The 72,089-nt window shown below is 40.7% G+C and overlaps 1 pseudogene; it reads right to left on the bottom strand.

Annotated features, from left to right (window-relative positions):
* Positions 1 to 6,139: 6,139 nt before the first annotated feature.
* LOC144369676 (cadherin-19-like) lies at positions 6,140 to 43,099 on the bottom strand (annotated as a pseudogene).
* Between the last annotated feature and the right edge of the window lie 28,990 nt (positions 43,100 to 72,089).

Raw genomic sequence — 72,089 nt, forward strand, 5'->3', positions numbered from 1 at the left:
ACAGGTGAACTGTCAACTATTTGTTATATATTTGACATGGTGCTATATTCCTCACATATTATGATTTTAATGAATTTCAGTAGTCTTATGACTCATGTACTCTTTATATCCAGACTGTACAGATAAAGGTATCAAGAAGAAAGATTTTGGGGCTGGTGTTGTGACTCAGCGGTAGAGTGCTCACCTAGCACATGCAAGTCCCTGGGTTCAATCTTCAGCATCACATAAAAATAAATAAATAAAATAAAGGTATTAAAAAAATCAGGAGTCATATTTAAAAAAGAAAGGTTTTAAATAATTTTCTTTACATAGAAAAGAAAAGTTAGCAAGTAGAAAATAATTAAAAATAGATTTCCTAGACTGTTCACTCTACTAGCATAAAAACAACAAGGTACAATAATGGAAATAAATGCTCATATTGCTTTGATATTTCCTGTTTTGTATTCTTCTGTGAAAAATTTTAGGATTTTTTTAATTCCATGTAGAATGTCATTGATATTTTGGTGGGAATCACAATTATATCACCATGAGTGATCCTGGTGACATCACAATATCTGATCTCAAATTAAGTATATATGGAGAAGAGATAGCAGATTTACCAAATGGTGCTGGAAAACTGGACATCCACATGTAGAAAAGTGAAACTAGACTTTTAGAATTAGACCAAAAACATTGCAAGTTCTAGAACAAAATACAGTGTTAAACCCTCCAACATATTGGTGCAGGCACCAACTTCCTTTATAAGACTCCTAAAACTCAAGAAATAAAGCAAAAAATCAATAAATGGGATGGCATCAAATTAAATTCTTCAGCACAGCAAAGGAAACAATTAAGAAGCAGAAGGAAAACAGAGTGTACAGAATGCGGGAAAGTCTTTGCCAGCTACTCTTTTGACAGGAGATTAATATCCAGAATATATATAGAACTAAAAAAAAATAACACCCAAATAACATACCCCACCAGTATATGGGCAAAAGTATTAGACAGACATTTCTCAAAAGGAGAAATGCTATTGATCAACAAATATCTGAAAAAGTTTTCAACATCCTTAGCAATCAGGGAAATGAAAATCAAAACTACAGTGAGATTTTATCACATTCCAATTAGAATGACGTCCATTGAGAATACAAATAACAATAATTGCTGGTAAGGATGAAGGAGGAGGTACACTCATACATGGTTCATGGGACTACAAATTAATACGACCACATTGGAAAGCAGTGTAAAGATTCCTCAAAAGACTAGGAATGTAATTACAGTATCCCACTCCTTGATATTTATCCCAAAGTACTAAAACCAGCATACTATAGTGATACATGCATATGACTGTTGATAGCAGCACACTCTACAATAGCCAAGCTGTGCAATCAATACTTGAGGTGCCCATCAACAGATAAAAGGGTAAGGAAATGGGGAATCTCATGAAAATAGAAAGAATAACAGTGGAATATAAGGAAGGGATTGAGAAGATACATGGGGAAGAAAAGGAATAGGGGAATTAAATTGACCAAACTGTGTTATGGCTGGCATGAATATATCACAACACATTCTACTTTTATGTATTGTTATAATGTGTCAGCTACAAATAAATGTTAAAAAGATCATTAAATTTTAATATAATTATAAATGGTAATATACATCATTCTATTTCATTTAGTAGATAAAATGTTGTGTTGAATTCTTCCTCCCTATAATCATGAAAATATTTGTTTTTTTAATTCAATTTTAGACGCTTAAACATTTTCTTTCTTTCTTTCTTTCTTTCTTTCTTTCTTTCTTTCTTTCTTTCTTTCTTTCTTTCTTTCTTTCTTTCTTTCTTTCTTTTTTATGCCCACCATGACAAAATATCAGATAGTTTCCACAGCTTCTGGGAATTTTCAAATATTAAGATAAACAATCTATTTTCCATTTATTAGAAGACCTTAACTTCACACCCAGGGTGAGTTATATGCCTTTCTACTCTTTCTGGTTCTCTGGGTCTGGATTGGGGTGGGAAAAGAGAGATAAGGGGCATGATTAGTATGCTGGAGCAATCATAACTTCACAGCCAGTGTCCTCCGTGATGACAGGCAGCCGGGTCCTGACCCTCTATCCTAGGGTACATGCATGCATGGGGTAGTCAGAGACACATCTCAAAAACTTGAGGTTTCTGTTGTTCCTTCAGCTGTGCGGCATGTTCTTTGGATGACTGTTTTACGCTTCCTCCAAGCATCTACCATCTGTGCAACCTTTCTACAGAAGCAATCATTTAATCTGCGGGAAACTTACACAGCTTTGCCTGGTTGAAGACTGGGACTTGCATTGTCCCCAGATATCATTGTCCCCTTCCCTGCCAACTCAGAATCAGTCAGCCTTCCTTAGAGCTCTCTGAGTTCAAAAGGCAGCAAAACATTCTAAGTTTCAAAGTACTTCCTTGTGATTGAGATATCAGTAGCTCCTTTTCCAGAATATCACAGTTCTCATTGGTGGATTGAAAGATAGATACAGACATATCTGAATATATAAAAGGTCACAGAGTTCTTTTCTCCATTTATATCATTAGCGTCCTTGTCTTTCAACTCTTTGATATCGAATACCATTTCACAGCAGACAGGAGAACCTGAAGCTACTTTGTGGGTTTTCATTAGCCTCGTGCACTTATTACCAAACTGTACTCCACAGTATGAAACAGAGTTTTAACCAGAGGCACACTTTTTCATGGTACTCACACTTCATTGAAACTTATTCACATGAAGCTTGCTACAGTGATTAACAAAGAACTTGTTTTGACAGAATAGGAAAACTCCATCAACTTTACCCCCACCAGGTATTTTATTAATGAATTCAAAGGAGCTGAAATGTCAAATTCCTAAATTCTTAGGCAGATTTTGAAAAACAATTTCTGTACTGAATAACTATCTTGAAAAATACTCATGTATTAAGTAATTATATATCACTATTCCACATTAATATGCAGTGAAAATCAATAGAATTTCTATACATGACTAAATAAAATAGATTGGGATTCATTATTATATTCAGTCAAGAAATATTTATTGCTTATTTACTATGTGCCAGAGACCTTTTTAGACAAAAGAAAGGAACAAGACTGATTCCTTTCCACATACAGTTTGCTTTTTAATAAGGAGAGAGATAATAAATCACATATTATATTATACTTATTTTACTATACTATGTTATATTATATGGGATTTGATTTTTAAAAAGCTAAAGCAGGTGTCACAAGGTTGAACAGTGTTCAATAAATCTTTCTGAGGAAGTCACATCTGATCACTGAATAGTGTGAGAATGAAAAATACAAGTGTTTGGGAGAAGATTGTTTCAAGCACAGAACAAGAGATTGAAAGAGTAAATTACGAGTTGGGAAGAGGAAAGAGAACAGACCTCATAAGCAGATAAAAGAAGATAATATGTGATACATAGGTCAGGTCAAAAGTTGATTTATACTTTGAGTGTGCAGTGAAGGCACATACTAGATCACCGCATACGAGGAAATAAAGGGGTTCCCATTCTAGCAGAGCATATCAGCCATGATAATGACTCCCTATTATTTATGGAGTGTGCATGTTTTGTCAAGCACAGATTTTGGAGTTTGTTTTACATATGTTCTTGTTTATTCTGTTTATTCCCCCTCATGTTAAATAGCCAGACAAGACTTTATTTTTTATTTTTTAGCTTGCAAACTGAGGTCCAGAAAGATCAGGCAGTTTGACAAAGTTCAAATGATTATTGAAATAAAAGGGACCAAATTCAAACTTACTTCTGGGAGGCTCAAGTACATGCAATGCATAAACTATATTTTCTGATTCCTACAATAAACTTTAAGTGTTTTCTTATTTTAATTATCAATATTTTAAAGCTTACCTATAAAACTGCAATTTCCTCCTGGGGGCTATTTCAGTACTGTGGAAAATATCTACACACATCTACATTAATTAAGACTTTATTAAAATTTACGAAAAATAGGTCATGATTTAAGCTTAAGAAACAGCTATATGTGTGCAATATCAAATGACCAGATGAAAGACAAAAGTTACTGAAATACTATCAGTATAATTTCTAGGAATTTGTAACTTCTCTACTAGAATTGGATAGCCTTATTCGATATGATTAAAAGTGATAATTTTGGACCAGGTGCGGATGCTCTTTTCAGTGAATCCTGTAGTTGACAATCCTAACATCAACTAATCCAGAACCTGCTTTAAGACAACTGCTTAGTGTTACTGAACACAAATATCATATATATTATTGTAGATATTGCATCCTTTTTATAAGTTGTTATTCCAAACACACCAGCCTTTCATCCAGGGCAGAACCAACTGTGATCCCCACAGACCCCATTTCTGTCTTTCCAACCTGTTTTCCATGGGTTGATTCATCCATTGTTTATCACACTTTCCAGTTCTGCAGCAAAGATGACATCACCCTGCTTTGTGAACATGATGAGCAAGCCCTCTTGGAGCCAATCACCATCATTGCCCTAAGTACACTTCCGATTTCTATGTCAGTATGATAGAAGTACAAGCTTTCTATCAATTGATACATTGCTATTCTACTTACAAGTTTTAGCTTTTAAAAATATTTGTGTTCAGTGTTTTTTATGTTTTCCTTAGTTCATAATGATGCTAATGCATTTGAATTTACTGCATCTTATATCTTCAAATTCAATTATACTAGCTTCTTAAACTGTTATTTTTCTTATCTGATTTTCTCATCTTTTTGTAAAGTAATGATATCTGTGTCACCAACTTAATGATTCCTAGATTCTTATGATAAAAATAAATTTTTTAATTATAAACTATGGATGTTCAAGTTTCAAAGTCTAGAGGGAAAATCCATAAACATTCCACTACCCTACCAAAACTCAAAATGACTTGAAATATTTGATTTTGATTTAAGAATATATTGCCAATTTGGTTCAGATCAGTCTTACATGCTATTAATAAAAAAAGTTCATATGAAGCATTTTGAAGAGCACCATATTCGGTGCTTTAATTTCAAACTATAATTTTGGAAGTCCATCTTGATTTGGATATCATAAGGGCCATTATTTACAAGTTGATGGAAATTAAAGTGTTGTGTTGTCTTTTAGTATAATATTATGGCTTAGAATTTATTTCCTTTACAATATCACAATAAAAGTAACTATTGCACCTCATTTTCTATTTTTAAAAAATGGCAGTGAACATCAGTTATATTGCAAGCTGTTAATAGAAAAGGAAATGCTGAGAATCATATCACACTTTATAATATGAGTGGTATGAGTCTGTGTGGTTTATTATAATATTTAAAAAGAGTTCAAATTTGCATCAAAATGAATCCTTTCACTTATTTCTCATTTTTAGTAGAAATAAAAATTTATTTAAATTTTTTCATATTTTATACCAGTTTTATAAAGTTTAAATTTATTGATAAGTAAATGTTGACATGCTTTTCACTATTGTATTTTGGTATGATAAAAGTATATATTCGGTTGCAATATGAAAATAATCTATGAAAAATTCCAAAGTATATTTTCCTGCACCTCTTTAATGTCAAACTATAATATAGAAAACAGCACAAACTTATATAAATCTGAGTAATTCATTTATATCAAATATATGTACAAATTTTAAATGAGGTTTAAAGAGCCTTCTTGGCAAGAATTTTAAAATATCAAACCCAAATGATTCATAGAATCTTTCACAGTCCCGCTTATTAATGTAACATAAATGTTTTTACATGTCTATGTAACCATCAGATTCTCCAGATGATAAATTTTCTCTATATATATCATCAGGAACCTCACTCATCAATGCTTTATTCTTAATTTGCGGGAATAAAACAATTGAACGAATGAAACAACATTGGAGGGCCTGATTCTCTTTCTCAGGTTAGGCAAATAAACACTTTGAGAATTTGCCCTGGATATAATGGATCTTATCAGGAACATTGCAGTCATGAGGTGGCACTGGCTTGCACTAGCAATTGAGGTCTATTTATGTGCATCTCTTCCAACATTTTTCTTTAAGGACAATGTACTCAAGGACATCGGAAAACTACAAACGCACGCTCACCACGCTGCAGAAAGCCAGACCACACAACGCATTTAGATCAAATGGGCATTAGCACTTTGGGGATTTTTTTATGGTAAAACGTCCTAATTGTTGGAGTGCACTGCAGAACCAAACATACATGCTAATCTTATAAATCGAGGTCCCAGCTCATTAAGGTAATCAAAATTTTCATCCTGGTCGGTGTCCGTTGACCCTAAGGAGCTCAGGGAGCTGGCCAAGGACCCCAGGCCCTTGAAGGCGTAGGTCTGAAGGGAGTCAAAGGGTGGGGCGCAGGGGTCCAAGTCCGCCTGGTCCAGCTTCTCCAGGATGAATTTCCTGAAGAGGCCGCTGTAGGGGCCCACCTGCAGAGACTGCCTGTAGAGGCTCCGGATCTCTGCGAGGTGGTCTTCCGAGCCCTGTGTTCCCCCATCACAGCGGTGCTTCTGACTCGGCAATGTCGAAAGCCTCTGTGTCTTCTCCACCTCCTTCATCATCGTAGCAGAAGATATTCTCTTCCAAGAAAGAGGATCTGCTTTCTTTGTTGTCTAAGCGCCAACATCAAAAATATAAAACCTGATGAAGAAAATGTATCAGAATATGAATGAACACACACAGAGCATAATGAACTCCACAATCCTGAGCTTGTTAAAAGCTCCAGACACAACCTTGATTTTGAAGATAACGTGACGGAAAGTAATTTAAAACTGGACTTGCAAAATGACATAAGGAAGAAGATAACAAACATTCTTGCTGATGACTTAGAGGGAAAACACTGTGAAAATACATTGAACTGTTTTCTGTGAACAATTTAGAATTCAAATTTTACTTTTCTCAAATATTAAAATGGAACCAAGTAGATTAATAGAGCATTTTTCCAATCTGAATACACTTGGCAAACTTAGTGACAATGAGTCCGGTTAAAGTAAGTTCAGAACAGGACAGTTTGATATTCCACATTAAGGGGACATTCTGTGACATGATTATTTTCTAAGTTGGTATTTATTGACCACAAAATATATGTCAGTTTCTTCTAAAAATTTATATTTATTTATTGATTTAGTTCTTATTAAATTCACATATATGTTATATTCCTTTAAGAGGGAGAAAAGTAAAGCCTAAAAGCATTTAAATCACATCCCCAGAAAGACCCAGCTAGGAGACAGAAAGGTCATCTTCAAATTAAGAAAGTTGTTTCAGAGCCTGGGCCCCATGATACCACATTAATTTCAGAAACTCCAAACTATCTTGCATTTGAATCATAATACTGGTTTGTGCAGATCAATATTTATTACACAAAATAGTTTTAGCAAAATGTAGAAACAGAAGAATTTCAGAACACTTTAATTAGAAGAAAAACTGTGTGTGCATATGCAGGTGCATGCTTGTGTGTGAGTGTGTGTGTGTGTGTGTGTGTGTGTGTGTGTGTGTGTGTGCACATCTAACTAACTAACCTTTCTACATCCTTGGATTTACATATCTTTTCAGCACATCAGGGATAGGATTTGAAACACATATGAAGGGATGTTAGAATTTTCACAAAGATAAATATATTGGTACTATTTTATACAAAAAGAAAACAGTGAGGAGTCTCAGGTTAGTAAAATTAGAAATTAAAGATGAGGCATCATAACTGATATCAGAAAATAAAGGATAATAAAACATACTGTAAACTATCACAGACCAAGTAATTGGAATTAATAGATAAATTCCTAAAAATATATAGCTACCAACACTGTGCCAAGGAGAAACTGGAAATCAGGACAGAACAATAAGTAGTAAGCATATTGAATCAATAATCAAAATCCATATTAAAGTCTAGGACCTCATGGTTTCAATGCTGAATTCTACTGAACAACTGAAGAAGTAATTCCAGTAAATCTCAAAATCTTCTGAAAAATTAGGAGAGGGAATACTACCAGATTCATTTTATGAGGCTAATAACACTTTTTGATACTGAAACCAGACAAATATACTGCAAGAAAAGAAAACTACAGACCAACATCACTGATGAACATAGATGCAAAAATCCTCTAAAAGGGTTGGGGAAGCAGGTAGGACAGGGAAGGTGGCCATAACCACTGTTACTTCATAAGGTTCTATGAAGATAAAATTTTGTAACACATGCAGGGCATGAGGACAATTTTCTGGACAACAGAAGTGCCCACTTGTTCTTAGGTATTTTTATATCTTATATTTGTGCAATGCATATGTCAAAACATTTATAAACTGGCATACATACACATACTCTTAAAATTGAAGGATCAGTGATCTTTGGTTTGAAATGTGGATTTGCCCACTCTATTTTTCATTTATTCTATTTGGTTTAAAAATTATAATACATTTAGAATAGCAGTTAAACCATACTGCTGTAACATAATTATATATTTATCATGTTACTTTAATAAGTGGAGATATGTTCAGTTCAGCACTACTTACCACATATTAACATAATGAAGATCAGAATAGCAATTATTACTTCGACCCTGAGTCCCAAGAAAAGCACGAGTTTCTTATCACTGCAGGTCTGTGTATTCCCACTGTCATCACAGTCACAGACATGTATGGTAAGTGTGTTTGTACTTGTAAGTGATGGGATCCTGTTGTCCGCAATTAAAATGGTTATGAAGAAGTTGGGCTCTTCTTGAAGGCTAAACCCACTTCTATTAGTCAAAATTGTACCTGTGTTATCTAAAACAAGATACCAAAATTTATCAACAACATAAAATAAATCAATCCATCTTGTGTATTAGAGCCACTACTATAGAGATATGATTAAATAAGTTCAAATAAAAGAGAAAATTTTTGATTAAAAGACAACTTGAAGGTTCCCTGAAAATTAATTAATGCTTTGACATTACCTAATTGTGAAATGAGATGAATTATTTAAATCAGTTTCAAAACGTTTTTGAGAAATATGGAAAATAAAAGCAGAGCAGAGCAAACATTTCTATAGCCACATATGAGCATTTATAGGCGTTACTAGCATTAATTTTATGCAGATGCTACCAGTTTTATTTGGATCAACTGCACTAACACTGCTTTTTCTAACATCTAGAGCCCTTTATTTTCATACATCTTAGAAATACATAGATTTTCTATTATATAACTATTAAAGCATGTGATCTCAAATAGTAGGTTTTCTAAATAGAAAAAAGAACTGATTTTACTTTTAGGGAAAGATAATAGTAGGATATCTGATTTTGACTTCACTCATTTTATTTTTAAAATTCAGAGAATCTTCAAACAATTTTTATCTAGAGAAGCCACTCAAAATATTAATGAAAATGGCCAACACATACTCAAAATGTAAAATTGTTTTTCCCCAAGTCCCAAAATATTCTGAATGATGTTTATCAATGTGATTCTTTGCGTCTTAGATCTATATTTCCTCTGTATTTTTTTATTCAGAATAGTTTTGCAATACCTAAGTATGTTCTGAATCCATCAGTCTACTTTATAAGATGATAGTAAAGTGCAAATAAATGAAATCTTCTTGAAATGCATATGTAGTTAAAACTTTTTCCAAATCATCTTTTCAATGCTAAAAAGATAATGCTCTTGAAGTCCATAAAACCCATGAAATTTATGTATGAGGCAGATTTAAGTGGTGAGAAACAGTTCTCATCTTTTCAATTCAATGTGTTTTATTACCTTACTTGGGACTACAAACATTAAACCAAACTTGTATTCTTTAGGTTTTGCTATATTTATTTTGCCTCAGTAATATATTTTGAATTATTATAAAGATGTATAAGACATATTATATTTGATATTTGTGGGATTTTTTCTCTAAATATATTTGAACTACTTTCACTAAGAATTTGATACAAATAAAATAGAGACATGTGTCTGTTCCCTCTCCCACCAAAGGCATCTCTGAATTGGAGACTAGACCCAGTGGTGGGGAGGAACGGCTCAGGTATCTGGTCATAGATATTGTGTGGCTTATATATTTGAGGTAAAAAGAAAGGTTTAAATAGAAATCTATATTATGGCCAAATATCTCTTCCTAAAGCAAATTTAAAAGGAGCAGAATGGCCTTCTATAATTAATCCACTTCTACACAAAAGGAAGAGAAATTCTTTTTCTACCCAAAATCATTCCAGAATATTTTATCCTTTGATTTATAAAATAATTTTGTTTAGAGGGAAAAGAAAAAAAAATAAACGACTTTCATATATTTGTAACTCCTTATTGATGACTTTAAACATTTGTGAATCAAAAACAGCTCACCTCACAGTACACTAAGGGTATTTTCTCTTCAGAAAAATACTGAAGATTAAGATATGAATGAACAGCTAGGGTTGTGGCTCAGTGGTAGAGCACTTGCCTAGCACATGTGAGGCCCTGGTTTTGATCCTCAGCACCACATTAAAAATAAATAAGTGAAATAAAAGTATTGTGTCCAACTACAACTAAAAATATAAATGTAAAAAGAAAAAGATAACGAAGGAATCGAGAATCCAGGACTGCAATGAAGTTTGCCGGGTCAGACAGAAAAGAGCTTATAGCCACTGTGACTTTTAAAACCCACCTCTAATTTGAAAAAATGCAGTGAGAAGGAAGTGTGGCCAGTATTTTCAGAACTTGACTCTGAGGGTTTTTTTTTCTTTTTTTACTTTTTTATTATTACTCTTTTGCTTTATTTCTTGACATTATGATATTAAAAGCAGTGTGAAAAACAATGCCTCAAGTTCCATTAAAATAAAAAAGTGATTTATGAAAAATGAGTCAAAAAATCATTATGACTGAATGGTGTTACCTTGATTATCTCTGATTGTGAAACTTGAGTTGTTTGTGTCTTCTGCAGAGAGAGTGAAATAAAAATGGTGGTCTTCTATAGATTCATCTCTGTCTACTGCGCTGATGGTTTGAATCACCTACGAGAAGACAGGGATAGACTTTTATCATTGCTGTATTGATTCAGGGCAATTATCACTGCTATTATTATTTTCAGCTTTTATTATGTAGTTTAGCCAAATAATTAGGGACACTACAGATGGGTAATTGTCAAATCATGGAGAAGATTAAAAATTTTCTTAGGCAACAATAATGTGTATGTTGTGATTTATAAAGAGGGTTATGACTTTATATAATACATTCTCATAAATGCATCATGTGGATTCCAGAAGCTAAATTTGTTGGAAGTTCTTCAAACATTGTTGCTATATTTTGACATCATCTTTTACCCTCCTTTCCTACATGTTCCCTTTCCTTCTTTCTTTACTTCCTTCTTTATTCTTACTTCTTCTGAAATCTAGTCATTATGACTTGCTGAATTTATACATTTCCTTTTTATACTGAGTTCAAAACGGGTAGAGTTATTGTCTTACTAAAGTATTTGCTAAAGTAATGAGTTTTTTAATTGATTTGAGGGAATAAGGCATTTAAAGCTTAGGGGGAAAGTATATGATTTCCTTTGACCCATAAAGATTAGAGAAAAGCGTTTTCAATCAAAATATGTTCCACTATTTATCTCAGATAATAAAATGATGAAGTAATGCAGATATGAACACATCAGTTCTGAATTAATTCTTTTATTTCAAAACATGAATGTATCAGTAAAGTAGTTCATTATTGTCAAAAAAAGATATGCTTGTCAAAATAGCATAGTGAGATTGTGATTAATTCTGAAAATTGAAGTAAATTGAGTATAGAAGCTAGTGTTTTAAATTTTCTATAATTAAAGTGCTTTTAACAATGTGTCAGACAAAACCATCCTCAGTTGCATGATGGCAAATACAAATTTATGAAGCTATATTTCAAATAACAGATTTCTCTCTACATGCATGAAGAACATTGTGAGGCTAATGCAATTTGTCTATTTCTCTGCATTCATTTATATTTTTTTCATAACCTCCCTAAGTAAATAATAAATTTGTGATAACTAAGTAATACAATAAAAGAAAACATTTTCATTCAATCCATGTTTAAAGTAATAAATGCAAATGTTGAATCAGGATGGTACTTTAATTTCAAAATATCATATGCTTTTGTATAAGTTGTTTTGTGTAGGTTTTTGTGTAAGGAGAGGACAAATCCTAACAGTCTCATACTGTGAATCTCAGCTTTACTACTTGCAGGTTTTCTAAGTTTAAAAACTGTATACATGAACACTTTCAAATTCATCTTAAGGATCCTGTGCTTTAACTTATCAAATAATTTATTGCCCAATTGGCATATTTCTATTAAGTTTTCTTTGTGAAAACATTCTTTTGTTGATATTTGTACAGGGTGGTGTCCTAAGTGATATTAGTAATCTTATATGAATAGCAAGGTAAGATTGATGGCGTACTCTAAAATTGATTTTTATGACATCATTTGATATCACATACACTCTAGATTTTTAGACACCAGATACTTTATCTTATCACCTGATGCTCCATATTGAACACAAACTTTTGAGTATATGGTGAAAATCTCCACTTTGAATATAAAGGCTTAAGAAGACTGCAGAGGCTTTGAATATATTTTGAATTACATTTAAAATACTATCCCAATTATAGTATTAGTAGACCGAGAGGGCAAGGATTCAAAACTCTGTCTCCTTTCAACAAACATGATTACACTTCTATTTGCTTTATAAATTGAGCCTCAAATAAAATATGCTTTATTGGATTCCAGTACTTTAAAACATAAGAATCCAATCAGTCCATCTGAGGAATCATTGATTCAATTGAATTAACCTTGAACACATGACATGTACACTTTTCATGAAAACAAAAAATCTCTAACAAAGGACAACACTAAAATTTCTTCACTGAGAATATTCATTTTTCCTTTCAAAATAACATTGAAAAGGACTTTGTGTTAATTTTTCAATAAAAGTCTAAGAAAATCCTGTTTGTTACATTGCCCAGAGGTCTAAACGATTTACTTACGTTGACTAACTTGGGACTCATTTCTGCCCTTCTATATTTATGAGAGAAGCAAAGACAAGTTGAAAAGTTAAGAACATACAACAAGTCACCAAGATTAAAAATACTAGAAATAGAGGCAATCGAATAATTCCAAATTACAACAAATGTCAAGAGCTCATACTTTTAATTTTCTTCTTTCTCTCTGGGTAGAATTTTGCCCCATGTCTTTCTCATATACTACATTCAATTTCCTATCTATAGTACTGTGAACTCTATGATAGAAATATATTGTGCCAGCCTAGAGAGTCTTTTAATAGGGATTCATCAATGGATTCAATGTTATCCTATATATTATTTCACCTAATCTTGCCATAACCCTTTTGAATAAATCCTGTTATTGACCCCATTTAAACTTGAGTTTTATGTAAGGAAAGGGCTGGCTCAGAATGACAATGCAATCTCATTCTCGGATGTTTTGAGATAATAGATTTACAGGAGGATTATCAGGCACATTGCTCTTTCCCTGGGTTTGCTACTGTCCTTACAGGTAGGATATAAAGTTACTGAAAAAAGAAATGGAACAGAGAAGGCCAACCAGGACATTTCTTATGTAAAATACAGAGACATACAGAGAAATGTATAATATAACATTTATAATATACAGAGTAGATATAGACCAAAAATAATGGTTAAAAAGCAAGAAAATAATCTTAGGTTTCCTGTGAAAGACAGGGAAGTATTTTTAGGCCAGAAGTAGAGCAAGTGAACTAATTCTTGAGTAAAACATGAATTACTGGGGAAAGTTTCACCCAGACCAAATGCTAGCCCGTGAAAACCAAGAGGGCAGAGATATAATAGGTAGAAGTAAATGAGATTAACGTTTGTGGGTCAAAGATGGTCTAATATTGGCAGTTTCATAAGTTTCCGCTTAATTATTTGATGGAGTAAAAATAGTGTTTGACTCTGAAGATAATCATGGGAAGAAAGATAATCACTGCACTGTGTATTTTTCCAGAGAAGAGGCATACGTAGGACCACTTACTAAAATGTCACTCCTAGCTTCATTATCCTCGTTCAAAAAACACACATTTTTTGACAACTACACTAAGAAGCTGCTATTGTCTCCAACAATATATTTGACTCTGTTTCCTTTTCTTGCAGATCAGCTACCAATAAAACCTACTTCTAAAATAAGTCTAGGAGTAAATTGCTAAAGATTATAAAATATAAATTGAATAAATACACAGAAAATGAGCAATAATTTTCATAAATTAATTTTATAAAATGTACTTAGTAAGCAATGTTCCTCAGTACAAAGATGTCAAAGAAAAAGTAGGAATTGCAATAAATGAATGACATAGTTTTTTTTAATTTCATCTGCCTTTTTGATTATGTATATATTCTATTGATTTTTACCTTGCAGTAGGCTAAAGATGCAAATTCTTTCCCATTGTCAGAAAAAAAAACTATTCATAAATTTGAATTAGACCATCACCTTCTGTACTAATTTATTGGGAAAATGATTATAAAATAGACCCACTCTGACAAAAATAATCTATAGAACTCAAAAGAGTTTAAAAATATCTGTTCAAAAACTAAAAGTAAAAATTAATACAGTAATAGTTGAGCCAACAAGAAAATATGGACAGTAATGTTTTTGCTCTAGTTTTGCCTATTCAGCAGTTTACTGGGAAAACATTTTTGAGAAGTTAATGGTAGTATTACATTCTGGTCCTAGACAGAGACAGAGAAATACCCAATTTCCAAAAATGAATCTCACAAAATTGGATTACATACTTTTAATGGCAATTTTCTTGTAGAAATAAATCTATGTTCCATTAAAAATTATATATTATATATTCTTAAAGTTTTATCTCAATGTATAATTTCAATTCCCTTTAGGATAATTTCAAAATTTATAAATGTTGTACAAAATAAACATATGAATGAAAACTACTAAAGTACAAAAGTATCTGATTAATGTCTTGATATAATCATTTGATGCCTATTCCACTGGCAAGAACATGCCAAGTGCTTCCAGACCCTGGACACGCACTGTCTGTCCCTATAGTTCACATTCTAGTGGAGGAGAGAGAGAAACAGAACTACAAACCTGCAAAGTGTTGAGGAAGAACTTGAAATACATAAAACACCTAAAGTCCATAATGCTCAGAATAAATAGGGTCAGAGGACCTGGGATATAGACTGAAATTAGAAAACCTGCTACAGAGTGAGTCTTGTGTGCATCATGAAATGTTCTAAGATGGCATATTACAGAGTTTAAACTTCATACTGAAAATCACAAGTTCTAAATTGGGGAAAATCATGATCACTCATTTTTATTTGGGGTCCTGTGACCCATGGAAATTAATTAGTTTTTGAAAAACTCTTTCTGAGCACATTTTTAAAGCAGGTATGAAAAAACTGTTGTCATGATACCAGGGACCCACTGATTGTTATTGAAGACTTCCTGATAAGAGATCCAAAAGGATGCTAACAATCAAAATCACAAGAATTATTTATAATAAGAAACATACAGAAATTAATGAAGTGTTTACATGAATTGAGAATACTCAACATAACTTCAGATGGAGACAGAGCTTGTGAATCCCACAATTTCCCCTTGGGTATGCTGTGCTTCACATGTCACCAAAACAATATTTTTTCTCCATTTCCAAAGGGACTATGTATTATTTTGACCATTGACCAACCACTGAAATATGATTGTCCAGGAAATTGTCTTCATGTGTACAGCCTTGATTAAAAAACTATAATTAAAAATATATAATTAAAATATAACTAAAATATAATTGATTAAAAAATTAGCACGCATTGCCATGTACATGGTGTGAGATAAAAAAAGCAAAGTTTGATATTACAGAAGCATCCCTTTTCATAACTATCTAAGAAGAATCCACTTCAGAAGAGATCTTAGGTCCTGGGTAGTGTAGGATATGTGAGAAGAAAATAGAAATTGACATATGAAAAACAGGGAGGAAATGGAATCAGTGGAACTTGGTGATTTACTGCATCTGGAGAATGAACATAAGAGGAAGTAAGGATGATGTCCATATATCTTTCATGTGTATCTTGATGAGTGTTAATATTTTTGCTAGGAGTATTGAGAAAAGTTGAAAGCAAACAATATAAGCATAGTAATGTTTTTTAGTATATGATTTTGATCATTGATTTTAGCACTAGTTACAACAGTTCATTCTCATATTTATTATGTGTGAATAATAAATATGACTTATTTCAAGTCAAATAATAAAGTTGACTTATTTCATGGCAATGCAGAACTTTGGTTCAATTTTATTAAAGAGCTTTCTAGAATGCAACTTTTTGTGTTATTAATTGTTAGAGTCTGTAAACAAGTCTGGATGGCGCCTGGCAAAATGCCAGAGGGAGTGGTTTGTGAAGTAACGCCAGCGAGCCATTAAGTATGGAGATTCCTTATTGGTTGACTGCTGTATCTAGTTTATGTTAATTAGATAAGCTGTGTTGCATGTATAAATACCGATTTTATCCTACAATAAATGGCTCCTACTCCTGCTGTATCAATGTACACAAGTTGCTCATCACCCCCCGGCTATTTTGCTGTAGCCGGACTGAGGCAATTAATAAAATGATCATCAGTGAAATTAATAATATAATTACATAATGAAAAATTTTAATAGATTCAAAATATTAAGTTTTGCTACCCTTCTAAAAACATTATGTTTTTAGACATTACCTTTTAATTCTTCAGACCTTGTTCTTAATAATAATTTACATATTGTTACAACCATATTTGTAATACTATTTGTGTTGAAATTAATATGTGCAAATGTCTAATTTTTTTTTCTTTTTCCATAAGTAAAGCTACTTAAAATGGTTTGGAGAGCTGGAGTTGTGGCTCAACAGTAGAGTTCTCTCCTAGCACGTATGATGCACTGGGTTTGATACTCAGCACCACATAAAAATAAATAACAAAATAAAGGTATTGTGTTCAACTACAACTAAAAAACATATATTAAAAAAAAATAGGCTGGAGATCCTTTCTTTATTTTGGGAAAGTTTAAATCCTATGATGATATTTGTAACTTATAATTTTGAACATATTCATGTTTGCAATTCTCTTGACTAAGATATCTCTTAGGATTTTATATCACATGCTCTAATAATCTTAATGGTCATTGCTTTAATTCACTCTCCTTTGGTTTTTTACAGCATTACTTGAATATTTTATTTTGTTTCATTTCAACCTAATGATTCTCTGAACTGTGTATTTTGAAATAGGTATAGATTCATAGGAAATTGCAAAAATAATCCATAGGCTCTCTTAAACACTTCATTCAACTCTTACTAAAGGGTGGCATCAGATATAACCTCAGCACACAATTAACCTTACATCCTTCCACTCAAACAGTGGAAGCCAATCTCAATGATGCTAAAGAGGAACTCACAACTTTTCATTTGCATTGTAAATAGCGGATACCCTCACACATCTGGCTAAAGACATGAACCTGGGTCTGCTGCCCTCTGCAGTCCACGCAGTCAGTGCTGCTTCTATGCAATGCCAGCGCACCTGGCAGCACATTCTGGTGTTCACAGAAGGGAACAGGCTTCCTGCTAAGAACTTGGAGACACAGTCTCATCACAATCTTGAAAGAACAAGTTTCACTATCCAAAGAATTTTCCCTTAATTATTTGTGAATACAAGTTTTAAAAATTTGATAATCTTGATATTAACATTAAGGTAATCAGGGAAAATTGATTTTCTAGGATGATTTATTGATTGTTGTAGAATCTAATTGCCTCAAATTGTGTTACTTCAAGACTCATTAATCTGGTTGCTCTATTAATTTAGAAGCCAATTTGAAATATATTCTACTTTTTATTGGATTTAAGGTGCTTTATTATGTGAATGGCATTCAAAAACACTTCTTACTTTGGATAATATTCCTAAATTAAGAAAGATCAACTTTTTATACAAATTACATTTTACACAAGTTTTATATACTTTGATGGTAGCAGGATACAAAATCAATTTATTAAAATACTCAATCCCCATGCTATTAACAATAAAAATTCTGATGTAATAGGATATACAGCCATATAACTCTTAATAACAGGGACTTGTGAGAAATGGGTTGTCAGGGCATTAACCCCTGGGGCATTATGATGGAGTACTCTCATACCTACGAGGTGGAACAGCAGACCACACACCTAGGTGCCATGGGTCTAGCATCACCTATGTTGTCCCACTCTAACTGAAACAATGTTAGATAGCTCATCACTGTGTAATAGAATATAATTTCTAGACCTTACAAAAGTAAATAATATGTTGATTTCTGTCAATACATTTCATGAACAATAAATTGTTCATATATTACTATCTAAATGTAGGAGGGAGAAAGAGATTAATAGCATGTTTGTAAGATTTTAGTGGCTCTTTCAAAGGCTATTTTGTTATTTAGTGTTTGGTTTTGATTTTACTTGCGGAAAACCTAGTCAGAACATTTCAAAACAAAAATCTGAACTCAAGTTAGTCTGAATCTACTATTAACCTCTAAAGAAACACATGAAAGGAACAAGGACAATCTTGTCGACATCATAGCACTAATGCCTAGATTATGAAAATAAGGCTTTTCAATGAACACGAAATACAGTCCTTGTTGTCATGTACAGCGGTAGCACTTAAATCACCTGCACATGGATTTCAGTCCATCACCTGTAGTGCAGCGGGAGGGAGACATATTTAGGTTTCCCTTTGGTTTTGAGTGGAGTAACATTCTTTCAGATACTTATAAAACTGAGATAATTTGAGAGTGACATCTGAAAGTCCCCCTCATGATTATTTGATGATGTCTGTCCTTCCTCCTTAAAGTAAATTGATTGTAAAATAAGGCTGATCCATGTGACATTTTGAGTTTGAATTATGATTATTCCAGACAAGAGGTGAGAATTAAACTGACTCTTGACCTCAACATCATGAATATAATTCTTTCTACAAATCAATAGAGAAAACCCTTATTTTCATGTTTGTTTTCCACTATGAAAATAATTTAAGGATAGCTATTAAGATTACTATGGCAAAAATAGTTACAATTAACTCCCCTCTTGGAGACAAGTACATAGGACAGGCTTGACTTAATCCATTGTAAATTATGTGGAGTTGGAAAGTCAAACCTTTTTGAGGCATGGTATAATCATCTGTAAACTAGAAAAAAGCATGCTCTTTTATGGATATTCCTGTGTAACTTTACATTTAAACTTTCATCAGAGTACAGGAGAACTCTTATGTCCTTAAATTCAAAACCCTCCTTTCTTAGTAGGGTTTAATCTTGGCTATACCTTTATAGTATGTTGTACCAAACATTAGTATTTGAATTTTCTTTTGAAAAGTTCTACCAAGATGTAGAGGTTGATATTCTAAGTTTTTTTTCCTTTTTCTTTGTTTTCATTCTTACAAGTGTTCCAATGAATAAAGAAAGAATAATTAACTTATTTTAATTAAAAAAATGTTAATTCTTTTTTCAATTACTATATGGGTACATTGCAAATTTTTTAAAAGTTAAGACACTATGGAAACAGTGATATATGTTTTGAACTTTGTCAAGATATTTCATCATTAAAACAATTATTTCATCATTGCTCACAATTTTTTTCAAATGTGCTTCTAAAGAGTTATAACATTTCAAAACTTGTACTATGAAAGGCCTACCAGAATGGTAAAAATGAAATAAATTTTCACCATAATATTCTTCTTTTAATTGTGTTGCTCCTAGTATTAATTTAACTCTCAAAGAGATTTAAAAAAAGACTGACACACTATCATTTTAGTTTGATTTGAGTTTTCATTGTAAGAAGTTAAAACTTCAGAATTTTTTTATTTTATCATAAGCACAGGGAAAAGAAAACTGAGAGGGGAAGATATTTCACAAATTTTAAGTCAATCAGAATATGAATACCAAAGTAGAAACTAACACTGTAGGCTCAGGATACTGGTAAAGTTTACCATGAAAGCAAAGATGCAGATTATGAGACTTCAGGTGAAGTTATACCATTTAACTTTTCTCAAATTAAAAATTGTATCTTATCCATATAATTATACTGAGTTAAACAGTATAATTATATGGATAAGATACAATTTAGTGATCATCCTATAAGTCTTTAAACAAGAAGGATTTCATTACAAAATATCTTGTTTTGAGCCATTCTGTTTTGCTAAACATAAGTGGGATATTCACTTCAGTCTATGGCCCAAAGCCACCGATGAGCATGGTGTCCCTGTCACTAAGTGGTACCCTCATTCTCAAAAAAATGTGATTACTCCTATTTATATAAATACACTGACTTCTGAGTTGTAGCTTATGAACCAGAATCTTGGAAAAGAATGTGTCAACCACTCAGGTGGTAGAGCTACACATGAACTCCAATGCAATGAAAAAGGAAAACCCAATCTATCAAATGTATATTTCTCATTTACACATGGTGCAAAAGTAGAAAAGGGTTACTATTAACATAGCTATTAATAATTTTATTGTAAACAACAATAGAGGAGTTATAATAAAAAATACAGTGTGGTCCTTAGAATCACCTATCTTTAGTCAACAAATATTTATCAGCCAAATCTAATACTCTGGCCTAGACCCCAAGCCTCCAATGTGTAAGTTGTGCTGTCTTCCCAAGTCTTCTGCTCAGTGATCTTGGCTCAGCTGAAAGCACTGAAAATGCAGTCTTACTTGGTAAATGACTTACCACCTGGGGCATCATAGTTATATAGAAAAATGAAGTATATTAAACCACTTTTTAAAATTTTTAGAGTTTTTCTTATAAAGGTGACAATTTAAATACATTCACAGCTATTATGAAATTATTGCCATATAAGTTATATATTTTAAAATCCTAACATACTGCATATTTCAAAAAACTAGAAAAAAATCTTGTCATTTTCACCATGAAGAAATAATAAATGTTTGAAGACATATGTGTTTAACCTAATTGAAGCATAATATGATATTAATTAATAAGCACATTTTTGTACAATGAATCAAAATGCATTCTACTGTCATATATACCTAACTAAAATAAATAAATAAATTAATAATAATAATAATAAAAGACACAGACCACCAAACTACCAGCATGTAAACTACAAAAAGTTGCCTTTAAAACATGCTCTAGTATTTCAAAATAGTTAATAGATACTCTTTTATTCTTAATGTTATTGGGAAAATATATTAAAAACACATATTAAAAACAAAACTAGTTAAAGTGATTTTTCGAAGCTCATTAATATATTTGTCTTTCTGTTCAAGAAATCAGATGTGTTTAAAATGTTTGAAAACATCAAAATTTATGTACAGCATATAAATTACAAGTGAAATAATCCACTTATAATATAAATTTTTTAAAAATTATGTAAGCCTAGTTTCCTTGGGAATTGTGAGTTCCAGTACATTTGCATTCTTTTCTTATTTTATTTTAATGATCTCTACCAGTCTACACATATGTCCCTGATGTCTAAATTTGTTAAATTTTATATTTCTGGGAAGTATAGCACAAGGGAGAAACTCAGAACTTTTATATCTTACACTTTCTCAAAAACTATGGTTTTTAACCCATAAAAATGAATAAATTTAAAAGGTTATTTGCATATTTATAATCATGTATTTTTAAAAAATATATGCTTAAAATTACAAGATTTCAGATTTTCAGGATAAAATGGTTCAATCATAAACATAATTGAACATAGTTCACTTAACAGTTTAAAAATCATTGACAATTTCCAGTATCTTATGGTTGAAAAATGAATAACAATTATGATGTACCTATGTCTTAAGATATTCCTATCTGCTACTGTATTAGAAAATTAAAAGTAAAACATAAGGTTGGTTACTACTCCTGATTGGTAAAAAAATGTAATTCCTGCTTTTGTAAAATACAAAGGGTCTCCAATTCCCTTCATTGAGAAATTTAATGTCATTTAGAATATATTGATTTCTGTATTTCTGAAAATAAGACTATAAAATTTTTGGAAATTAGGGGCCATTTGAAAAACAAGCTATGGTATGTATCATACAGAGTGCCCTACAGAGTGTCTTTAGAAATTTTTAAAATAAAATAATCTTTGTTTTTAGAAATTGTTTAAATAAAAAGAAACATATACTATTATGTTTAGCACAAAACAGAAACATGTAATTAAGATAATTAAAGTGTCTATGAGAGCATTTCAAAGTGGGATAAGTATATAAAAAAATCTATGTACAGCATATAAAATAGTAATCATGTCTAATATGTGAAATATAGAATCACTATAGTATAATATATATATATATATAATATCATATGAATATTAGTATTATATGTGATATAGTCATTATGTATAGTATATAAAACAGTGATGTGTTACTCAGACTTCGGTAATTTAGGAAGCTTTCTTACCTGACCAGAGTCTGCATTTTCACACACATAAGTCTTATAGTATTTAGAGAACTCAGGAGCATGATCATTGACATTTAGAAGTTGTACATACACAGGAACTGAAGAAATCTGTTGAACATTGTCTATGAGTTGAATAATATACAATGAAAAAATAAGTATAATAATGTCTTATAATCATGAAAAATTGCCTTCAAGACTACACAGTATATTTCTTTTTTTTTTTCACTTGAAAAACCAAAGAGCCAGATCTCTGTATGAGGACAGGATCTGCAAATGATTCATGTATTTTTCAACAATATAGCTAAGGAAAATTTCTGTTTCACACCTTCTCCTCAAGCAATATTTACTAAGTGTCTTTCACTGGATGTTGGTCATAGTGGGAAAATAGTAGGTATAAGGTCAGCTTGCTTCATTCCTGTAATCGCTGTTAGTATTTATATAAACACACCTAATTCTGATGAATGTAGGTATTGTTAATTTCCCTGATTTCACTGAAAGAAGATTGAGAAACCATTTACCATTCAGCATTGCCTGAGATTTCAGTTAATGTAGAAATATTTGTATAAGAATATACAAGGCAATCTGGGCATAGTAGTGTATGATGTAATCCTGGGAGGCTGAGGCAGGAGGATTGCAAGTTCAAAGCCAGCCTGAGCAACTTATCGATGCTCTAAGCAACTGAGCAAGACCTTATCTCTAAATAAAATATAAAAAGTGCTGGGGATGAAGTTCAGTGGTTAAGCGCCTCTAGGTTCAATCCCCAAAATATATACCAATCAATTCTCTTAATCATTAAAATTTAGGTGCACCTTTTAAAAACAAAAATTGTTTTGTTTAAATAGAATGTTCCACAATGTACAATAATTTTAAAATTATATTTTATTTTAAAAATAAATATAATATTTTAAAAATATTGATACTTTATTTCAGATGATCAATTTCAACATTGATGATTTTGTATATAAATTATATGTCTACTTTTATTAAATCTCATGTTTTAATTTTTTCCCTTAAATTCAACTTGAAGCCTTACTGTTTTTCTCAGGAGAATTCAAACATTTCCAATTCTTTTCCTTTGTTCTTATGTTATCTGCATTTATATTCCTTATTTTCAAATATATAAGTATAACTGAAAAATAAATGTATTTTGGTTTTATTGTTTCAAGAAAATTTTTTTTTCTTTTCTTTTTTTCCTCCTGGTATCACAATTGAATCCAAGGGAGCTTAATCACTGAGCCACATCCCCAGCCAAGACAATTGTTTTGTAAGAGATTTTCTAGCATATTTTGGAAAGACAAGCCCAAAGTCTTTAAAACATATTTGGTATTTAATTGTTTTTTTTAAATCCCTTGAATCATTTTAGTATTACTAGATACATGTTTCACTCACTTGAGAACATAGGAGAAACAACACATTGGAGAGAAATGAGACACCTCAGAGAGTAGTGACAGGAATTTGGCTAAATGTTCTCATAGATTGTTCAAGTTTGGTTCTAAGGAAGCCACACAATGGGGGCTAATTGAGACCCTACATTTGAGTCATTCATACAAATAAAAGCATTTAAATATAATTGTCTTGCAAGTTTAAAAATGGAAAAATGTGACTGGTGAGGAGTATAGTGTTTATAGTTAATTTAAAAACACTGAGTGAAACACATACTTTCTTTCATTTGCTCTATTAATATGGGAAAATGTAGCATAGGATTAAGACAACAGGCTTTGGAATCTGATATAATTGTGATTGTTCTATCCATTTATCACTGAGGGTGGGAAAGCAAATTACAGAGGCTGCAGTTTTGTGTGTGTGTGTATGTGTGTGTGTGTGTTTGTGTGTGTGTGTGTGAAATTCAAATAATATTGACCTCAAATTTTACTGTGAATTTTAAAATTATGTTACATAAAATAGTTTAACAAATCGCTGAGATGTTAATCTGTAAAATACTTAATAAAATGTTTATAATATGCAGTTTCACAGAACTCAATCTTTTTAGCCACAAACTATAATTTTTATAAATTAATATGTGAAAATGTGATTCAGAAGTGACAAGATGAAGACATTTTCCCTGATGTGCCTCAAATGATTCCCAGTTTCTGCTATCATTGCTGTTTGGTTATTTTCTTCAACATACACAGCATTGTAATATCTATAGTTTCTAGTGTGAGCCATTGGAATATGCCATCTTTTAAACTATAAATTTTATGTTCTATTAACTGAATAATGTACATTACCACACACATATGTAAACATGTGAATTATGCAGAGCATATGGAGCTATTTCTTAATGCTGTAGGGGCTGTGGATCAGTTGTGGAACCAATGCAGCTTAGGAGCTGAAGTCTTGTCTGAGTACCTGCATTGTACTGGGCTGGTCTTTAAATATTTTAATATCACCCTTGAACAGAATATATGATGACATAATTATAGTGTTGATCAGATTATGCACTTTATTCATAGTACATATGTAAACATACAAGTGTTGAAGTAACGACTTTTGTGGATAGCAGGTATCTTATAACTCAAAGATACGTATTATTGTTTTTGTTTTGTTTTACAATGCTGAACCAAAAAATGCTTAGATAATTTTCCTATAGGGATCTTCTATCATAGAAAGGCATTTGTCTGATAAAAAAGTAATTATATAGCTAATTTGATAGTATATAATTAAATTATCTGGAAATTTTTGTTGCATTCATTTATTTTTTGATTCTTTTTATTCATACAAGATTAGAGCATTTTATATCTAAAAGTACAAACTATAAATTTTAAAGAGTTTACCTTCTAGTAATTCACATTATGGTACATCTAAGTTAAGAAAAGAAATTATATATTCTTATAAGCATTATATTAACATACAAAATAAGCTTGAATACAAAACATTTCTATACATTCAATAAATTTTGATCATCTAATAGCTGAGAGCAATTTTATAGATAAACATATTTTTTGAGGAATCTAGTCTTCCTTCGACCTGATTTGGATTCTTTTTTTTTTTTTTACAATAGCTTTGTAGAGAGTGACATTATGAATGATTTGTTCTCAGAAATAAATACGCATTGAATAAAAGCTTCTTGCTCTCGGAATAAACACCTTTGTGCTTCCTGACAGGAAAAGCCTTGGCATTTCTTCTGCAGCAGCAGGCATTTGTTCCATTGTAACATTTGCTCCTCGTCCTTTATTGTTTAGTTAGACAGAAAATTCAAATCCTGACCCAAGTCCTGCTGCAACATTTCTGCAGAGTTATTCAACATATTGCAAAAAAAAAAAAAAAAAAAAAACATGTGAGAGCACTTTCCACTCTGCCATATCACCTGCAGCTGTTCAATAACATGAGGAATAAGGTAGACTAAGGTTTTAAGCCTCAAAGGAATACAAAAAAAGTGAATAAGATTGTTAAAATTCTATGTAAAATCGATTATAAGAAAGGAGGATGCCTTCTAGAACATCTCAAATTCACAGCTTCACTCCTGTGCTGTACTACAGTATTACACTAAATTCATGTACCAAATAATGGCGATGATTTTGACAGTCTTTCCTATTGTGTTGTATTTATTCCTTTATGCTTTATGTCAGATGATTGAATAACTGATTCACTCATAATGTTATGGACACTATTCAAATGGTAAATTGGTATTATTTTACCCACTTTTATACCTTAACAATGAAATCATCTGCTTTTCGCTGAAACAAACAAGCAGACAACTGGTCATTAATGATTAGTAAGATCTGACCATCAGTTCAACTGCAAATGTAAGTTTAGTTAAAAAAGGGACCACTCTTTTTGGGATATGCAGACAGGTGATGAATATGATTTGTATCCTCCATATTCTGTACTATAATAATATTGAACTATGATTTATGTTAAATGTCTAAATTCTAAAAGAATTAACACTGACATTTTATCCTAAACACAGGTAAAAATGGAGGCATTTCTTATCTGCTTTCTGGAAGAGTTACTTGTGAACTGATAGACTAAGCTAGTTATGTTTGAACTAAACAAATATAAATCATTATAAACCTAAAACTTTAGTTCAGATCTTATAATTTTACTATTATTTTCATAAAGCAGTATATAAAACTAATTACATACTTCTCTAAATTGACAATCTGGGGAACCAATACCATGAATTGAGTTTGCTACCTGAAACTGTCTTTTCAGATGAATGTTTTTAGAAATTACATAAGATTTTCCTTTTTTAATTAAAATGATAATATAAAAATAAACTCACACAGAATATGTTCAAAAACTTGTAGAAATATGTTTTTAGTTTTTATTTATTGAAATGAAAATATTTTAATGCATATGATTGTCAGGGCATAAAATTTCAAGTTTTATATGTTGTGTTTTCCTCCAAATTATCTTTGCATTAAACATTATTTATTGTTATATAATAAGTAAAAACAGTTTAGAAAATACTTAGTCATAACATTTTAAGAAAGCTTTAATAGAAATGAATACATAATAATTTATGACCAAATAATATATATGTATGTAACCTTACATATCAAACATCATTTAACTACAAATTTCAACAACATTTAAAAATAGCTCTGTCCTCAGGTGTAGGGATAATGCAATGTCATTAAGACCACCGTGATGAAATATACGGTTTCCAAATTAGTACTTACATCTTTCTGTGGCTGTGACACTTAGGTTGTACCATGTGTTGATCTCCCGGTCAAGTGTGCTAGTGACAATGATTGTGCCATTGTCACTGATAGTGAACTCTTTACTTCCAGTAATAGAATATCTGTACCAAGAGAAAAGACCCCCCTTGTATCATCATATTTGCTGTATCACATTGATATATAACATGGTTTTATGCCACCAGGTAAATTATTAAAAGCATATTCTGCATAGCTTATGAGATGCCGATTTTAAAAATGGCACATCCACATATTTAGTGAACTCCACAGTCATAGGAAAAAGAAACTAATACAGCTTTACATTTAAACTGGTGTATGCTAAATCTAAACAAGCATAACTCATTATCAAACCCAAGAGAGGATTTTAATATGTAAATGACATGGTTAAAAAGAAATACCTTGCCCTCCCCTGCAAAAAAATTTTGTGAGATACAGAGAAGTAAAAGTAAGTAGCAGAAATGAGTGACTGTGAACCTTTTATTTTTTTCTTTCTTTCCTACACTAGATCTACTGCGTGAGAATCTGTGTATGATATTATAATTACTTACTTACTATCATACAAAAGTTACTTTTGTCCATTTAAATAAAAAAATTCAATAGGACTTGATAAAAATGACTTCTTTTAAGTAGCAGATTGACCTTTCATTTTGTTCCAGAATTATATAATATTTCAAGTTCCAGAAATATCCTAGATCCACTGTCCTTTACTTTGGGGATGCACATATTGATTAATGTACAATTGAGCACACATGAAAGGAAGTCAAGTTGCAAAATACGTCATGCGAAAGTCTGCAAAATTATCTCAGATCTACAATTAAAGAAGCCTTGAAGTTCTCGGCATGTCTCATCAGCTTGCAAATGATGAATAATGAAAAGTAAAGTAAAATACCATGTGGTTTCAATGACGGCTTCTCACTGTGCATATATTCCTGAATATTTCCATGAGACTTCAGTGAGATTTGCCAAAATTGTGGCAAAGATGAGAATAATTTAATCTTGAATTGACAGATTTCTAAAAATATTATACTAATTTTTATCATGGTGTTAAAGAAAGAATTAAAATAGAAATTAGAATGAAGACATAGAGGAGTTCAGTTTTAAATATATTTAAACATTCATAAGCATTTTATTTGAATAGCTACAAGTGATCATATTACCCACTGAATATATTTGTCAGCAAAATTAAAGAGGATTTTAACAGTTGACATTTTGTATTAAATATCCCATTTTGTTTCTGGAAACACCACTGCAACTAAAACCCACTAAAAGTTTGATAAGGAGTTATACATTCTTTTAAATTAGTAGATAATGAATAGATGTAGATCCCATTGACAAATTAAAATGGAATAAAATCATATTTGATCACCTAGGAAGATTGGATAATAGTATGTGATTTAAGCAATAATATATAATATGAATTATTTTCCTTATTTTTTTCTAGAGCCACCAATTCTGATTATATAGATTTTTTTCTTTCTCACATCATCTTCACCAGATGAAATCTCCTTGGCCTTGAGATAAATTGCAGCTAATCAAATTTTATATGTGCATTCATTTTCCTTTTACAACATTTTTTAAATTAGGAGAAAACATCAGAAAACTAATCAATAGTAAATTATTTTATTTTGGTTTGTACTATCCTCCTCTCAGTTACACTGGCAATGTTCTCACTAATTCAATTAAATGCATATTTTTAAATAACTTAAGTCTCATAGGACTGTTCTCAAAAGTACAAATTTTCCCTTATGCCTCTCAACCAGATTCTGCTTCTAAATTGTTGTGTATGACCATAATGTTATTATTATTTCAAGATAAATTAAATGCTCTACTTTTATTAAATAAAATACAAACTGTAGTATTGGATTTCACCAGTCACTCCACTAATGTTCTTTTCCCTTATTCATAGTCCTGTCTGGGATTATGTAGTGCATTTTTTTCCATGTCACTTTAGTCCCCTCCATAGTGTATCAATGTCCTTGTTTGGTATGCCCTTTAGTGTATGGGAAAATATTAGTTAGTGATTTTATACAGTGCCTCTCAAATGTCGGTGTCTGTCTGAGGCTTTCCCATGATCAGATAAAATGAGCCTGAAAGTTACAGAGGTATCAATCTTGTCTTAGTAATTGTAATATTAGCTGTGACTCTTGATCAAAGTATCTGCCAGGTTTCTTCACTGTAAAACTACTATGTTTTTGTAATTATTAAAGATCTCAGGAAGATATTCTGAAAACATTTGGCTTCTTTTTATATATTAACCTACTGATTTCAGTATCCATGTACAAATAATGACCACAATATTACCACTTTATTTTGCTAATGTTGATATCTATTTCTTTGATTATACATTTATTAATTAAAATTATTTTACAAGTGATTAAAAATGTGCTTCTTTATTTATCTTCATTAGTATCTATTCATAAGAATTGTTTCCAATGATTCAAACCAAAACTCATCATACAAACCAAATATTTTAATTCATTTTTTGTTCAAATACTCAGTTTTGGACATTAGGTATTAATTACAGCATGGTTCCTTGGCCGTTTCAACACACTCCTATTCTTCCATTCTTTAATGGCTTCTTCCTTACATTTTTAGAACCACAATGTTCTCCCTGTAATAACTGTGGATTCAACCAGTTCTCCAGTCAGTTTCATTTCTTTTGATTGAAGAAGAGTATTTTAAGCAAGATGTAGGTGCAACAGTCTCCATTACTTCTTGTGATTCTTTTATTTTAATCCCCCTGAGTAAATATCCAAGAGCAAATATATGTATGCATATCTGTGGTAAAAAACAAACCTACCTTTATTATCATATATATTATATATACATATATAGAGAGACAGTTATTCCTTCACATATGTGGGTTCATGTCAGTGTAGTCAACCAACTATGTATCAAATGCATTTGGAAAATGTGTATTTGTACTGAGTATGTACAAGTTTTTCATTATTTTCTAAACAACACAGATAACAACTATTTAAGTAACATTTACATTGTATAAGGTATTATAAGTAATTAAGAGATGACTTAAATAATATCAGAGAACTACTAACTGAGTGACTTATTAATGTAAAGCTGACATTCTAGACTGACTTACATTTATTTAAATGCAATGTGAGGTAAGCACTTTATCACTGAGCTACAACTCCAGCTGCCCATTCTTAAATTATTATATATGATTTATTCTGAAATGTAAGAAATAATCCTAGGTGTTAATATTTCAATGAATGAGACTTCTTGAAAATAAAATATTAAAATAAAGCAGACATAATAGAATTATTTAAAGGAATTTTAGGTTCCTTTAGAAGTATACAGCAAGTTACTTAACAGCTTGCATTTTGAGACTATACTTTTATTTAAAGTGGGAGAATAGTTACTTATAAGTTGTGAATATATTACTCTTTACTTTTGTTTTCTTTGTTCTTTTATTTTTTAGAGTGAATGTAATGATTTAACTGTAGTTCTTTCCTTATGGAAACATTTTTAAAAATAATTGATTTGATTGTACAAATTAAAGTTCCCAACAATTAATCAAGAGAAAACAATGACATTAACATACACTTCAAAACAGATGCTTCAGAATTAAATATTATTGAGTTTATATTAAACCACCAGGTTTTAAAATTAGAAAACAAAAGAATATTTTCTACCATCAGTACTCAGTCTTTGCAGTTTATTTCACATTCAAAAATATTTTTTTCAGCATGAATTCTTAACAAGTCCATATTCTAGTAACTGGGATACAACAAGGTAAAATATATAGAATGATGCTTCCCTCTGCTCATATTAGCAGGAATGAAGCATACAATAAACTGGATACTAACAAGTACTCCGGCTATGTTGTGGTGGATAGTTTTAAATTTTGATGAAGTGGAAAGAACTCACTGTTGATATGGCTCTTGGTTAAGAATTTAAATAGGGGAAGAAATATATGAGGACAGAGAAGATGAAAATCCATGTTGATTGCCTGAAGTTGGTTTTCCAGAAAGCAAAGGATAGAGTGACATAGATGAGGTCTCAGAGGTCCTTAACAGGATTGAATGGTGTCAGATCATTTAGGAATGCTAGGACCCATTAGGTGATACTAAGGGTGCTGACTTTTCATCTGTGAGATGGGAAGGCATAGAACTGATAAGATATGACATGCAAGATCATGAGAGCTGTGTTGAAATAAACTGAAGGAGGAAGATGGTGAAACTCGAGGGTTAGGTGAGAGCTTATTGCAATAACAGAGACTGATTAAGACAGCAGCATGATCCAATGTGGTTGGAAGGAGCAGGTGAGAAGCATCCAGATTGTTTTGAAAGTGAGAAATGAACAATACCTGCAAAAGATTGAGTTTTTGGTTTGAGAAAGAGAAAAGGACTTCTAAACCTTAACAGAATCTTCTCCTCTTAAAAGTTGAGTGTGTGTGTATGTGTCTTTGCTCACAGAAAATAAAAATCAGAAGGTATCAGCAAATGTATAGAACTGATCATCAACTCAGCTGAGTAGAAATTAAAATTGAACTGGATTTGGCCCAGTTCAATCTGAGTTGGATCATTAATTCTTCACACCCAGTGGTGTTTGAACTGAATAAATGAGATTTAAGCTTGAGCAATATGGAGCCTGGATTTGTTAATAATTGAGATAAGAAAATCTGTAGGAATAAGAGGAATAGCAGGCAAATGAAATCAGAAGCTGAATAAAGAGAATGTTAGCTTTTAAATGTGTATAACATGTACAAATGAAGATGCTGAGTAGGAAGCTTGATGTCTACCTGTGGAGTTCAAGAGAAAATTCAGAATGGACATGTAGACTTGGATGTTGTCAGGCCCAGCAGCAGTCTTTAAAGCCACAGGGTTAATAGCATCAAGGATTAAGGGTTTTGGGAAAATAAGTCCAATGACTTGATCCGGAAATATATCAAAGTTTAAACTATGTAGAGACTGAAAGTCTGAAGACTGGGAAAAGACCAAAAACCTAACCAATAAAAAATAAAAAGAAAAGGCATGGAGGATGTTACAATGAGCATTCAAATTGTGTCAAAAAGGAATTTTTCAGATCCATGATACTATTATGGAACCACTGCCATTCTTCATTGTTGACCAAAACATTTTTTGATACATAAATGTTTTGCTTGACAAGTCAGAAGATTTGAGAACCCTAATCCGGACAAGAATTTGCTAAGTTGAGCAGCATCGACATGATTTAGACCTGTGCATTTAGTGTGTACATGCACACTAACAAACCATTCTCCCATATACAACTAATGATTGGGAAACCTGATATGTAAAAATAGATTTAAATGTTGCTAACTTGCTGTGGTTTACTGATTATTCTACTGGAAGGAAATGAGTGAAAGTGACTTCTGTTGAGCCATCAACATAAATATGATTTCACTGGACATTGGGGCATGGGGCAAGTCAGAGAGAAAGTGAGAGAAGAAGAAGATGAAGCAATCAACAGTTTTGTTTCATTTTTCAACAGTCAATAATTAGGACATCATGCTCTGGTTGAATATGTGTGAATAGATACAAACACACATACACAATTTTACTTGCTTCTTCTTTGTTCTATGTTTAATCATAATTTCTTCTTATGAGAGTTGCTCATGCTTTCTGGAAATGTTTGTAAATGTATTTGTGTAGCTAAAACAGAGTTTCCTCAAAAAGATATTTCCTTAAAAAAAGAATTTTCATACAATCTACCTTACATTTATTACTTGAGCGATCAAAGCAAGTATCTTATTCTTGAAACAAAATTGCACAATAAAAATAGTCATTTAAATTATTATTTGGGGTATGCAGAAGAATAATCTCACAAAAGCATCCATGTTCTGATATCTCTGATTCCATAAGTTTACTACCTACAGCCGCAAAAGTGAATAAAAGTGAATAAAAGCACTTTACACCTAAGCCACAACCCCAGCCAACAAAATCAACAAAATTCATTTTTTTTTAAAATCAGAAATACCTGTTGTGGGTTCAACAGAAAAATAGGCTTGCCCTTGTCATAAGTTGTACAGGAGACCTGCATTATTGCCACTTGTAGGATCATCAGCGTCACTTGCTGTTACCTGGATGACGAATGTTCCTGAAGGAAAAGCACATATTGACAGGAAATTAAGACTTCAATATTATTAAATATGAGTTCAATTCTGCAAAGCACTTTTCATTAGCAAGGAAGATCATACTATAAAACAAGATCCTAGTTTACCTGTTTTCTCTGAATTATTGAAGTAATGTTATTTTACAGACAAGGAACATAACCCTATATAAACTAGCCCTAATTCTTCTACGCATTATAGAACTTCAGATGCAGATCCATAACATGTCAAATATTAAGCAGTTTACTATAATGTATAATCCATAATCTTTCCAAGATGTGTTATTATTGGAAATTTTTTTTTAAAATACTTGAAAATGCTTTTCATCAAAAATCTTAATGTGGCCGGTACCTCAAACAATTGCAGAATGTTGACAAATATTGATAAAGATTATTGAAATGAGCTTGAAAGAATATCCAGTGGAGGCTAAGAATAATGATTAGGCCTGTTTCAGTTCTTTCCTCTGTACCTATTTTCTTTGAGGAATAAAAAGCAAAACAAAATCTAGTTGATATTAATAAAGTAAGCCTTCTTTCTAACTTCAGTATTAATCAATACAACCATGTGAAATAATTATTTGTGCATTTACTCTAAATGCTCAAGTGCAAAAATATTTGCATAAAATATTGAGCTTTGAAATCATATCTATACAAATGAAATTGAGCATTACCAATTTCATCAAAATCTACGTTTGTTGAAACACAATATGCACTCTCAAAAAGAATGATCATACAATGGTACAAAATCCAATAAGCTCTGTGATTTTCTTTAGAACTAGTATTATTAATTTCCCCATCACTAACCCTGGACCATGGCATGTGCCTGTAATCCCAGGCACTAGGGAGGCTGAGATATGAGGATCACAAATTCAAGGCCAGCCTCAGAACATTAGAGAGGCTCTAAGCAACTGAGTGAAACCTTGTCTCAAAATGAAAAATAAAACAAAAAGGGCTAGGGTGTGGTCAGTGGAGAAACACCCCTGGGTTCAATTCCCCTTAGCAAAAAAAAAAAAAAAAAAGAAAGTAAGAAATAAAGAAATTTCCAACACAATCCTATTGTATAAACTGGGACACCCTAATAGGAATTGCTTCTATACTTCAAACTGGGGGTGGACCTCAGTATTATGCATTTGTCACTATTTGTATTAGTTCTTTTATTTATTTATTTTTTGTTTCTAAAAGCTTTTTATTTTATTTATTTATTTATTTATTTTATTGTTGGTCGTTTAAAACATTACACAGTTCTTAATACATCATCTTTCACAGTTTGATTCAAGTGGGTTATGAACTCCCAACTTTACTCCGTAAACAGATTGCTGTTTCACATCAGTTACCCTAGAAAGGCAATATGTCAATCAATGGAAGGGTAACTGATGTATTAGTTCTTTTAATGTTATCTACAACATTTATTTTAGTATCAAATAGCATATTTTACCAAAGAATCCCTTCTTGTTACATAATTTTAATTAGGCAACACTTTCACAGGGTTGAAATAAAACTAGAATAATAAAATACATGAAAAGAAAAATTTACCTACCCCTTCCAATGCTTAATTATTCCAACCACTTAACGTGTAGACACTTGTTAATTTCATATATTTTTAAGACATGCCTATACAATAATTTTGATGATTTGTTCAAATAAAATGATTCATGATTCAGAAGGAGCATTACTTTAACCAAACTGAGTTAGATTGATTGTTTCATTTACCCTTCTAAGTACACATTGAGTTAAGGAGTTAGATTCTGTTTCCAGCCCTGCTCTTTAATATCTCATTTTATTTTGAAGCTTTCTTTACTTCTAACTGAAACTTACCTCTTGAGCATCTCAATATGTCATTCCCTTGCCCTCTACAAAATGGAAAACCTAGTGTACTGTTGAGAGAGAGAGAGAGAGAGAGAGAGAGAGAGAGAGAGAGAGAGAGAGAGAAGAAATAAAACAGAGGGATCTCATGAAATTAGAAGAAAGACCAAAAAGTTGAGGAAGGAGATTGAGAGGAAGGGGGGAGGGGAAAGTATAGGGAAGTACTGAGGAATTAAATTTAACAAATTGTCTTATATGAATTATGAATATACCACAATAAATCTCACTTAAATATATAGTTATAAGGCACTAATTTAAAAATAATAATAACAATGATAATAATGCTATAAGGGAGATCAACAGAGTAGAAACAAGCATATCTTGGTGATGGAAGAGGAGAAGAAAAGGGAAGATATGGGGGAATGAGAGATGCATGTGTGAAGAGGGAATAATTAAATTTACTATTATCTATAATTATAAAGCACCAACAAAAATAAAAAAGGTCATCAATAATACATAAACATCAAAAGATTTCAGAAATATAAAATCACTTGATAACATTTTATACATTCCTATTTTGCATATAGTTAAGAATCAGTTCTTCAGTCCACACGAGAATGAGAACAATCAGTAGGAGACTAACAACATGTCTTTCAATATAAAATATCCATGGTCTCCTAATCCCTTCTTTCTCATATTATCAGTTACATGCACATTAATTAAGCTAGTTCGTGTTTGTATTAGTTCTTTTAATTGGACTCTACCAGACCAAAGATTCTCTTAATCTTAAATCTTAGATGTGGATGGGACAAATAAATGATTAATTTCAACACTAATTTGTATAAGAATGCATGACATCCTTCCTTTCTTGGTCAGTAATATTAGAGATGCTTCAAGCTTGAGTCTTGAAGACCTCCTTCTACTTTAGGACATCATCCTCTGATTGTATTTATATAGTTGATGAAAACTTAAAAATTGAAATTGGCCAGATCCTTGAATCTCATCAGGAGGAATAAACAGAGAGTAGAAAAACCTTTACTTGGTTATCAAGGAGTCTAAACGTCAGTTTGCATCCCTCAGTGGAGTTAGTATTGTTTGGTCAGAGATTCTTGAGCTTTTAGGAAATAGGGAGAGCTAAATGACTAGACCCTACCAGCCCAAAGATTATCTTAAATCAATGTGTATCTAACCTGTTTCATTAGAAAAGTATGATTAGATGACTGTAGCCTCAGAATCACATTTAAATAAGACTAACTTATCAATTGTCTTACTGGTTCCAATAATAAACATAAAATATAATTGTATAATAATTTTGGTTTCTATTTTTACAATGATTACTAGTTTCAGTTGGCTGTATTACTCTTCAGAGACACTTTTTTTACAATTGAAATTGAAAATATTGGTTATGTCTTTGTAGCTAGCTTCTGAATCATTATAACTATGTCATAAAAAGTCCTTGTGAATTTAAGTTTAGCTTGATATTTGGCTATACCTATTCAAACAGGCACTCTATTTGTAGAAACTTTTTGTTAAGTAGGTGACACAGGATATCAACCTGCACTGAGTGCTTCAATTAAAAGGCATGGTTTTTAGAAGTCTTTGGAAATTGCCTTTACTAATTAGTTCTGACACAGAAAATGATAATAATAGTATACACACATACTAATAATTGTTATGTATGTGGAGCTGCACTTAAATTACATTTTGTGGCAATATTAATAAATACTAACCTATATAAAGTTATGTAAATATTTTTGAAGATTGAATTCATGATAGCATCAATAACAGAATTTCTCAGCACATAAGACTTATTCTGCCATCACTGAGAACGATCTTGTGTAAGGAAAGTGTAGCTCTGTCACTGTTGATTATGTGCATTTTATTATCAACCAAGAGTTTCACAGAATATTGAACAAGTCTCCTACAAATACTAACTTTAACATTACAAGAAAGCTTTATTGAATGGTATTGTCACATATCACATAGAATGCTTTAATCTCTGGTGATTATGGGAGGAATCCAAATACAAAAGTATAAAGGAGAAGTAATTTTTTTTATATGAGAGTAATTTGCTATCATGTACGTAATAAGGAAGTCAGCAACCTGTGGCAAGAGCATTTCATAATTAAAGCTTGCATTTATTACAGAATCCTAAATTAAACACATGTGGTAAAGTTTTTTATTTTACTATTTGCTGAATTCAAACTGCATATTTCAAAATAACTCATTTGTTTTAGTATGTAATATCTTGGTGTGAAATTCTATGTTATAAAGGTTAACAGACTTCTTTTAGAATGAAAATATAAATTTTCCAATAGGAAAGCTATTTTAACTTGCAGTTTTAACATGAGTACACTTGAATTAATCTCAGATAAATTTTTTGAGGTGTTTATTTGTGTAAAGAAGCATAGATTAAAGAAAGATTTTTTTTTATTGTTGGTCGTTCAAAACATTACACAGTTCTTAATACATCATCTTTCACAGTTTGATTCATAAAGAAAGATTTTTACCTGTACTCTAAGTCTGTGATTTTAGTAACAATCAAATAGATATAAGGTGAATTAGAGAATTTATTGGTCAAATTCAGGATGAAAATATTAGTTTCCTTGGTTCTCCTGTTTCCACCTTTCAATGGAGACCTGATTTTATCAGTGTGAAGACTATTATTTATTCACAAGTCCTGACTGACCTATCCTCAGTGGATTTATATTTGAGAAGCAATTACTTTACAACCTAGAACCTCCAAATGAAATTCTGAAAAGAGACAGTATTTTCCTACTCGTTACCATAACTGTGCAAAGTATTCCTCAATTATTTCTGTTTTTCTGTCCATAACTATCTGGAAACTAGGTCATTTTTATTATTTTTGTGTTTTATTTTTGACACCTCAACTTTTTATAATCTGAGATAGTATAATTCAAGTCAAACAAATTAGACTGTTTAAGAAAGCAAAACATTTAGAAAGAATAGTAAAAACAATTTATCCAAGTCTAATTTATTTTCAGCTCATGTGTCTGAAGGCATAAGATTCTTTTTTTTTTTTTTTAAAAAAGAGAGAGTGAGAGAGGGGAGAGAGAGAGAGAGAGAGAGAGAGAGAGAGAGAGAGAGAGAGAGAATTTTTAATATTTATTTTTTTAGTTCTCGGCGGACACAACATCTTTGTTGGTATGTGGTGCTGAGGATCGAACCCAGGCCACACGCATGCCAGGCATGGCGCGCTACCGCTTGAGCCACATCCCCAGCCCCCGGCATAAGATTCTTAAAATCTAATTTTCAAATGTGGTAAATTTCAACAAATAACATTTTTTTCCTGAGAAGGAATTGAAATAAATTTACATGCATTTTACATTAATTGAATTTAAATGTTTTCATGGAAAGGGCTGTAGGGTTCTGGGGCTGCAGGAGTACACACCAGGGGCTCTCCAGCCGCTGCAGGGGAGGGCGATCTCTGTCGTTTTGGGTCTGAAGGACGAGCAGGGCTCCAGTGGGAAGCCCATGTGCAGCAGGAGGGCTGTGTGAGACAGTAGCTGTGCTGGGGGGGGGGGACGTCGTGAGCTGAGGATTTGCAGGGGCCAGTGTAGCCCAACAGTAAGGCAAGGTAGGGGCCTCTTGTGATATGGAATGGCTTGGGCACATGGCTGGAACCAGATTATAGAAGGATTTATCAAATGAAAGGCATTCGCTATTTATCCTAAGAGGGATAATAAGCCACCTTCAATGTGGTACCACCCCTGGCACCACATTTCTAAATACAAATTTAGAAAACAACCGTGTATGCCCTGTAAGGAACAGAGTGCTTTGGGAGGTGACTGGTGCAGCACAGGTGTCCTAACACATCTTCTGGGTGGCCAGGGCAGGAAGGGCCTGCCAGCTGACGATGAGGCCAGGTTGAGAGCAGGCCTGGGCTGAAGACAGGACGAGTTCTGCATGTCCACTGTGGTCCCTGGAGAAGCCACCCTCTGGGCTACATTTAGAGCCAAATGGTCAATGCACAGTGCCTGGGTCTTGCTCTCTAGTTTCTCAGAATGCCTCACCACCAATAGTGGCTTTTAAGAATATTTTGACTAAATTATTTAACAAGGAAAAAGAGTTCTACTAGTTCCAGAAAATTCAAGCCTTGAACACTGGGAGCAAGAGCTGGCTTGAAATCCAGCACAGGCTTGCATCAGGCACTTCCCTGGCTCATTCCCTGAATAGCACTGGACTCCTGAGGCCCTGGGAAGGCTGCACGGATGACTGACAGGAGGGCTCCTGGAGACTGTGCCTTGCAAAGCCCATCCCCAACACCAGGAGGATGGGGTACCAGGCCCCTGAGCACAGCCCAGCGTGCCTCTCATGCCTCCTGGAGCTCCATGCTCAAGATATGGGATGTGCCAGCATTCCTTGGCACCAGGACCAGGTGCTGCCACCTTCCATGTGCACCACCTTTTCCAGAGTGCAGCAGGAAAGGCCTGTCACAGGACCACCAAGTGCTGATTCAGAAGACATCCTGAGGAGCCAGCTCTCTCACGACCCTCGGGTCCCCATGGAGAAAATGCCACTGCAGTTGGGTACAGAAGTCCCACCCAGGCTAAGGCCACTGGGGCCCAGGCCTGGGCACCATCCCCGTGAGCTGCCCATTTGCGCCTCTCCATCTGGCCCTGGGTCGGCAGCATGGTGCTCACCATTCTGCTCGGCAGCTTCTTGGAACAAACGTGTGTTATGTGTTCATCATGCAGAGGGGACACTGCATGGTGGGAAACCTGACGTGTGTGTGCCCACCTCTGTGTGTGTCTGGCGTGTGTGTCTGTATCTGCATGCGTGTGTTTCCATGCAGGTCTCTGTGTGTGTCTGTGAGGGGAAAACAGGATCCTTTGCAGACCAGTGGCAGCCGCACCACCTGGCCTGTGCGCTGGACGTGGCCACGTGGACAGTTGTCCCCAGCTGTGGTTTCTTGAGGACCCCCATCTGGCTCCATAGGGATGTTTTTCTGTGTCACACCTCACACTCCAGGGCAGGGCAGCCACTGAGAGGAAGAGCAGGAGGCCTCAGGTCCAGAGGTGGAGGGCTGGTTTCCGTGTCTCCTGGGCTCCTCTCACAGGGGACTCCGAGAAGTGGCCTCAGGAAGCCGACTTTGCATTCTGGCTTTGAGAGCCTTTTTTCCTGCTTTGTTTCTGAGCCTCAAACGTGGCCACCAGAACCCATCCTGGGAGTCCCAGGAGACAAATGCTGTTCTAGAAGTTTCAAACTGTGGACTTGTGAGTTTGGGTATGTGAGTTAGAAAGAGAAAAGGAAATGAGCGTCAGCAACACTTATTTTCTGATACTGGAAGTGCCCTCTGGGACTTGGAGTCCCGCTGCAGAAAGTGCGGCCTTGGCCAAGGAGGGTGTGGCCTTCACCTGGGCACAGTCAGGAGAACCCAGGCATAGCCAGAGCTCCCACAGGAGGGGCATGGCGTGTCCGGCTGGGCTCACCAAGGCACCTTCCTGCATCCTCCAGGGCATCAGCGTCACTAATGTGCCTTTGCAAAAGGAGAAGGGCTCTCAATAAGCCACAAGCACTTCCTGCTAGAGGTTCCCTCCTCCCCTACACAATCCTCTGTTAGGAACAAGCATGATGGACTTTGCCCTCACCTTGACCTTCCTTGGCAGATCACAGGAAGAAAGCTAGCCTTCCTCACTGGGCTCGCAGCTTCCAATGCAAAGAATCCGGACTGGGGCTGAGGCTCGACTCACCCCATTTAGAGTTGAGTGGAGCCCTCCTTTTTGAACTTAATTTTATATCACACCCTGTCCTCAGAACACCAAGTCTGTTTCTGCCCCAGGGCCTTTGCACTTGCTACTTCTGCCATCTGGGCCTCTTTCTATTCATTTTTGTGTGGATGGCTCCACTGTTTTCTTGACGCTAGAGTCTCAACTGAAATGTTCCTCTGCAATAAGCTTTTCTCAACCGTTTTATCACTCTCACATCCTCCTACACACAGTTGCTCAAGCACACAGATGTGCTCCCTCGGGGTTGTCTCCTGTTGTAGCCACTAGCTGCATGCAGCTGTTGAGGCCTTGAAGCATGCCTCTTTTGGAGAACTGAGTTTTTAAAAATGTTGGTTTAAGTTAAATAGCCACACGTGGCAAGTAGTTATAGGGAGGCTGGTGGAGCCACAGGAGACAGACCTGCTTCATCACCCTTGTTGCTAATGAAATCACCTTGCTCACATGTTCTGTCTGTTTCTCATCCACCTCTCCACACCAGGAACCTTTTTTATTAACGTCGTACTTCAGCCTCAGCACAGCACTGCAAGTCCTCAAAGATTTCTTGTTATTTTTGAAATGAGGAATTGTGGGGCTGGGGTTGTGGCTCAGCAGTCGAGCGCTCACCTAGCACATGTAAGGTGTGAGGTTCTATCCTCAGCACCACATAAAAATAAATAAAAAAAGATATTGTGTCCAACTACAACATCTCTATATATAATTTTTTAAATGAGGAAATGCCAGTTAGGAGTAGTTGGCTTTTTTTTTTTTTTTTGAGATGATCCCAAATTCTTGGCTTCTGTTTATTTTTGTAAAAAAAGGGAAAAAAACAACCGACCGTGACAGTCAAACTCTGGCACATTTTGTGACATAAAATACTGGCAGGTTGTCTACTTACATAATGGGTTTTCTGAAACTCAGCCTGACATTCTGTGGTCTTCCTACTAAGCCCTATCTCCTTGTTGTCTATTTGTCTTCCCCTTATGTTGGCAAGGGTCTGGGATCGGCCCCTCCCAGTTTTAATATAGCCGTTCATTTGGCAATGTGATCCTGATTCTCAGTCCCTCCTGTGGTTTATGACACTGGCCAAATCTTAAAGAATGTGGAAGCTCAGGGCTCAGATACAAGATATTTGTTATCTTTAGACAAAGGATTTTTGGTCAAATTAAAGTCGAATCCTTGGCTATTTTGAGAGAACAAAAAGCTATAACTTTGTTATAGCATGAAATTACCCCCAAAGCTTTGTTGTGATTGATTTTTTGTTTTCATTATTCTCATAATAGCTCTCAAAAAAACATAAAAATGTAAAATTCCTTCTCTGTAAGATCTTCTTTCGGTTCAAATGTTAGAAGGCTCTGCCCATTTATTTATTTTTTTAATAAGGTAACTTTACATTATTTTATCTGCTCCAGAAATCAAGATGGTGTGTGTGCACGGGTGTGCATGTATGTGAGTGTGTGTGAATTTGCTGATGAGAGTAAAGATGAAATCATGCTAAAGAAACAATGAAGAAGACAATTCCCTCCCCACTCACCTGATTTCCCTGCTCACACCAAACCTGTCCTCCTTGTGCACCCTGTTTGTGCCAGGTACGCACCGTTCTGTGCATTACTCAGTGCTCTAAGGAATCAACACAGCTTAATTATTTTTTCCTGATGGCTACAGTCTATCACGTTGCCACACCGACTTGAATTCAGCTTGTCCCCTTCCATTGGACATTTACCTGGTGGCCAGTGGGCTTTTATTAGAAATAACACTGCAGCAAATATTTTCCTCCAAACAGCACCACTCAGATAGGACCAGGAGTCATAGCAACATGGAACAAAGTGCCCCAGGCCTCCGTGGTTTTGTTGAATTTTGTGGCGCTACTTTCTGAAGGGCTACGATACCACCAGGTGGGGGATGGCTGCACTGATTTGTCTCCACCGTTCTTCTCTTTCATTTCTGAGTTTGGGATAATTTGACTTTAGCATTGATCATAGCAGTGGCAACTATAGCCCCAGCTAGTGCAGTTGTGAAGTCTTCTGTCCCAGGCCTTACATGAGGTGCTTAGACATATTGTTATGGTGGTTGACCCTGGACCTGGAGGTGGTCTCGCAAGGTCAAACTGGAATCCCCGGATTAACATTTGCTGGCTTCTGAAACCTACCCAAAAGTGGCTGTGGGGTCGCTGTGAGGACTGAGTGAGTGACTAGGGCCACCTGCCCACAGCTGCTTGTTATGACTCTAATGGTGTTTCTGTTGGCCCATTTGATGGATGAGAAAACTGACAGCTGAGGGTGTTGCTCAAGGTCACAGAGGGCACCCTCTTGTGCTGGGATCCAAAATGCAGACCCTTTCCCCAGAGTTCTGACTGCAAATGCCTTTTTTTTGTCACTGAAACACTGCTTCCTGACACCTTTGCCGGGAACAGCACTCATCCAAGAAGGGTGGCTGTTCTTGCCAAAAGCAGCAAAGGCAGAACTGAGCACAGAAGATGGAAACAAGAAGTCCCCGTGGTTCTCAGGGGGTGCCATGGCGTAATTCCTTGCTTCTAACCCAGTGCAGCTGGGTCTGGGTGCTGCCTTCCTGGGGATCCGAAGGCGGCTCTCTGTGGAAGTGCCTCATGGGCCTGGGGAATCCCAGGACCTGGTGAAAGCCCGCTGGGCAGGAATCTCGAGGTCCCACTCAGGGCCCTGCAGATCCTGGCTTTCTGGCATGAGCCATGTCTTCTAAAACACTGCCTGGCGTGCTGAACATTCTCCTGAACGTCAGCGTAAACACTCAAGCTCATCCCTTAATGTGCTCCGTTCGTAAATGCTTAGTCAAATACTTTTATTAGCATAACATTCCTTTTAAGAATGATGTTGGAAAAACAAAAACAATGTAAGCACATTTTCTCATCTAGGGCTGATTGTGAGTTGTTTTTTTTTTTTTAACACTCTTCGCATATTTGATGAATTAATTGTAATTTCCCAGGGGACTCTAACATGAGCTGATCTCTGCCTTCTGTGCTGAGATGTTTGGTTTCTATTCCACTCCCAGTGCCTGTCCATTGAGACCAAAGTTTGAATATGGCCACTGGCTCATAATCTTGCAGACATAGCCTACTTTCTCTGGGAAACCAGATTTCAGTCTTCATAACGAGTTAAGGCCTTATTTCTCCCCCTTTCTCTTTGCCCAACAGCTATTAGTGGAGACGACTGATGTCAATGGCAAAACCCTGGAAGGGCCCGTGCCTCTGGAAATCATCGTGATCAATCAGAATGACAACAGGCCAACCTTCCGGGAAGGCCTCTACATCAGCCACGTCATGGAGGGGTCGCCCACAGGTACGTAGGGCTGCCTTGTGTCAGCATGGTAGCTTGGACAGTGGCACTCTGTGGAATTCGGGGACTCCAGACACTGTTGTCCTGCTGTCCTAACTCGGGGGCATGCACCAGCATTGACACAGCACTTCCCTGGGTGGAAGGTGGCCCAAAATGATGAGGCTCTGAGCTATAAAGTGTCTTCCCTTGTCCCTGCAGGGGTCCTCTGGGATGACCACCTCCAAGTCTCTGATGCTCAGCTGGTGTTGAGCACGTGTGATATCTGGCCACCTGTGTCAGGGCGGGTAGGGCTGAGCGCTGTGATATGGTGAGGCCTAGAGAACTGTTATTTCTTTTCATTGTCACCTTTTAATGAGAACAATATGGTGAAGCAGGTAGGACTCCTTTCTCTCTCCTTAGAGATACGCACAGAGGAAGCTTTGCTCAGTTAGAGGCCCAGAGGCAAGCGCGTGCCTGGTGTTATTGAGTCGCTCGGATACCAGGAAGCTCCCTGCGATCGCGTCCCAAGGTCCACCCTCCTGGGGAGGCTTTAGAAGTTAGAGCTCCCTTTCCTGGCCCAGAACATACTAATTAAAGCACCATAGGGCCAACAGCAGAAGCCACTTTCATGTCCGGTGCTAGAAGAAGGAAGGACAAAGGAGGAAAATCCTTATTAGGCTGGATTTTGATTTTAAGCTTTAAGATACACTTGAGTGAAAGGCACTTTTATTAAAAGGACCACTGTCTCTGGGTCCAAGATTATGCCCAAACCATAGGTGACAGAGTCAGGGCAGTGGGGGCCCAAGGACTGCTTGGCCGGTTTTTTCCCTCGCTGCTGAACTGATGGGATGTATCAGTGACATGTAGATGTGGAGGCTCAGGAAGCATTGCCATGGCAACCTGCCCAGACTGCCAGGTGAATAATTGTATGCAAGGTGCCTGAAACCTCCCTTGGGCTTCTGGGAGCTGGGTCTCTGGCACCTAATCAGAGCCCCCAAGGGCAGGAGATACCCTCTCCCTTCCCACTGTGCTCTGTGTGCAGCGGGTGTTTGGGGGTGTAGAGCAGAGGAGGGACAACAGCCCCCCCAGAGGCAGAGCTGCGGGGAGGGTAGATCAGATGCTGTCAGGGCAGACAGGCTGCGTGCTGCTCTTGACAGAGAGAGGGCTTCAATGATAGAGCCCCTGGAATTTGGGTTGGATGTTTACATAAATCTACTTAACAAGCTGCTGTGCAGAACAAGCTGGGAGAAGCAATGCGGACAGCTATTAAAGAGGCCAGGGTGGGAGTGGAGCCGGAGGATTCCAGGTTTCTGTCTGCAGTCCCCTGGGCCTTGTAGCTGGGGCTCTGGAATGTGCATGTGCAGGAAAGGTGTTCTCACCAAGAGTGGCAGAGGCTACATCCTGGGCGCTGTGAGCACGCACGGCTTTGTGCGTTCTGCGTAGGTGATTAGATGACAGCCAACTCCCCCCCCACCCCCCTGTCCTTCTTAAGGTTTAGGAAAGAGCATCAGATTGTTTCATATACATGTAATATTTTTGAAGAAAAATAGAATCTTTAAAGCACACTGGATTTCTTAAAGCACAGAGCTATCCGTTAGGGGTAGAGACATCTTTAGGAACATGGAAACGCAGGAGCTTTGATTTGTGACTGGTATTATCCCATAAAGCCACGCGCCGGGCTTGGGCCTCTGTGTAAAGTAGCTGCCGCTGACGATGCATAGCTTGGCCTGGTTTTCTCTCTTCAGGGTCCCTGGGTTTATCTCTAGAGGAAGCATCGGAATGGAGTGTGTCACATTCAGGTCATGAATGTGGAAATTTTATAGAAAGCTTTTGGAGGAAAACTACTCGGATTACTTTGCACCCTGTAGGAGAGCTTCAGGAGAGACGGCCGTGGACTCCATGACACAGAGCAAACCTGGGAGAGCCGGGAGCAGGCCCTTTCCTGCCCCTCTCCAGCCCAGACCAACCTATGCCAACCGTGGCAGGCCATCAGAAGGGCCGCCTCTCGCAGTTCCACAGCACTCTGCTCATCTGTGGCTTTTAGAATCCTGTGTGTCGGGAGTGTTGAGCATACACGTTTACAGAAAGGATGCTGAACGTGGAGAGCCAAGAGACTTCTCCAGACCATAAGTAGGAGCTGGGGGAGGACCTCTATATTCTGTCTGGTCTTCTCTGGTCACATGTTCTTGCACCTGTCCCACACACTTCATGATGAAATTGGCCCTGGGACTGTCGATGCACGGATTTCAACCTTGCTGGGTGCCAGGGGCTTTTTTTTCTTTTAAAGAAAGAGTGGGTGGGAGAGAGAGAGCGAGAGAGAGAGAGAGAGAGAGAGAGAGAGAGAGAGAATTTTTTAATATTTATTTTTTAGTTCTCGATGGACACAACATCTTTGTTTGTTTGTATGTGGTGCTGAGGATTGAACCCGAGTCGCACACATGCCAGGCGAGTGCTACCGCTTGAGCCACATCCCCAGCCCCCGCCAGGGGCTTTTGATGCACTGTGCCACTTCCCCCACCAGCCGGGCTTTACTGAGAGATGGACACCCCTATCCATCTTACAGATAAGAACACTGAACCTCACAGAGGTTTGGAAACGTGCCCACACTGGGCAGCTGATGGAGGAGAGGGAATCGGTGTCCATGTCTCTGGCTCAGGGCACGCACGAGCTCTTTAAACCACGCTCTGTGTTGGCGCTGGCCATCGCCTCTCCAAGAGCAGGATGAGGGAGAGAGAATGGGGTAGATGTGTTCATTTGGCTGACAGGCAGCTGCCAATCTGAACTTCTGTGGTGAAGTTCTGGCCACGTGTGCAAGGCTGTCCTGCTCAGAGCCTGCTCCAGGTCTGAGTATAATTGACCACGTCTGTTCCTGTTTGGCCACTGGGGTCCTTCTCAGCTCCCTGGCTGGCATCACGTGCTCTTTGCAGGCCTGGCTTGTAGAGGAGGGTATCATACAGCTCTGCTGGATCAGCTGGTTCATATCCTGACAGAAAATGGCCAGCACTTCTGCCCAATCACCAGGCTCACCAAATCCACACAGTACAAGGCCAGCTGCTTCCCATCTCCAAAGCACATAGGATAGACCCGAGGCCCTAGTCATGGCCCACAGCACTCTCCTGAGCCCACAGACCCATGACTGGCTGCACGGGGTATGGCTACACAGCTTCATAAAGCCTCATGCTCAGAAGGACCCTGCTTTCCTGATGCCCTGTTGTCACCATCTTGAAACCTTTAACGTTTGTGGCACATGGGGCTCCACGTCTTTGTTCTGCACTGGGCCCAGCACTGGGTCGGCCACTGTGCTCAGCTTCTAAGCAAGGCAAGAACTCGGGCCAATTTCTGGACCTCTGGAAGCCTCAGCTGCCCTGTCTGTACGAGGGGGTGGACGCACTAGTGCCCGCCTTGGAGACTGAGAGAGGATCAAGTGAGACAGTGCCTTGCCCAGAGCTTAGAGTGTAATAAATGTGCAGGAAACACTGGTGTGTTGTTAATCCTGTGATTCTTCTTTTCATTCTGACAGTGTACCCTTCAGCACAGGTAAAGCTAAGGGACACACAATTAGTGTGAAGGAGAAATCATCTCCCACAAACAGGCATCATTTCCATGTCCCCATGTACCTGAATGCCAACAGCGTCAATCCATCACGGAGGAAGGTCACCCGTATTTATCTGTACCTGCAGACAGGAGACCATTCCCAGCAGCTCCGTGCGAAACTCCAGGGTGTTATTTGGGGGAATCACTCCTGCATGAAGGCAGATCAACAGGAAATAATGGTCTTTGAACTTAGCGGATCACAAGCTGCTCCTTTCACGGCGTCACAAGGCATTGATTTATGGGGCCCGAGCCAGACTCTGGGGGCTCCACAGCCAGAACTCTGTGGGAGACTAGTGTTTTCTGAATGTCCAAGGCATTGCAGGACATGATGAGCATGGGAGGAGGAGGACAGGGCCCTGGGAACTCTGGAGGCACAGTGCCAAGGCCCCTGGAGCCTGTCAGCACCAACTTACAGGTGTTCCTGCCAGTGGCCTTCTGGGCACCTCTGTGAGGGGCTACCCATGAGGAACAAAAGGCAGCTGGGCTTCCTCCCAGAAGAGACCCCGTGAGGGCGTGCGGCTTACCAGGGAGGTTCAGGGGCATGAGGGGACAATAGGCCAGCGGTTGCAGGCACAACATTAAGGTGGCTAGCAGAGTAGACTTCTCAGCTTGAGCCTTGGGGGAGCTCTGGGGATGGGACATCAAGCACACACAGCAGAGTTGTCCCAGCCAAGGAGTGAGCGCTGGGATGCCTGTCCCCCAGCCTGAGGAGAAGATAGCGGGTAGGAACCGTGTCCAGCAGCACTTCAACCTCAGCCATGCACAGGGCAAACTGGGAGCTGGGGCTCCCAGGGCCCCTTGTAGCAAGATACTGCATGGAGCCATGGGCTTGGCTTGGGCTCTGCCTCCTGCCCTGCCCCAGCCACTTTGGAGGCCACCGGGGGAACTGGGAGACTGTATCCCTGCCCCAGGCAGGGGGAGCAGCTCTGAGGGCTGTTGGGGAGACAGGCAATGCGAGGACTCTCTTGGTCTCCAACCCCCCGACTGAGAAAGGCCATTGTGGTGTTTATCCTGCCCGCCCTCGGGGGGCACTCTGAGCACCTCTCTGTGCCACTCCCTGGGCCGAGGGCACTCAGCCCCTCCTGTATTCATGCCATGCAGGGAGATGGGTGCCACAACTAGGTCACAGCCAGCCTGGCTGCTTATCCCAGGAGGGACAGAACCTGGGCTTACGGGAAGGCCCTCTCTGGAGAGGGGATGTGAGGGCAGGACGGGCATTTGCCCTTTATTGTTCCCAGGATGACCTGGATATCTCCTCCTTGGGACACAAATCACCTTAATCCTTAAACAAGTCCCACCAGGCAGGCGGGAGGGAAATGGCCCATCAAGTGGTCCTTCAGAGAGGCTGCCTGGGGGCTCAATCTGCCTGGCATCTGCTATTTCCCAGTGTGGCTTGCGCTAAGTAAGGATGGCTGTGACATCTGATGGCTGACATTTGTCCCCTGTCTCAGGGCAGCAGCATCCTCGGCTTGCTGGGTTGGCCTGGCACTAAGGTCCTTTCACGGTTGCCTCTTCCCATGGGACGCAGCTCTCAGGCCACCTACGGTCAAGCCTGTCTTCACTGATATTTTCAGAAACTTAAAACGTCTTTCCTTCTGGCTGTCCCAGCAGATCCCAGGGCTTCTGGAACGTTTGAGGTGTGCAACCATGTTGTTTGATTTCTAAGAATTAAAACTTTTTTTTAAAATGCAACTTTTTTTTAGCTTTTCAAAGTGGAAAAAAAAAGTGCAATCATACCACATTTCACCAGAGATGGTGGCCCTTGGGAGACCCTGCAGATGCCCAGGCATCTCTACCCAGGGAGAGGCAGGTCCACAGCTTTACTGCACCTGCCTTTTTGCTAGGCAGTCTGCACGACGGGTCCCAGGAAAGCTTTTGTTAATCAGTGAACATTGAGCTGAATCGCCGTTGCCAACAGCTAGTGTCCAGCTCCACCATCTGCCAGTCATCCAGTCCCCTGTGGACCAAAGATGCTCTCACTTTCAATCAGTTCTGCAGGGAGCAGAATCCCTTCCCTGTGTGTTGACAATTTACTTAGTATGAATTCATGTAAGTGGGACTGAGTTCGGAGGATGTGCCTTTGCAGTTTGATTTGAATTTGAGTGATGCTTGTGATTCTCTTCTCTTTCCCATAGTCCCCTTTGACCCTAAGTTGACTGTACATCCCTAGGGCTGGAGATGGGTTGGGGATGCCTCTTTGCTTCCTGACTGGCCCTCTACTCCACCATGAGGTTTTATTCCGAGGCCAGGCTGTGTGCCTGTCTCCCTGCTGAGGGCCATTACCAAGTACGAATGACGCATCGAAATTTCCTTGCCAAGCGTACCCCATGGTGCTTAGAGGACATTCGATGGGACATTGCATGCATGCTTTAATAAGGTGACCTTGCTCTAGGACCAAGGTGGATCCGGGTTTAAAACTGATCAGGTTTGAGGAAGTAACAGGCTCCTTGAGTTTAAGGTGTTGCCAGTTTAAGATAATGGGTTTTAGGGAAGTTAGAGGTTGAAGATTTTTGCTGGGATTAGGGTGTTCCTGTTGCTTGTTCCCGTTGAGTTATCATGAGATTAAAATGGGATTTGGAGAGAGCCTGGTGGAGTAGGTGAATTGTACGTGGAGACGGCAGAACGTTTTGCCCCTGGACCTGTGTGGAGGCGGTGTGAGAGCTGGAATAAAGAATTGCTGTTTGAACCTACAAAGCTGTGAGTGCCTCGTGATTCTGGTGCCAAGCCGAGACATTGGCCTTGGCATCTCCCCACTGCCAGTGTCACTCTGGTAGACCTTTGCATTCCAGGGGCACTGGGGGACACAGCCCTCGGGATCACATCATTTGCTTCCCTATCAAAGAAGACATTGGGCAGCTCCATGCATTAGTCTGAGGAGGTGCTCAGAGGTGGGCAAGAAGCCCTCCTTCCTCCACTCTTCACTTGGGAGAGGATTTGTGGCCTCAAACGTTTGAAAATAAGATGTAAATTTAATTAACTCCATTAAAACAACAGTTCAAAGTGGAGACAGGGTAAAGCAGCTTCCGTAGCTTCAGAAAGCGACTGATCTTTCCACAACCTTTTCAAAGAATAACTCTGACGGGAATGTCTAGTCAAAATGGAAATCGGGTGACAGTGAGCATACAGAGTAGACGCCCTGAGCTGTGGCAGGAGAGCACCTGGGCTGTCCCAGGAAGCGACCCCATGTCCGAGCGTCCCCTCTCTGCAGTACAGGGAGCTCCATGCTCCTGCTGAGGGTGAACAGCAGGTCCACGTGGCATCGAGTGCTGCAAGTTCAGGGACAGCTTTATCTACATAAGCTCCTTATCACCATTTCGTTCAAGGAATTACTTCAGGAGGTCACTGGGCAGCTGCTACCAGCTGGGTCACATTCTAGGTGCTGGGATGGGGGCAACCAAGGCCCTCCAGGACTCTGTTCCCAAGGCAGCTATGGTGTGTGGCAAGGAGGAGAGAATCTGCTAAATGAACAAAGGTAATTTAAATCCTTTGGGTCAGATAGAGCCAGGTGAGGTGACAGAAGGAAGGCGAGGTCAGGGAGGGGCCCCACTGAGCCCAGTGACCTGGGAGCCCAGGAGGCAGGGCCTGGAGAAGTGCTGCAGGTAGAGTACCAGAATGTGCCAAGGTCTGGAGGCAGGAGTGGCAGAGGAGGGGGCAGGCATGAGGCCATGTGGCTGGGAAACATAGGAGCAAGCCCAGGAGAGTTCCCGGAGGCAGGCAGGGCAGGGTGTCTGTGCAAGAGCCAACAGATGAGGCCCTGGGCCAGGTCTGGCCCCTGCCTGTTTCTAAAATCAGGTGGTATTGGACCAGCCCTGCCCACTCTCCACACACTGACTGTGTTTGTTTTCGTGTGATGCTGCCGTGACTGGGTGGCTTGGACCGAGACTGTACCTTCCACGGAGCCGAAACTATGCACTCTCTGATGCTTTGCACAAAAGTCCACAGTCTGGTTTCCAGGCCTGTAGGTTGGGGTCATGTTGTCCCCTAGGGAGGCCTGGGGGAGGTTTAAGCAGGAGAGTGGTCACATCTGATCCCACTGGTACAAGAAAACATGTGCCACTCAGTGGAGAAGGACAGGAGGGTGACAGTGCCATTTCAGCCTTCGAAGCCAAAGATGACCATGACCTGGACCAGACTTGCATCTGGAGTGGCGAGAAGAGGTCACACACGGTTTTGGTGCTGAGCCCACCCTGAGTGGGGCTGCTGGATGTCGGCTGGTTCTCTGTGTTGGTTGCTGTCCGGGCCTTATTCAGCCCTAATAGGCTTCTTACTCCGCGTGGGCTGAGGGGAGAGGAAAGCAGTGTCCTCAGCCACCAGCTCTCAGGCAGGGACCCCGTGGTTTGCTGTCACCCCTCGATTTCAGCCTTCTGCAGTCCCAGGCCCATGATAAATAGATTCCATGAACAAATAGTCGCGAGCGCCAGAAATTCTGAATCTCTGTAAACTCCCCTTTTTATTCCTTTTTTAAATGTTTGTCTTTATTGGCAGTTTGTTCATTTCTTCAGCAAATATCTCCAGAGGGCCCTCTAGGCACCAGACAGGCTGCGCTTTGGGAGGGGCCGGCTACACACAGCTCACAGGCCAGCAGGAGGCCAGCTGATGAGCGTGTCCTGTACTTGGTGGTCACTGGGGCCCAGGAAGAAGTCAGCCAGCTCTCAGGAGCCCCGATAGGAGTGGTGAGGTACCTGTCAGGGAGTAGAACTGATGGTCTCCAGGAGATTCTGCAACTGTTGAACAGATGCTCAGGGAGGTTAGGTTACTTCCCCAAGGTCACGCAGCTGGTGGGTGATGCTCAGGTTTAAACTCAGTCCCAGGTGACTTCTCCTCCTGTGTGCTTCCATTTCTTCCCATCTGCAGCCTCCAATGCCCTTCCCCCAACCCCATGGTGGTGTTAGGGTCATGCCCGTGCTGCCCCAAGGCCTAGAAGGCATCTGCTTACCTACCGTGTGTGTATGTATATGTACATGTGTGTGTTTGTGTATGTGTATGTGTGTGTACAGGTGTTGCTTTGTCACCTTTTTCACTGCTGTGACCACAGGGCCCCAGCAAGGACAACATGGAGGAGGGAAAGTTTAGTTTGGCTCAAGGTTTCAGAGGTCTCTGTCCACAGCCAGCCAGCTCCACGGCTCTGGGCACAAGTGAGAAGGAAAGGAGGAAAGCAGCTCAGGTGGCCACCAGGAGGCAGAGTTACCTGCTGGGGACAAAATACATACGCCAGGGACCCAGGTCCTCAGCTACCCTGCCCGCCTACAGCCCCACCCTCTGTCCACAGTGGTGGATCAGTCTCCTGGCAGGCCACCATCTAGTCATTCGCCTCTGAAGATCCTGGCATGGTCTCACGCATGAGCTTTCAGGAGACACCTCACATCTAAACCATGACACATGACGTGTGTGTGTGTGTGTGTGTGTGTGTGTGTGTGTGTGTGTGTGTGTGTATGTGTATTTGGGGGAGAGGGGGAAGGGGGTGGGGGGAAGGAGACAGAGCTACACCCACCTCCTGGGGTTGTATTTTAAGATCCAGCCCTGCCAGGTCTCTGGGAGCCCATGCTTAGTGGTGGTGGCCTTCTCAGATGCCACTCAACTGTCCCCTAGAGGTCTCTTGGGAGACATTCAGGAGAACCCAGAGGTCCCTGAGGCTACAGGGCCTTCAGCCAGGACAGTCTGCGAACCTCAGGTAGAAAAGATGGTGTCTCCCCTGGAGAGCTGGGGAAGGGGGCTCTTGGGGAGCCCAGGGGCAGATCTGACCCCGTCCTCCCGAGGTCAGAACCCAGAGCCACCAGGCATTCCCGCCCCCAGGACACTCAAGTCCCTTCACCTGGTGAGTGTTCCATTGAGCAGCCCTGAGTGACCCGTGAGGAAGCCCACCCTCTTCACAACCGAGGTTCTGAAGGCTGGGGCTGTGGGCAGAGGCCACGTGACATCTTCCAAGTGTGTGTTTTATAAAACATGGGCCCAGAACCCAGCTCCCCGTGTCAAAGGAAGATGTCAATAGACGTGCACATCCTTGCTCTAATGATGCCTGTGGTTGATCCGGATCTCACAGAACCAAAGCTCCTCCATTATTCAGGAGACTCTCCAGACTTCCCAAGGGTTGGGAGTTTCCCTCTTTTCCCTTTTCCCCCTGTTTTTCACTCTCCTTTCATACGGGCTGTCTGTCTGCCATGTCCCTGGTTGGTGACAGGCCCTCTGGATGGGTGGGCAGGCTCATGGTCTGCAGACAGTCTCTGTGTCCCAGGAAAGGTTTCTCCTTCCTGGATTAGGGTGGCCTTGCTGTCCCCAGGCCGCTGCTTGGACGCCTCCTCTGCGTCCCTCCACTGGAGGTGCTGACCCGAGAGGCTGCCCCTGCCCCTGGCCCTGGCCCTGCCAGCAGAGACGGGCTCCAGGATTCCCAGACCCAGAGCCAGGGTCCACCTTTGGGTGGTCTTACCCCAGAAGACACTTTCTGAGGCTGCCATGGGGGCGGTCAGGGTGCAACTGACGTCTGGCGGTGGAGACAGTAGCACTGCTGACCTCTAAGGAAGCCAGGAGCAACCCCATCGGGAATTCTTTGGCTCAAAATGTCAGCGGTGCCAAGGGGGAGGAGCCCTGCCCCAGTGGAGAGACTGAGGGGCGAGTAATGAAGCCCGTTGTTGCTGCGCTTGGTGGTGGCCATGGTCCCTTTCCTCTGGCGTGGGTGACTACACAGGGCTCCTATGAAGCTTGGGCACTCTGAGTGGGGCCGTCCCCAGGCCCTTTGCTAGGGTCTTCCTGTGCTCTCCCAGGGGGCAGATGCCATGGTTGTGCCTCAGATAAAAAAGTGGAAGACGTGAGTTCACCACGGGCCCAGGGCAGCCCCCACCCCTCTCCATGTCTGCTCCACTGTCCTTTAGTAACAGCCCCCAAGTGTTACAGCAGCAATGTGTCACGTTGCTCAGGGTCCCTTACAGCTCCGGTGGCCACGAGATAAAGTACCAGCCAATGAGCTGTCAGCAGGGCTGTGTCAAACCTCTAGGGTGGGCTGACTAAGCTGGGGAAGTGCCCTGGTGTTCTGGGCCTACCACAATTTTTTTTTTTTTTTTTTTTTTTTTTTGCGGGGGAGTGCTGCCTGGAATGGGGAAATGATGGCTAGAACTCAAGCAGCCTCCTTGCTGTGCGAGGTAGCCAAAATAGTAGAAACCATGGAGAGCGTAGGATGAAAGGTGAAAGAGACAGGGGTCAGTTGCCTGTGGGTTGCTGGGCCAGCCTGAACCGCATGCTATATCTTCACACAAGATAATGAGACCCTTAGGTCTTGTTTAACTCACTCTTACGGAGGCTTCTCTACCTTTGTAGCCAAATCTAGTCACTCTGACATATGACATATCCAGTGCCTCTCAACCCGTAAGCATCACCACCCAGACCACCCCCCCCTGTCCCGACTCTGAGCCCGACCTTTGAACCACTCTACTGTAAAATAGTGGACCCACCCTCCTCCTGCCACCCACTGGAGGAGGAGATCAGAAAATCAAGTCTTAATGGAACAGAAAAGGTCTTCCTCTCCTCCTTCACCTTAGAGCTCTTTACAGAACACTTTCCGAGGCCTCCTTGTCTTAGATGTGTAATTAGATCAGAAACACACTCGGAGCCTCGTGGTGGAAACATCTCAGCACAGCTATCTTGGTTCCCTCCACCCTGACCACCCGAGATGCCCCAGGGGTGCTCACCACCGTGTGGCTGCTTCTGTGTCACTGTGCTGGCCTCGTGTCCCCTTGCAGAGGCTGGAGAGGGAGGGGGAGGGTCCTGTGGCTGCTAAGAGGGCAGGGGAAGGCTGCAGAGAGCATTATTGTTCTCTGAACAGCGATGCAGCTACAAAGGCATCAGAAGGACGTACCTGCCAGGTAGGTCATCAGGGAGACCCCATGTCCCCACAGGAGTAAAGCAGGTGAGGCCCAGCCTGTCTCCAAAAGTCCTGGCTTTCAGTTGTGTCTCCATGACCAGTTGTGAGGCCTTGAGGAACGTGTTCTCCTGCCCCCTGAGCGTTAGATGGCTCCTCTGTAAAATCAGGGTGACAGAAAGGCCCCCAGGAGATGGCCAGAGCCTGGAAGGAGAGCACGTCAAGCTAGCACCACGCCTGACAAAGTCCACGTGAGCCACAAGTGGTGGAGCTACCAGCCACTAACTGCACCGACTGTTTTCAATGGTAATGGACTCTGGAGGGTCTCATGCTGTCCTCTGGCCACTTGCCAGGTCAGAAAAGCCCTGGGACCTGGGAAGCTGACTCAGTCCTGGCCTCCCTTCCACCAGCTGTGTCCACCTGCACCTTTTCCTGGTACTGAGTGGGTGGGGAGCCTCCGTGGGAGCCTCCATGGGAGTTGGGATGATACAGAGTGGAAACGATGCCATAGAGCAATATTACTGAAGCCTCATTTGTGCACAAATTTAGGGATGATATGTTTTAAGCACTTGTCAAAAATGACATTGCAAAGTGGCTGGCAGGGCACACCTGTGTGCACACTTCAGCCACTCGTTCTTCTTATTTATGCTTTAAAGAGATATTCACACACTGGGCCACTTACCACTGAATTTGTTTCAATGTATGATTCATAGCTCTCGGTGTATTCACAGAATTGTGCAACAGCACCACAGTCGATTCCAGAATCTTCCTATCATGCCAGAACACAGCCCTGCAGCCTTAGCAATTAGTCCTTGCTTCCCCGTCCTCGCAGGTCCTGCCACACCATAAGTCCACTTCCTGTCGCTGGACGCTTGCCTGTCCCGGCATTTCGTGCATCACACGAGAGGTGGCCTTCTGTGTCAGGCATCCTTCGCTTGGTGGAATGTTCCGGGTTTTTCCTTCCTATGTAACACACCTGAACTTCACCCTTCTCTTTCCAGAGTCAAGGTTCATTTCTACACCAATCTCACCCTGGAGGAGGTGCCGGTGTGCCGGCGTGGTCAGGAGCAGCCGTGCTCGGTGCCAGTTGGGATGATGGGGCTGTGAGACCCCGTGCACAGAGGGCACCTGCGCCAGGCCCTGCTGCCAGGAGGGGAGCCACTGCTTGCTGGAGAGGCGGAACTGAGTGTCTCTGAGATGATGTTTGATAAAACCCTTTTCCACTCAAGGGCAGCCCTGGGAAGGCCGCTAAGGCTCAGGGCAGCCCTCCGCAATCCCCACCAGGCCACTTACCCTAAGGTGAAGAGGCCTGGGCCTCGCTCTGCACCAGCCATTTCTGCTGCGGCAGTGAGGGTCAGCACCCGGGCCTCAGGACAGGACGCAGCTGAGGCTCCCGGCCAAGCTCTCACCTGCTTTCTGCGGGAAGCGAGGAGGGAAAGGCAGAGGCTTTCCCACCAGATCTCTGCACCGAGGAGCCATGTCACACAGATGTCTCTGCAACCTCAACAGCCATCAGGCTGGCCTCAGGGTGAGAGACCCCAAGATGGGCACTTCCCAACCTGCCACCATCCCCTCCTGCCAGCTCTGCTTTTGGTTTCAGGACAAGGAAACACAGACAGTCAGAAGGGGGCGCCAGAGTCTGGGGCCCTGACCTCCTGCCCCATTTCCTTCCCCAACCCTGCATTCCCTCTGTCTGGGCATACCCACCATCCCCCAGGGTAGGCCTCAGTGTTTCATTGCTGGGGAAGGTGCACAGGACAGTGGCAGGCCAAGCCAGCTCCAGGGTAGGCCTGTGCAGGGGGCTCCTCCTGGCCAGGACGGTCAACCACACTGGTCCTGAGTGCAGCTCAGAGGGCAAGGTCAAGCTGCGTGTTAAGAAGGGCAAACGTCACGGAAGAGAACATGCTAGAGCTAGGGAGACGTGACCAGGGCCTGGAGACTGAGCGTGCCTACGAAGCTTCCCTCCCACTGGAGTGCTGCTTCTGTGGCAGGTCACGGCCTGAGCCTGGGTGACCCCGGGGGTCCCTGTATGTCCAGCTCCGGGTGGGTGGGTGGGTGGAAGCTCACTCAACCCTCCTGCTCTACACGGGCCTTTGACTGATTGGACAAGGCCCACCCACATTAAGGAGTGGAATTTGCTTTATTCCACATAGATTAATTGTTAATATCACCCAGGAATGCCCCCAGCAACACACCCCAAATAGCATTGCTGAATATCTAGGCTCCTCGGAGCCCAGTCAAGTTGGTGTGTGAAGCTGATCACACTGTTGTGGACACGATCCTGGCCCCGTGATCTCCCTTCCCTACTATTACCCCTGTGGTAGGTCACCTCACATGGCAAGAGAGACTGCCAATGTGATTAAGGCCATTCATCACATCCTGAATATTCCTCACCAATGCCTCGTGATTCTCAACATACAAGTCTTGCCTGTTATATTCCTAAGTATTTTACTTTTTGATTCTATTATAAATTGAATCATTCCTAGTTTCATTTTATATCATTCATTGTCATTAAATAGAGATACAATTGATATTGTGTATTGATCTGGTACTCTGCAAACTCGTGGAAATGCTCTTTTAATATGGACCTTACTATGCTTATTTTATAAGCTCAGCAATTAGTCTCATCACAATGGCCTGAGCCTCAAGTGTCCTGTTTCCTGCACCCAAATAATTCCACATGCGCGTGTGAGACAAATATGAAGTGGATGTGTTGTGTGTTTAATGTATTATTGTCCCAAATCCTCATTCTGTTAGTTTTCCTTTCCTGCATGGTAACTAACTGTGGAGAAAATCAGATTGCTTGTTATAAGCCAAAATTCAGGATGTGTCTTCACTCCTCAGCTCTTTTATCTGAGCCACCTCAAACATTTCCAATTGTCTTTTTTCTTAAACATTTAAAAATTGACTCTCTTTCTGATGGTGGTGTATCTTCCCAGTAAAAAGGCCGCTGTGCCTTCCTGAATGTACCTTCCACTATACACAACAGGTCCAGATCTGCCTCCCCTTTCAGCGTGACCAGATCCCTGCTCATCTTGATGCCTCTCCTGTCCATCACAGACACCTTGTCTAAGGTCACTTTCTGTGACCCACACCAACATTCTTTCTCTAGAAACAATAGCCATTGCCAAACTGTAACTCTTGGGTTTGTTTGTTGCACACACAAAATATCCATCGTGTAGCCAAAGTCAAGGTGAAACGTGAGCTCAACCACCGACTCCCCTAGACCCCTACCCTGCAGGTGTCCTTGAACTCCACTTTGAGAAAGAGCCGAGACCCTCAGAAATGACTTCCCAGACCTAGCGCCCTCCTGTTCTCTGCATGCCCAGCCTCTCTTGCCTCTCCCCTACCTTGCTTTTAGAATTCCTGAATCATCAGCTCCATCCTCTCCATGTCGCCCATTAGCTGAGCCCGTAATTCTGCACCCCGACCCTCTGGGGCCCTTCTCTTTTAGCCATCACCCTCCTCTCCCTGCGTCTTTAGTTTCACCATCCACCGCTTCTTTCCCTCATCAGTGGTCCCTGTCCTCCCACCGCCCTCTTGTCCTCCCTTTGGCCTGCTGTGCCCCTTTGTCTCTCCTGACCTGGGAGCCTTATCTGCAAGAGCAGTCTCTTAACATAAGCCGCTTGTGTGCCTGCTGACATCAAAATCATCCAAGGTGGCCCAGCAATGACCTTTTGCTACTTTAATCTATTTATTTTGATAAATAACTAAGAAAGGCCTACAATATTCTTCCCATGATTATAACCACATCATTTCTTAGATCTAGGGTAGAGTTTTAAAGTCAATGTAAAATACACTGATAATAAATACACAGTGACACTGGACTTTCGTAGATTGCTGACATTCAGGCCAGAAAACAAAGTAGGCATAAGCAGGCATCTCCCAGCCCTGCTCGGCTCACTGCTGCAGTGCCCAGGAGGACTGGGAAGGCAGAAGGACCTGTCTGCAGTGGTCCAGACCCACCTGTGTGGGTGTCTAGGGCACCTTTGCTTGTGATGGTCGGATGCACCTTTGTTGCTGTGGGCTACACTGTGCGACAGTTTGCATACACACCGCTCACTCATTTCCACTTCTGCAACAGGCTTGGAAGGGAAGTTCAGTTCTTTATGAGTGTGGGCACTGAGTCTCAGGGCGGTGGGGTATTTACCCAGGGTCCCTTGACTAGGAGAGGGGAAGCTGAGATTCAAACCTCAGGAGTCTGGCCCCAGACTTGCTCCTTTCACCTGTGTGTCATATCAGACCAAGAAGTTCCAGATCTGTGCGTCAGGGTGCTTGGCACTGAACTCGTGCCCTGGGCCATATTTGCCCCAGATCCAGGGTAAGAAATGGGGATGCAGATCTTTCATGGCTGGGTCTCCTCCCCTCGTTAGAGGACATGGAGAGACAATGCTGCTCTCTGTGAACCAACTTGCAGGTGGGTACACAGACAGGTCATGGCATTAACTGTGCTTGGGTGACAGCACAGAGCGCCCTCACTGCCTGTGAATGTGGGTCTAGGGAAGCCAAGCCGTAGACATTTTGTAGAACCAAATGGAATCTTTATGAAAATCTATATGATTTTAGAAATAAAGCACTAAGATTATTTCCCTAAATAGTTCATAGTCATATCGATAGAATCTATCTTCTTTATCACCAATTTTAAATTTAGCTCTGAAAACTTTTCCAAAGCCAGAGTGTGGAAGTGTTTGGTTATTTCCATGAGCAAATGTTTGACAAATGATATTGAGAACATTTTCTGTGTGTGTCAGCACCCCCCTAGGGACCAGATGGCATGGTTGGATTCGGGCAGTTGTAGGAGGGTCTGTTTACAAAGAGGAGCAAAGCATAGGCCCCTGTGTGGCCCAGGGCACAGGACAGGGTGCTGCTCAGGCTGTCAGGACAGAGCTGCTGCCATCCCTGGTCCTGGGGAGGTCAGGGGAGGTTAAGGCCTGTGAGGAGAGGGTCACCTAGGCCCACTGGGGGAACTCGTCCCAGGTACGGCAGGACACAGTGCTCTGACCTCGGCCACCCCGTCCTCATCCCTAACCCCAACAGGGAGTCAAAGGGCCCAAATGCTCCTTCAGGCCAGCCTCCAGGAACAGAGGGAGCATGACTTGGCCTGCTGAGGGGCTAGCTAGAGACACACCCACACATTAGCCTGCAAGCTCTGCTGCTTTTTCCTAAAGCAAAGATGGGGTTCACATGATTCAAATGGAGTAAAAATAGACTGAGTCCAGCACTTTGACCCACAAATTCTGAAATTCTGGAAAAACCCACATTGCACCCCAGGCTTATTTAAATACACCTATATTGTATTCAAGGTGGAAGTGTTCTTGAATCCTTTTCACTACTGGGAGAAAAGAACTATGTGACCTTCCAAAAGATTCCAAGCCATATTTCACTGGTTTCTAAGGTAGAAGAGGTGCTTGCTTCTGGGAAAGTGGGGAGTGCATTTGTTCTTTATTCACGTCTCTAAAGAGGCCACATTTTCTTCTCTGACGAAGTTGGCCATTGGCGTACACACTGCAGGGCTCACTGACGTCTGACTTGGTGATGTAATATCCATGTCCAGAGCAGTCTCCAGACTGGGGTTCCCTGGGTTGTGCATTTGTCACTGTCAAGGTGTCAAGAACTTCAAGCTTGGACTCACAGCCCTTCAGGAGGCAGAGAGTACACCAGCGAGATGCGTGAAGGCAGAAGTCCATCAACAGGCTCTGGGCTCCTCTGCCTCTGAGGGCATCGGGCAGGTCTCACTCAGGAGTCCTGATAGCTGCCCACAAGGGGTGCACACTTGTGATCCCCACAGCCTGGAAGGTGAGGCTGAGCAACTAACCCAGGCCATGAGCAACTCCACAAGACCCTGTCTAAATAAAATGCAAAAACAGTGGGGATGTTCAGTGGTTAAGTGACTCTTAAATCCCCAGTACCAAAAAAAAAAAATCAAATCTATGATACGTTGCCTCCTGTGTCCCTCAAGCTCCACCTTCTCCTAGTGCGAATTTGCTGCTTCCACTGGCACGTCTGCAAACCAGCCAGATCCTGTTCAGAACAGCCCCAGGCGGCCACATTGCCACATGAGCAGCATGTGTGTGTATGCATACATGGGGTCTGTGTGTGTGTATGCAGACATGCATGTGTGCCTGGGCTCGAAGAGCAAGAGCTTGAATCAACTCTTTCTCAGCTGTAGAGATTTGCATCTCCAGACATTCTGAAAGGCTGTAGTGATACAGGGTAGAGGGGACTTCATTGCTAGGTAGGGCTTGGGAGCTGATACACTCCCTCTCTGGTTCCTTTAATTCCACCCATGTAAGCCAGAGCCCAACCTCCCACCGCGGAGCTGCAGCCGGCTTCCAGGTCTTTCTCCCATGTGCATGATGAGCGGGGCAAAGCTGTTTAGTTACTTGGATCTGTTTACATTACATAGAAGTTTGGTTAATTAGAAATGAGCATGCTTCTTAATTAATGAACTAATTAATTTTTAAAGATGAGCTGAGCCCCCCCACTCCGGGTCCAGGCCATAGGGGGCTGGCACACAGCTGCGGTTGTCTCTGCAATTCTTGGCAAGGACAGTCAGAGTGTGGAGTGACACAACCACCAGCCTTGGTGAAACAGGATATGTGTGGATGGCAGATTGTCCTCATCCCACCGATGCCAGTGGAGTCTCTGTCGTGTGCAAGGAAATAAGTTGGGGGACCCTGGGACCTTGGAGGTGAGCAGACAGGCAGCTCTGGAACGGAACTCGGGGTGAATGGAGGAAGGGAGGTTTGTACGCTGTACACTCAGAAGAGTCCTCTGGGTGCTGAGAGTGGGGAGAGAGGTGAGTGAAATACCAAGATTTAGGGTGATCCTCTCTGGATAAGCAGGAAGTTTGCTGTGGGCAGAGGGAACATGGTACAAAGATGTGAAAGGTTAAGGCTTAATCTGAGAACATAGGAGAACGGCTGTGATGGGGACTAAAAAGGGGCTGGGAGGGCTCATGAGATCCTGGTGAGAGAGGCAAAATCAGGCACAGTGTTGTCAGGGTTTCTTGGGAACCCAGCCCTAGTGAGTTAAGCAGGAAAAAGAATATAAGAACTCATTTAAAATGCCAACATCAGCTTCAGGGATGGCTATATCTAGGTGCTCTTCCTGCATTGTCAAGAATCTTACCTCTATTCCTTTGCTCTATTTTCCTCTGCATTGGCTTTCCCCAGGTAGCAGACATAAAGGTCTTCCTGATATTTTCCTTAGCACCTTAGTGACCCCAGATATATATATAATATAATATATTTAGTCCATTCATCTGTTGAAGGATACCAAGGTTGGTTCCATAGTTTAGCTATATAAACATTGATGTGGCTGCATCACTGTTATATGCTGATTTTAAGTCCTTTGGGTATAAACCAAAAAGTGGGATAGCTGGGTCAAAAGGTGGTTCCATTCCAAGTTTTCTGAGGAATCTCCATACTGCTTTCCATAGTGGTTGCACCAATTAAAAGCAGATCAAAGACTTAGGCACTAGACCCTGTGCCTAATAGAAGAAAAAGTAGGTACAAATCTTCACTATGTTGGCCTAGGATCTGACTTCCTAACAAGAATCCTATAATGCAAGAAGTAAAATCAAGAATCAATAAATGAGACAAATTAAAACTAAAAAGCTTCTTCACAGCAAAGGAAACAATCAATAACATGAAGAGAGAGCCTACAGAATGGGAGAAAATCTTTACCACATGCACCTCAGATACTGCATTAATCTCCAGGATATAAAGAACTCAAAAAACTTAACACCAAAAAAACAAACAACCCAATCAATAAATGAGCCAAGGAACTGAACAGACCCTTCACAGAAGAAGAAATACAATCCATCAACAAATGTTTTAAAAAGCGTTCAACATCTTTAGCAATTAGAGAAATGCAAATCAAAACTAAAATTCCCTCGTTGTCTTCCTCTTAACTCTTACACTCACAGGCAGCTCGCTGAATCTACCAAAGCATGAAGAGCTCTGTCTGATGTAGGAGGCAGCGATCACATCTCTCTCCAGTGTCAGCCAACACATGTTCCTCAGTTGCCAACTGTGTGTTAAGAGCTGTGCAGGTGCAGTGGACTCTGTGGGCCAGTGTCCACCATGGCTCTTGGTATCCAGGTGCTGGGAGACATTGGCTGGGTGGATGTTGACGTGAGTACAGTCACAGCTATGCCACACTGTGAGACATCTCTGCCTAGAAACCCACTATGCAGGGGTGGGAGAAGTTGACCACCAGTTACAAGCCCCCGGGGGGCTGCTGGCCCAGCCCTCCTTCCCCAATGGCTGTACCACAAGATCCCAAGAGGATTTTTCAGATGCCTTTCTGAAATGACAAGACCACATATTTGCCATCTCCTGGCTTCTCAGTCTTCAGGAAGGATCATACGTGTGCACAAGGTGACACTCATAGGTGCTCATTGCTGCATTGCTTAAAAAACGATAAATTAGAAGTTGCTTTGATGTGAGCTGGGAGAAAAATGGGCTAATGGAGTACAAAAAATCAACTATTAAAAATATTATAATTCAAAGGAATGAACCAAATATTTTGTTTATACATTAAGTCAGTTTATATAAATGTTGCAGAGAGAGTGCAAAAACTTTATATAATCATTATATATAATGTTTCTATATATAAGTAAAGTTAACAAAGAGCTCAAAAAGAGAAAGCCAAGTTTAAATCATATTCCATGGGATATAATTAATTTTTAAAGTCATACATTGCACATATAAAAAATAATAAATACAATGTCCTTGGAAGTGAACATGCACCTCAGATGACATTAAACAGACTAGGACATGCACAGTGTGAAGGGATGGGACAGTGTGCGGTGGATAAAGGGACCAGGCTTGGTGTGCAATGTGTTATTTCTTTAATAAAATAACGACAGAGCAAGGTGGCCAGGCTAACAGCTGGTGATCCCAGATGGAGGGGCGCAGCCTCCCACTGTTGTTTTTTGTGCTTTCCTGTGTTTGTTTAAAATTCTCAAACAGCAGGAGGAGGAAGTTAACCCTCATGGGCCACCCTCCATCAGCCTGTCCCTTCTCCTCTTGTCCCCAGGTGTGTTTTAGGGTATGGGACATGACAGGTACAGTTGAAAGCCTCCCATCTACCTGCCTTAGGGTGAGGCTCAGCAGCATGGATCAGAAAACAATCTCAAATGACAGTGAGAAGTTCATTCTCTCACATGACAGACCCCAGAGCTTGTGATGTGGCACCTGCAGATGGCCACAGCCCCAAGGCTCAGCTGTCCTCAGCACACGCCCTCCACTGTCAGGGCTGCATGGCTGGACGTGCCTGCTGGACCTCCAGCCTTCACATCTGTGCTCCAGACCTGCAGCACCTTCCCCTCCCAAGTGCACCTTAGCTTCAGCTCATTGGCCAGTATTCATTGTGTAGCCTCAGAGCAGCAAGACGGATGGTGAATGGAAAGTTTCATCAGGTGCATCACCCAAGGCCTGCCCTGTCCTTCTAGAGAGAGAGAGGAGAGAGCTGTCCACTGGGAGGCAGCTACCAGCTGGAGCACAGAACTTCCCCCCCCCAGGCAGATACTCCATGGGGGGCTATATAACCCGCTGTCCGTGGTCCTCGTGTGAGATGACCACGTTCAGATTGATTAAGAATACCTAGTTTTGGTGTTAAAGTTTCCCTGGGTTCTTAGCTGCAGCCTCCTGTCCCTAGCTACACACTAAATGCATTTGTCCTTGGCAGATAGTAGAACTCCTGATTAGGTTTTCACTGAACACTGAGGCCAATGCGCCCTTCTCTGCTTTCTGAAGATCACGTCTCCTCTGTGGCATCCAGACCCAGCACGTCCCTCCAGCCTCTACTGGCTCCTCACTGCTGGATGCCCAGGGTGCGGGCCCTCCCCTTTCTGCTGCCCCACGCCCATCTTTCTGGACTCATGACACTGGGTGGCACCTGCCTGCCTCTGGGTGTTCCCAGGCCTCTCTGACTACAGCCGGCTGTGACCTGAAGAGTTGCACTTCTTCCCTTCACTTCTGCAGTTCTTTGAGCCAAGATCATATGAGCAAGACCCCTCCAAACCCTGCCATGCTGCTCTTCTAGATTTCGGGTCTTGAACCCTATAAGCTGTAAGCTCTTTACAGATTCTCCCTCTCCCCAGTCACCAGGCAGCCACCACCCTGCACATCACCCCGTCCCACGTCACCTCCGTAACTCCAACACTCACAGGAGCTCGCTTGTGTCCCTGATGGTCTATCTGGGCCAAATAACTCTGGGTAAAGGCTGCCCAGGTCTGGACCCAGGAATAGGGAATAAGGCGGGAGAAGACGAGCTCCTCCCTCATGAGGTCACCCCACCTGTCTGTGGCTTCTACAGGCTAGAGGTGCTGCCAAGGAGTTTCTTACATTTGAATTCACAAGTGTGGAATGACAGAGACACCCGTGTGTCGGGCTGATTCGTGGCAACCCGGCTCCTGCATGCGTATGGGCGCACGCGCACGCACACACACACACACACATACACACACACACACACACACACACACACACACACACACACACGGAGTGGCTGCTTCATCCCGGGCCCTGTGTGGACAACAGAGGCTAAAACTTGCTCCTGCAACCTAATGACTTGGAATGCAGCCCAGGGACCTGTACACAGGGCTTCAACCCCACTGGGCAGGTCCTCACCGTGTGGCCATGCGTAAGTGGCTTGCCTTCTTAGAACCTCTGCTTCCTCCTCCCTGGGAGAATAGCAACTGCCCCACCCAGGGACACTGGAGAAGGAAGTGAATCCATGACCCAGTCCCATCTCACTCCACAGCTGACAGGCACCAGCTTCTCCCTTCTCCACCGTCCCCAACAACTAGCAGAGAGAGTCCTCAAGGCTGATGGTGTCGGGTACATTGGTGAAAGCAGGGTATTTTGAGATGATTTCAAATTTAGAGCAAAGTCTCAAGAACAGAACAAAGCACCCCCAGTGCCTGGCTCTCGATATCCACCTCAGCCTTGTGGACCATATGGAACTTGGAGAGGCCACTCCCACTCAGGTCTCCACTGAGTATTCCCTGAAGAAGGACACTCTCCCACATCACCGCCATGCAAACCGGCAAGTCAGGCCGCTCCAAACTACAGGCCCAGGTCAAGCCACCCAGCCGTCCCAGCAATGTCCTTTTCCCATTCTGCTCCAGATACAGCAGTGGTACTCAACTGGGGCTGATTCTGGCCGTGCCCCCTCCCCCTCCGAGGTCCAGGGTCCATTTGGTAATGTCTGTAGAGGGCTCTTATTGTCATAACTGGGGACTGCTATTGGCAACTAGAGCTTAGGGGCTGAGTTCCTGCCAAACATCCCCCATATGCAAGAGTCATCCCCCTGAGCCCTCCAACCCAGCACCTTGGCAGGCTGTTTTTCTATTTATTCTATAGTAGCCCCATGGGCAGGGTCGCTGTCTTAGTTACCATGGTATGGCTGCCCTGTAGGAAAGAGTCTGTCACATAGTATATGCTCAGTAAGTACTTTAATGAACCAATGTTTATTTTTATCCCCAATAAGCTCTTCAGGTTCATTGTTAAACCCAGGCAGCTGGCAAACACCAGCCAACTCCCAGTGCAGCAGCCCCACTGCCTCCACACTGGTGTGGAGAGTGTAATGGGTCATGAAATTACATCCGTTAGCATGCACATGCTTATACATCTGTTTTGCAAACATTTCACCCTATGAAAATATCTAACGAAAGTACAAAATTCTTAAGAGACAGCAGCTGGAAGTATTAGTTGAAATTAGAGAGGATCATTGTCTCCATTAAGTAGTGCCAAATTTTGCAACACAAGTAACATCTTCTTGTTAATGCTCAGAAGTTGTCCGCCTCATTAGGCAGATAAGACACCCTGTGATTTGGATGCAGAGTGGCCCCAGTGATAAATGAAACCCTATTATGACAGCTTCCAGTCTGGAATCCCTACTTTTTCTTGATTGCTCCACATGAGGTAGCCTGAGCACCTCTCAGGATAAGCTCAGCTATGCCACAGTAACAAACAAACCCAGCCTCTGTACCTTCATGAGACAAAATGATTCCTTGATGATGTCTGATATGGCAGGACTGCCCCCCTCGATCTGGCAGCTAATGCCTATGGAACATGCGGTCTCTCTGGTCACTCATGCATGGGAAGAGGGATCAGAATGACTTCTGCTCTTACCTTGCTCAGCCCAGGAATGAAATGTGTCACATCTGTTCTCAGCCCCATAGCCAGGACTAGTCATGTGGCCTCACCTGACTGCAGAGAGGCTGGGGACAATGGGGCACACATGGAGCCTTGGTACCTAGCCATGGTTGCCGTTCCTAGCTGGCCCACCTTCACCTACGGGCTGGAGGAAGGAGAGGGGACTGGTAGACGTTATATGCCTCTCTCTAACGTGGACCCCTCCCACTTTGAGCGCCTTTGGGTGGTTATCAAGATGTAGCTTATCATAATCCTGTAGAACCTGACCTTCAGCTTCAGGCAACCCAGATTCTAGACCCAGCCTCTCTATGTGCAGCTGTGGATGCTTCGAAGTCACTGTGGTTTTCTCAACCAGTCACTCATCTGCAATTACAGTGGCGCCCACCTCCCAGTTTTGGAGGGCAAGCTAGTTGGAAACACGTACGTGTTGAGAAAATATCAGCTGTGCCGGGTTTGAAGTGGAGCTGGACTCAGGGTCCCAGATCCTTCACTGACAAGCCCTGATTAGCCTAGAGCAGCAGCAAGGGTCTCTTAATCAAATCCAAAAGCAACCACCCAATAAAACAAGCATCAGGACTTGGCCACAGAGGAGTGGGGTTCCCAGGGTACTGGACTGTTGGAGGCAGAGATACCTGGTCAGGGACCTCAATGTCTTCCCACTTTTAAATGGGACTTGCTAGTGACGACTCCCTTAAGTGAAAGCAAATATATCTCTGGGTCAGTACTCTGGGTGTGATACTGACACTCGGGCAACAGAGAGATACCTAGAAGCCACAGGAATAGGATTCTCAGAGCCATCTGCCCCATCCAGAGAGAGTTACCATAAATCCCTCCATTGGGGATGCAGGCTCTACTGTGAAGTAGGGCCCCCTTGCTCTATGTGGTCACGTGCTTCTAGGAAAGAGTTTGTATTCTTATCTAATTTTATGAGGAGTTATATATTTCATGATGGTGTTTGGCTACAAGTAATGAAAATTCTGACCACGGTGGCATAAATGATTTGGGAGTCATTTGAGGGCTGCAGATGTTGACGTATGACATCAGGGTGGCCTCGCTGCCACCCTCCTAAATGGGAAGAAGCATTACCTGCTCCTTCATGGTCATTGAGCCTGGGAAGCCCAGGTCCCCTCTACTGTAAGAGACTTGGGCCGCACTGCACTTGGTCAGAGTTGAATCCCACGCCCACTCCTAGTTGCAAGGAAGGATGGGAAGACTAAGTCCCCATGTTCTTCAACTGTATCACAGGTCAGAAGAGGAGGGTCAGACACTGGCGGTTGGTCAGGCTCTCGTGTCCACAGCAGAAACTCACCCAGGTGAACCACAGCAGCTGTCCCTGCCTCACCTGTGACACTGTGGGCATCCTCGTTAGCTGTGTGATTCCTGAGGCTGAGAGCTGAGGCCCCTGCAGGAAGAGGCCCCCCAGGGTGGGCTGAGGTTTTCCACTGAGAGCTAATTACCTGTGGCAAGTGTCGGCACTCCCCGCCGGTCCCTGTTTCCCAAGTCGCTGTGACTCTGGAAGGTTGGGCCTTGGGGAGCTCTAGATGGATAATAGCTCTTGGGTGCATTTTCCTGTTTTAGCACAGGAGTGGCATGGTCCTGCGGGGGACTGTCACCCTGGTCAGTTAGAAACCTGAAGTAAATGAACAGAGCAGGCCTCCCCCCGAACAGTGCTCAGAAATCTGAGAGGTGAGCAATCAGAGAGGTTAGCAATGTAAACAGGATTCATGAGTCAGCTTGCCTGTGGAGCTTCCATATGTTTTTCTTGCAAATCTCAAGAACTTTGACTCAGGGCAAGTCTCAGACGTGGTTGAGAATGTCCACCTGAGAGATGGTTAGTGGACAGAAGCTAAAGGGAAGAGGTGTCCAATACCTGGCCCTCTCAGGACACCCGCCGGCCCCTGCGATAGTCCCCCACCCTTCCCTCTGTGGTCCCCCTTCTCTGCCTTGAAACACAGAGTCTACCCAGCATGTCCAAGTGCCAACTGGAGTTAATTCTCATCGTCTTCACTGTAATTCAAAGGAGTTTTCACAAATCTCTGTCATGTAGGCTTTTTGCTTTCAATGTCAGCAAGAGTGATTTTGGTTAAACCCCATCTTGGAGCTCACCTACTCTCAGTGAGATGGAGGGCACTTTCCTGGACTGAGGCCTGGCTGGCAGGTTTATTTTGTTTGAACTGTGCCATGTTTTCAAAATGAGATTTCATTTAAGACTCTCAGCACTCAGCAGCAGCTGCCTATCTGACTCAGGGCTGCTACAGTCCCCACCAGGCCTTGCACTCTGCCTTTTCACAGTCTTTGGGAGGCTGTTGTGGACCCTTGCTTTGGTGTCCCTTGTCCAGATGTCTCCAGGGCAGCCCTGTTGAAAGGGCACGGCAGGCGTTTCTCTGGGAAGGCTCCAGGTGTCTTCCTGTCTGCCCACCACCTTGGCTCCCTAGTGTGGCAGGGGCAGCAGCGTACTGTCACTTGGGGATTATTAGGATTTGAGAATCAGGGGCTTGTCTCAAGGCCTGCCCAGGGGAACCCCATGATGTGACCTAGACCCCCAGAGCTGGACTAAGGGAGAGGTTCTCAACCTGGCTGCTGAGGAAGGACCCAGGTCCATCCGAAAGCCCCCCTCCCACACAGTCCCTGAGAAGTCCCTGGGACCCTGAGAAGCCAGGCTCGTGGGTGCCCCAGGTGATCCCACTTCCCCAGGAAGTTAAGAAACTGCTAGAAGGCTTACTTCTCACCCAGACTGGTCTTTGTTTTATTAATTTAAAAAATTTATTATTATGAAACATCACATGCGTTTGGTAGGAATTTAGATAAGTCATATAAGCAAAAGTAAAAACTTGGAGACCAGCAGTCTTAATGTGGTCCCTCCAGCTTCTTAGCAGAGTGTGTACGTGTGTGTATGCACATGTGTAAGCGTGTGTGTTATATATCTTTGAACAAAGTGAAAAGGCATCATACATGCTATTTTCAAAACTGCTTTCCTTAGTTAAAAGTCTCTAGGACTGGGGACGTGGCTTGGTGGTGGAGTATTTGCCTGGTGTACACAGGCCCTGGTTCCATCCCCAGCACCGCGTGCGCGTGCGCGCGCACACACACACACACACACACATACTCACACACACACATGGATTGCTTTTTTCTATAGGAAAATAATTTGTTTCTTTCTATAAGAAAATCAGCTCAGTTGGCCCACAGGTATCCCTTACAATTAGTTGTTCCTTTAAAGCTAAAGACGCCCAGGCCCTAACCGGGCCTGTGCTAACTCCACCCATCCCCATAAACTCTGTGGCCTGAGCGAACCAGTGCCATAGCCCCCCTTCCCCCCTCTGTCTCATCCTTTAATTTTTAATCCTTTACTTTTACATGAATCTGGATTGCTGGGGTCAGATCATTTATTTTGCTTAAGTTCCTACTTTCTGGACTTCTTATCTGGTCACTTCCTCATGGTGTAACTTAGCTTATCGCTGTATCCTAGTGAGAGATCTTTATCCACTGCAAATTCTAGAGTGCCCCTCAAACCCAGTGAATTAAAGTCTTCAGAAACTATGGCCTGGGAATCTTCAGTCCTTGCACTTCCTTGGGTACATCTGAGTTTGAGAACTAAGGTGTCCTGGCTCCTTCAGCTGAGAAAAATGAGTGGCCTTTTACTGTACAGAGAACATTGCCTTGTAGGTCTGCATTCAGATGGTGTTCGGTGACCTCAGAGCTTGGCATCCCTCTCCAATGCTGCACTAATGGGGCTCAGGCCCTGCCATTGGTTTACATTCATTCTGTGATGAGAGTCTCCCCTGGGCTGGAAGGAGCTTCCATCCGCAGCCAGCAGCTGGGGCTTTTGCTAGGGGCTGTGCTTGCAATTTTCCCAGCAAAATGCACGCTCTGAGTCCTGGCGGTGGGGTCTGGCCAGGTGTGGCTAAGTGGGGATAGGAAAAGCGTGGAATATTCCAGAAAGCCTCAGACACTGGTGTGAAGCTGAGACTCAGAAGTGCTCAGTCCTACTCTAGCCCCTTCCTGCCACATGGAGCAGGTTCATGAGAGGCCTGTGGCACCGCAGGACAGGGCAGGGCAGAGGCTGCTGGGAGCTCAGGCTCAGGGCTGCTGCTTTTCTCCAGGGAACCAGAGGTAGTGCTTCAAATGCTGCTTCTCAAACTGGGGCACACATCTGGAATACGTAATCGCTCTTTATTTGTTTAATCAAAGAAAAATATCATCACACATATATTACCTAGGCACTGTAGAAGTTTAGGAAAGTAAGTATGGCAAAACCAAGAACCTAAAATTGCCCTGAGATTCCCACTCCTGATGCTACTGTGTATCCTTGCAGATGCTTTCTAGGCAGGCATGCATGCACCTTATGTGTCGACACATGTGTACGCGTCTGCAGACAGGCCTCTTGCTTGGAGTTTCTTCTTGGTGGAGGTTTGGGTCTGTCTCAGTGAAGCACTCTCTGTCGAGGGGCTCCGGCCCTGGACGATCCCTCCAGGGTCTGGATAAACTGTTGGAAAGGTCAGGTTGATTCTGGTTCTTTGGAGCAGTGCCAAGCACACTCTAGCTGGTAGCTGGCCTCGGCAGCTCCTTCCGTGATCAACACGGTCCCCAAATTCAAGGGCATCTC

Source organism: Ictidomys tridecemlineatus, chromosome 13 (genome assembly GCF_052094955.1).
Source record: "Ictidomys tridecemlineatus isolate mIctTri1 chromosome 13, mIctTri1.hap1, whole genome shotgun sequence".
Lineage (NCBI taxonomy): Eukaryota > Metazoa > Chordata > Mammalia > Rodentia > Sciuridae > Ictidomys > Ictidomys tridecemlineatus.